The 70,944-nt window shown below is 47.7% G+C and overlaps 1 protein-coding gene across 1 annotated transcript; it reads left to right on the top strand.

The window, feature by feature from the left end:
- Nucleotides 1–51,728: 51,728 nt before the first annotated feature.
- ZIC3 (Zic family member 3) lies at nucleotides 51,729–54,389 on the top strand. The gene is made up of 3 exons (XM_040090419.2): nucleotides 51,729–52,767; nucleotides 53,427–53,590; nucleotides 54,135–54,389. The coding sequence occupies exons 1-3, from the start codon at nucleotides 51,729–51,731 to the stop codon at nucleotides 54,315–54,317; spliced, it is 1,386 nt and encodes a 461-aa protein (XP_039946353.1). The 3' UTR covers nucleotides 54,318–54,389.
- The last annotated feature ends 16,555 nt before the right edge of the window (nucleotides 54,390–70,944 follow it).

Here is a 70,944-nt window from a genome sequence, read left to right as displayed (position 1 = left end):
AATCAAAACTAGGGTTTCTGCTAGGCAGAATGAATGGCTCTTGTTGCCCCATAATAGAAAACACTTAGAAAAAAATGCAGGGAAAGATTTGGGATACATTGGAATAGCAGAATCATTAAACATCATCACAGCCTTCCTCCTAATGCCCCTCTGATGCTTGAATAAAACAAATAAAACAAAACAAAATTAGGGAGCTACTTTGTATATTGCTTTGATCTTTGCTTCATCTTTTGAAAATATTTATGAAGAGTACTTTAAGAATTTGGCTTCTAATTTTTTGATTGGGAAGAAGAATGAATAGATTGACAATTCTAGAGGTTAGTCAGGAATGTGATTTTTTTTTTTCCTTCAGCTTCGTGATATGGGAGTTATAGCCCAGAGCATGAAACATTGGCTACGTAGACATAATGGTGTGTGTATGCTGCAGGGTAGAGCGTACACATACTCCAACCTTGCTGCTGCTCTCATTTCAGCGGGAACAGGAAAGTAAAGAAGGCTCCAGAATTGCCACAAATTCTTAATACAATAGTCTTTTGGAAAATATGTGGATTAGTTAAACATTTTCATGCAATAGCATGATGCTAATTGTTTACACTTAGGCACATTTGCTTCTATAATTGGCCTTAACTGGAAAATTCTTTAGCTTATAGTTGTCACAGAGTATTAGAGAAATGAGGAAATAATGGAAAACTTTGAGGCAGTCCTGTGCAGATGATACTCAGGTGTTATTCAGGGTGACCTAATCATTAAACTCAGGTACTCATTTCTCAGGTATGTACAAAAGTGCTTGATATTATGTGGAAGAATTATGTGAGTTGTAATTCTCACAGTTCAAGGCCTGATGTTGCCCTCACTCCCATCTGATCCCTTCCTGTGTCCAGGAAGGAAGGGATGGAGAAAGCTGCAGATGAGGCCAGAGCCTGGATTTCTGCTGGTGATAAAGAGTAAGCGCAGTGTTTTTCATGAAAACATCTTGTTTGCAAAAAATCAAGAGGGATCTTTGCACAGGATTCAGGTTACTGGACTGTCCACTGGCCAGAGCCACTGCTTGTTATTTGTGCTGGAAATTTGAAATGCCCAGTGAAAAACCTTGGGAAAGCCTTTGGGCAAATAACCAGGGCAGGGCTTAGGTGCATAAAGGTCTGTGAACAGCCTTTCCCACAGATGCCATGCTCTCAGCACTGCTGCTTCTGTGAGATGTGTGGTGACTGTTCCTCCATCAAACACTGCCACTTTCTCATACTGGTGATTTTAGTGAGCAAAACCCCCTAGCCACAAGGAAGCTGGAAACAACTTCTGTGTGTGCCACAGGTGAGGTGTCTGGGCTCATTTCTCCTGGTCACCCCCTTACAGCTCACCCAATACCCAGGATAATTCCTCTAGAGGTACTTTCCCAATGATGTAGGTTTTTCCCAGTTGATTCAGGATAAGCTGGAATGTGGTCAGAAGCTTTCTTGGAGTAAGGTGATGTAGTGATTTTGAAGATAACAGTAGAGGCTGTTAAATGAGAAACACAGGGGAAAATAATTTTTCCCATGAAAAAGTGCAGAGCAGCCTGGCACGTCTCAGAAAGAGCAGGTGTCAAGTAGCTTCTCCACAGGGAATGTCTCTGAGCGGCCGCTGGCATGGGAGGCCAATAAGGCTCCTCTCACTGCTGCAGGGTATGGCCTAATTGCCCCATGGCTGAGGCTGTTTCTCCTCCTTGCCCTGCCACAGACTTACCTGGGCTCTCACCCTTGGGATTCTGCCATACAGCATGCTCTCATCATGCATGTAGGATTCCCAAATCTCATCTCGATATCCCTGGTTGTGGGACCCTTCCCCAGAGATGTGACCCTGCAGCAGGTGCATCTCTGCACCCTGGTGCAAGGTGCAGAGGAGCTCAGCAGCCCTGTCTGGGCAGCTGCTTTCTGGGGAGAAGCTTGGAGAAGTGGGGACACTGCTGTGACAGCCCCGGGAAGGGCCGAGCTGGGACAGCCCCGGTAAAGGGCCGAGCTGGGACAGCCCCGGGATGGGCCGAGCTGGGACAGCCCCGGTAAACGGCCGAGCTGGGACAGCCCCGGTAAAGGGCCGAGCTGGGACAGCCCCGGTAAAGGGCCGAGCTGTGACAGCCCCGGGAAGGGCCGAGCTGGGACAGCCCCGGGAAAGGGCCGAGCTGTGACAGCCCGGACGGGCCGAGCTGGGACAGCCCCGGTAAAGGGCCGAGCTGTGACAGCCCCGGGAAGGGCCGAGCTGGGACAGCCCCGGTAAAGGCCGAGCTGGGACAGCCCCGGGATGGGCCGAGCTGGGACAGCCCCGGTAAAGGGCCGAGCTGTGACAGCCCCGGTAAAGGGCCGAGCTGTGACAGCCCCGGGACGGGCCGAGCTGGGACAGCCCCGGTAAAGGGCCGAGCTGGGACAGCCCCGGGAAGGGCCGAGCTGGGACAGCCCCGGTAAAGGGCCGATCTGGAACAGCCCCGGTAAAGGGCCGATCTGGGACAGCCCCGGTAAAGGGCCGAGCTGTGACAGCCCCGGGAAAGGGCCGAGCTGTGACAGCCCGGGACGGGCCGAGCTGTGACAGCCCCGGGAAGGGCTCCCTGAGGGTGTTGGGATCGGTGCTGCTGCGGGATGCGGCGCAGGCAGGGCCGCCCCAGCTCTGTCGGAGGTTCAGGGTGGAACCAATGCTCAGGACTTCAAAGCTGCCGTGTGTGCCGAGGCCGAGGCCGCCGTGCCGCAGCTTTTTCAGGAGCGATTAGACACGTAGGTAGGTAGAGGAGCGGAGATGCTGGGCCATGTCCCCCTCGCCCCCGCCAGCCCCTTTGTGCCCCCTGCCGCAGCCCCGGCCAGGAAGAGCCCGGCCTTTTTGCTCGTATTATTCTCACCATCTCCCTGACAGGCGTAGTAATATATCAAGCTATCTCAAGCTGGGACTGTTTGAATGAGATTAAAAAAAAAAAAAAAAAAAAAAAAAATTAAGGATAAGATTTAAAGTGTCTCACCAGAGCTGGGTGCTGCAAAGTGCAGCTTCAGGAGGGCTGCAATGGATAGAGGAGCCAAATTGCAGCCGTTGAGATGGAGGCTGTCTTCAGGGGCAGGCAGAGCTTAGCTGCATCGCTGTGTACCATCGTCATTTAATACATGTTCTCCAACAGGGCAAGTTGTGTTTATGATCAGATGGACTCCCCCTACTGCTGTATTTAAAAAAGTTGGTTTGTTTTTGTTTTGTTTTTTTTTCACTTTGACTCAGCACCTATTCCGATGGGAGGAAGAACAGCGCCCTTTAAGGTCTGAGATCTAGTTAATGTTTTCAGAAGTAAAACCCCCAGGCATATCTTCATATCTTGCTGCAATGTTATTTCACAGTCTCATATGCCCAGTGGAGGTTGTGTCCTGGATCACTATCACTGGTCCGAATCCTGCCATATTTTAATGCAGGGAGGAGGGAGTGGTGGGGGCAAAGGGAGGAAGAGAGAATAATCAAATTAATCAAATCTCCTCCTTTTTGTTTTAAATTAGGCTTATTTGTTCTTAGTTTTACTTATGGGTATTCACAAGATATTTTCTTAAGAGCATCTATTCTTGATGCTATGTGACGATTGATAGAAGATTGACAGTCTGCAGCATCATAAAGAAAACATATCTGAAACACTTGCTCAGTGGAATCTCAGAGGCACCAGGCTGGCCAAAATTGTTAATGCAGGGCAGGCTGCTACTAAAGAGGCTTTGCAGCTCCATCAGATGTATTAATTTGAAGGGTGTTTCTTTGAACATTAAGCCTTTCTCATGCTACATGCTGTTGGCACTCTTTTGTCTTACAAACCTTTTAAAATTTATCCCAGGACGCCAGGACACTTCAAGTTGAGGCTTTCTCCTTTTTGGGGGGTGGATTTTTGTTTTTTTTTTTTTTTTTTTTTTTTTTTTTTTTTTTTTTGACATTGCCTGCTGTGTTCTGTCTTAGCTCAGTAAACGAAGAGTGAATGAAGGGCTGAGTGAGAATTTCAATCTTCCAGCAGGATAGTTTAGGAAAAGGTGATATGGAAAGAGAGAAAACAAAGCACATGTAGTGAAAAATATGCATATTTCACATCACCATTTTGTATGATAAAAGTGGTTGTTTTTTCCAGATGTAGAGGGGAATAAAATTATTCAAATATTTTGGGCAACTCCTGATTTTTTTTTTTTTTTTTTTTTTTTTTTTTTTTTTTTTTGTCGTAAAGTACTGGCTTAGCAGCTGGGTAGGACAGTAAATTAAAAAAGCAGTGGGTTTTGCCAGTCGTCATAAAAAATTTCCATGGTTACTAATGTTAGTGTAGTTAAAGAACTCAAAATAGGTTCAAAAATTAAGTTTCTTTGAAATGAAAGCAGAGGTATATTGAGTAACTGCTGTTTGAGTTTATTGTTTTTGGAAGGTTGAGACTTGATCTGGTGCTAGTCCGAGCAGCACCAGTGTCCCTGCAGCCTATGGCATCACATCTGCTGATAGACAGCAGGGAACCTGTTCCTTGGCTCTGTTGGAGTAGGTTGCCCACAGCAGTGTGGCTGCCCCATCCCTGGAAGTGTTCAAAGCCAGGTTGGATGGGGCTTGGAGCAGCCTGGTCTTGAGAAAGGTGTTCCTGCCCCTGACAGCAGGGGGTTGGAACTAGGTGATCCTTAAGGTTGCTTCCAACCCGTTCTATGCTTCTGTGACATTGACAATCTCTGAGGTTTGTTGGGTTACCATAAAGTTCTGGGCCATGTATTAGAATCTCCACTTTTGGGGTCAAAAATGTGACTTGGAGAAACAAAAAGTTGTTTTTAAAGAACTATGCATTCTTCAGAAAGAGCTGTGTGGTTTCCAGGCTTAGCTTATGTGTCAGGAGACCTGAACCCCCCATCCTCCCTGGTGTCTCGTGTACATCAGGCAGTGGCTGCTGCAGATGGGTGATGATGGAGTCTGCTTCCATGGGCTGTTCTCCTAGAGGGAAAATCTCAGCCTTGAGTGTGGGGATTCATATTTGAGAGGAGCTGGAGGAGCTGATAAGGGAAGACTGCCTGTTCTGTGTCTGCTCTACAAATAGTGCTATTAAATCTGACTTTTAAAAGCACTGAGAAGTCCTGGGAGATGAGACATGCAGCCAAGAAGCACTTATGGCTGGGGTGTGTCTGCCTGCCAAGGTGAAATGCTGGAACATCTGCTGCTCAGCTGCTCCGAGGCCGCTGTGAAGCCCAGAGAAATCACAACCCTCCCCTGCTGTAACAGGACCTCTCCTGCCTGTCTGCCCCTGTGCTCAGGTTTTGGCCTCCCAGAAGCTGGTGTATCTACACTAATCAGCAACACCTTGGTTTAATATATACTGAAACAGGCTTGCCATGCTTTACACATGAAGTACTGCATGAAGAATGTATTAATGTTCTTGAGCAAAGTCTATTTGGGCAGGAAAATGCCAACGAAGTGTGACCGAATCCATGCAAGAGGGAAGTAACTCCTTTTTTTCCATCTCAGCAGAGCTGTCCCAAGGCCAACACTATGAGGAGCATTGAAGGAACCACAACCAATCTAAAATATTCAAGTTCACTAATTAGAAACATTTTTACATTTCCCTGATGGTGAAATAGTAAGCTGCAATTTCTACTCCTTTCTTCACAGGCCCTGCATTCCCTTGAAGGGATTGAGAGGTTTCATGGTTAGAAGGTAACAGACAGGGAATGCAGAGAACTTCAGATTCAAGAAAGGTACCTGTGTGTGATTGAGTTGTTTGTGTAATTTGTGTAAATATAAAAAATCAGTACTGTACAAATGTCATATTTCAGCCAGAGACAGCCCTGGCTGTTTGGAGTTGGCAGTTTGCTTTCCAGCTGCTTTACACCTTGATTTTCTTGGACTTGTGTTTTGAGTATTTAGAGCTGCAAGAGCAAGTACTCTACTGCTTCTCTAGCAAACACGCCTGCAAGAGGTGGCAAAATATATTAGAGGGAGAGAGACGGACTCATTCATCTTGATGCCTTCCCCTTTAAAACAGGAATATCTGTGAATTTCATCTAAGAAGATGCTTGTAGACAGAATGATTGTTAATGTACCACTTTCTGAGGGAAAACAGTTTCTTGATGTTCACCTATAATTCCTGTTTATCTCGCTGTTTTGCTTCTCTCTCCCTCCTGGGGAGCATACATGGGTTTTGGTGTTTATCTTCTCTGAGCTGAGCTCCTGAGAGGTTGTTGAAGGCTGCTCCTGTTGCAGAGGGCCTGCAGGGATGAGCATAGGCTGTGGAACCTGTCTCCACCAGCGGTGCTCTGTGGGAGCACTGAAGTTGCTGAGCCTCTGGGCTTGTGTGTCGCATGGGCAGATGGAGAGGGGAGGGCTGCATCCACAGGGAACACTGGTGGGGGGAAAGCTTGGAACTACCTCCAGGCCTCCTCACCAGCCCATGCTGAGGGACACAGTGCCGTTTGATATCCCAGTGTAGCTCTGCAGAAGGGCACCTGTGGGGACAAGGTTTCTCAGGGGGACATCATGAAGAGCAATGCTGCTGGTACCTTGCTGCTCTCCCAGGGAATCAGGCACATCTTGGAAAGCACAGGCACATCCTGTGGTGGCTTTGGTTGCCAGTGTTGCCACCTCCTGTACCATCTTTGGTGCAGGTCAGCAGAATGAAGGGACGAGCCTGGGCTGGTCCCAGCCCTGTTGCCAGTTACTGCTGGAAGGTGGCTATTTCTGTGCTTGTAGGGTCTCATAACCGAGGGGGCAAAGCCATTTCTTTCCTTTCCATTCCTGTGCTGCTTCCTGAGGCCCATTTCTCCAGTAAGTCAGCTCCTCTTGCCCCCATCTTTCCCTGCTTTCTGGCAACTGTGTGGCTTTTTGATGGCAAAAGGAGTCCCCAGATAACTATTTTGTATACACAGACCATGCGGCTTTAATGGAATTACCTCAGCCCTGGTAGTAAATAATTTATAGGAGGCAGTAAATAAAATATGTTTCTGTGTTTAAAAAAAAAAAAAAAAACTGTCAAATTGCAGTGTTTGCTGGGGGGAAATTAACCCAGAACTTGCCCCACCACAGAGAGCCTGGCCAGCAATGGGACCTGTTGGGCAAAGTATCCAAGCCCAGAACAGCTGTGGAGAGGAGGGGTTCAGAAAAGCTGTGATCTGGGCAGGGGTCTGGGCAGTCTGCCTGCTGACTGCCTATGGTGCTTCTGTCTGTCTGTCTGTCCATCCAGTGGGGCATTTCCGATGTTGCCTCCCGTTAGCCTTGACCGTGAAAGCCGAGCCCGCACCTCTTGACCTGAATTTCCGAGGCACCCGCTGCAGCTCCGTCGTGTCACCGAGCCCCGATTGAAACCCGACCTCTGTCACTAATGGCATTAACGGGAGCTGCGGTCCAGGCGGCAGGCCGGGGGTGCCTGGAGGGTCAGGGAAGGGATGCCCGGACCGGAATGCAGGATGTCTGGAGGGCGAGGATGAATGTTCAGACGGGGATGGATGTTCAGACGGGGATGGAGGAAGGGTGCAGCGCGGGGGGTGCAGGATGGGAGGAGGATGAAGGGTGTCCGAAGGGATGTGGATGGAGGGGTGCCTGAAGGAGTGCACCTCCAGGTGATGGGTGACACCTGATAGATGCAGGTACCCAAGGTGATGTGGGGAAGCCTGGGATTGCCAGAGGTGGGATGGAGGGAGGAGAGTCTGAAGTAATGCACAAGGGGGGTGGGGATAACGCGTTCCTCGAGGGCAAGATGAAGGGTACCCAGAGGGTGATGGATAGAGGGGTGCCTAGAGAGGTATTGAGAGATACTGTGTGGGAGGGTGAAGGGTGCCTGTAATGTGGAGGGGCGCCCGGAGAGGTACACCAAGGGGGATGAGGGGTGCCGGGAGGGGTGCATCGCTGGGGATGCAAGATGCTGGTCGGGGGCGGATAGAGGGTACCCAGAAGGTGATGAACGGAAAGGTGCCCGGGAGGGATAGGCGTGCACGGAGAGGGGTTCAGGGCCAGCTGCCGTGCCTCCCGCTCTTCCCGGCCACTTGCTTTCCCCCCCTTCGCGGGGTGCGGTTCCGCGGCGCGGCCGGGGCTCCTCCCGGTCTCGCCCGGCCCTGCCCGAGGGGAAGCCGCAGCCGGTCCCCCGCTGGCGTGGGGGAGTTCGGGCCGGGGGGAGGCGGCGGCGGAGATTTACGATGCGGGAGGACAGAGCGTGAAAGCAGTATATCATCATCAGGTTGGGCTGAAAGAAAGAAAACATACCTTCAACAAAAAGAGGGGCTTTGCAATTCAGCTGCGTTGTTAGGACAACGCAAACTATCCTTGAAATGATTAGTTCCACTTCAAAGGCATTTACATTCAACAGGGGCAGACGCAGCCTCTTTTTTATGTCGCCAGAGGAGGAGGAAAAATAATAATAATAATAATAATAATAAAGGCAAGAAGGAGGTGGGGAGGCTTTGTGCTAAGAAGAGTCATGTTTGCTTCTTCTGTTTATTTTTCCTCATTGAGGGGACGCTTGTGTAAGACAAACACAGCGCTGGAAGCCACGGGGCTCTGGGCTGCTGGCTGGGGAGGTGGGTGAGAGGTGGCCAAACAGGCGGCTCGGGAGCTGCACTTGGACTCCCCCACCCCCTTCCAAAGGAGAATTGAAAAGACAACAGGAAAATAGAGAAAAGAAGGGGAAAAAAAATTCCCTGACCTCAAGAGCTGTCTTTCCTGGGACATCTATTATTAACTTGAGGAAGCGTGACATATGTTTGGTTGGATCGCAGAGACTCGAGGTATCCTGACAGAGTTTGGGAAAGATTTGAAGACTGAGATGTCTCCACTCTGCTCAGGACTTGGCTCCTGTGTGATGGCCTGGGCTGGGAAGATGGTTTTGCATCTGAAATCATGTATCTAAACTGCTTCCCAGAGGCCTCTGCATGGGAAAACCCATTTGGTGTGTTCCAGGTTATCCTGAATGGATAAAGAATGTGAAAGAGGAGAAAGATTCTGGCACTAGCCCAGAGGCAACATTTACCATACCCCTACTGCTTTCTCAGAATCCAACCCATCTATCCTTTCCCTCATCAATTCTTATATCCAAATGAACTGAGACTTCTTTCCTATTTCAAAGCACATCGTGTATGATAACTCCCAAATTACGTATTGGTAATGTTCCGGTCATGCTCAGTTTTGGAAGTCAGAAAGCAGGTATAAAAATCTAATATTCAAACTACAGAGCCTATTTGGAGAGTTATCTGTGCTCGTGGAAGGATTTCCCATCACCTGAAATGTGTTGCCCCCACACATGAACGTGTGTAGTGGCAGGTAGGATGCTTGGCTCTCTCCCTCTTTTCCTGTTGCTGGTTTCTGCCTGATGTTTTGCAGCTCATCCTTGGGTTAGACCTAATTCTGTTAGAGAAGAAAATAGAAATTGTAAAAGATCCTGGGCAACAGTTTTCTAAAATATTTTGTCTCCCAGACCTATCTCAATGCATATGAACTGAATTAGTCTCAATACTGGTGCTGATCAAAAAGTCACTTTTGTGGGGAGGTTAACACTTTGCACATTTGAAACCTAACAACTATATTAGAGTTTTTTAAAACAAAACAAAACATTTTTTAAGGCGTTGTGAACATTTTAATGCCTGCACCCATAAATTCTCTGCTCTAGCCCTATTGAGAAGCCAGAGATGACATTGGCCCAAGCTTTACAAAACAAATAACAATATGCAAGTTAGTGTTTGAAAATGAAGTCCTTATTCCAATCAAACTGTAGCTGAAGTCAAGGTCTAACTGATCCATGACCTTTGTTTTAGGCTATGAACATGCGTGTGAGTAATTTCTGATCATTCCAAGAAATTTTCTTGCTTTTTTTTCTCTCTTTCCCCATTCTCTCTGTTTTCATCAAACTTCTCCTCACAGGCATGGGGAGGCTCAAACAAGGAGAGTTGGAGAGGTCAGCATTCACTTCCAGTTACTTTCAGCCAGGTTTTGTTCATTTCAGATATTTTGTTTGCTCTGGAGAACTGTAGCCCAAGGAGGACCAGTCCAGTTCTGGATCACGTTTGCACCATGTACATTGAAGAACCATGTGCTGCAGCAACCAGAGCATAGAGATTAGAAATGGGCCTTTCTGTGACATCAGCTCTCGTGGTGGTTTTGGTAACCAGCACAAATGTGGCCAAAAGTGTGGCAGAGTCTTTAGAGAGAAAAGTGGTAATATTTTTTTTATTTTAGCAGCTGAACACCATAGAGTTGGTAGTCTGGAGAAGGAAAGATATAAAACTACAAAAATCCTAATAAAAATAATACAGTCTTGAAAATTAACAGAAGAGAGGTAGTCTTGAAAAGAAGATTGAATTGGGGAGGGAGATGGGAGAAGTGCTGTCTGCTGTGCTGTGTGAGGGGCACCAGAGCTCAAAGGTGAAGCTGCTGGAGCTGCCAGGCTGAGACATGTTAGCCACCAGTGTTAGTTTTCATTCCTGAAGATAAAGATACTTTTTCAGCCAGAAAAATGCATTTTTATTGAATTCCCTGCAAGTTCATACTTTTAAAATGTGTTTTCCATTTCTGACTTTCTTGTTTTATGAAACACAGGAAACATGAGAGCTTTTCAAATATCCTTGAGAACGATGGGAGCTTTACATTTATTCTGTCATTTACTCTGTCATTTATAGAGGGCTTATCAGGAAACAAAAGCTGATGAGTGTTTCAGCTCTACAGTATCTTCTAATGTGGACTGTTCTCTTCTTCTGAGTTTTATTGTTATTCTGCCACCCTGTCCCTAAATTACTGGTGAGGCTGCTGGGGCTGCTTGGCTGCAGGAAGGAGGGAAGTGCCCCTGGGACTCCCAGGTTTGGTGGGTGCTTGTAAAGGAGAGGAGTGAGACTGGGTGAGCCATCAGCATCTTATGTTCCCTGAGTTCAAGAGCAGTCATTAGAGAGGGAGCTTGTTTACCTAGGCTGAGCTAATCCTGTCCCTAATCTGGCATTGGCTAGGACTAGCTTCTGGTTTTGCAGGCCGATGCTGGTGACTGTGGCATCATCCAAGGTGCATTTTTTGGAATAGGAGGAATGAGGAATATGGCTGTTGGTGAGAAACTCACCCAAGTCACTTTACAGATCTGCTGATCACAGCCTCCCCAATAGCAATGTAAAACCTGGGCAAAAGGAAAATCCTCTTGGATTCAACCCAAAGCTCTGATACTCTGCTCTGGCGTCCTAGCACAGGGCAGGCAAAGAGTGAGAGGAGCAGGGTGGAGGGAGCAGACCAGGTGAGGAACGCCCTCCCCCATGTGGTCTCTTCCCCCCTTGTTATCCCCTTGTCGTTCCCTTTCTCTGATTTTTGTGTATGTGCGCGTCTCCCTCCCCTCCTTGTCCGCGCAGCTCCTCTCCCATTCTTGTGTCACTCCACCCTCCGTTTCTCTGGCTGCCCCCCACCTCTTTTGTCCTGCTCGGCTGCTCGGCATCGCTTTTGTGTGGTGATAGCGGCGGCTGCCTCCGGCTCAAAGGAGCCCAACGCGGCTGCCATCGCCTCCCGGCCCTTAGTTCAGCTGCTCGGACCAAGGAGGCTCCTCTGTCCCTGCCCCGGCAGTGCGGCGCGGCTGCTGTCCGCTCCCGGGATGTGTGCGCGGTCCCCCGGCCTGGGCACAGCCGCGCCTGCTGCGGCCTGCGGGACAGTCCGGGCGGCCAGTGCCCCTCTAGCTTGGAGAGCACACGGACGGTGTGGTGTTGAGGCAAACTGGAACTGCAGTACCATCTTCCGGGGTGCCTTGGGCCACGCTGAGCTGCTTTCCCGGAGGCGCTAGCACCCGCGTCGCAGGAGCCAGGGAAAAAGACTTGCACCTCCATGGGCATGTAGGAGTCCCTTGTGTTTTCATCCCAACCTGAAATGTTTCTTGTTTTGTGTTACGTTCAACAGTCAGGGGAGACGTTTCTGTGGGAACTTTTCCTTTGGACATACGGAGCTGGTGGCTCAGAGCAGGGTCTGGGAACTGACCTTTCCTGTCTCCGAGCACATCCCCACGAGGACTGCGGAAGCTCCCCCATGGGCTCCCTGCCGCAGGAACATTCCCGCCCATTCGGGAATTCGGTGGAGTGGGACAGCAGGTGACAGACAAGGCGCATCGGTGTCTCAGTCCCACCACAGCTTCTGCCCTCGCATTCCCAGCGCTCGCCGGGCAGCAGCTTTGCCGGGTGCCGAATCCTACGAACTGTAATTCCCACAGGAGCCATAGTTGCCCCTTTTCCCCCACAGTGACAGCTTGCCACATGCTTTATTGCTCTTCTCCCTCCTGGGAAGGCTCTGATTGCTCTCGGGAGCCGCCACGCTCGGCCGAGCGCATCCCAGGCCGGGTGGTTCCCCCCTCGGAGCGGGGACCGGGGCGTGCGGGTCGGCTTTGCACCGCAGCGTTTGCATGGCTGGGCAGTGTTTGCTGCAACTCCGTGTCACATCTGTTTTTCCAAGAGACACTTTCCCTGCCCTGGCTTTTTCCCGGGGAGCTCCCGGCTGTGGCCGTGTGTCTGGACCGAGGTTGACAGGAAGCTGTCCCGTCCTCCCAGCCCGGGAGTGCCAGGATGCCGTGCGGGGATGCTGCAAGTCAGCCAGGGGATGCCAAGACCTTTAGTACTGGCTGCGAGGAAAGCAGCAAGGGGTGATGGAACCTGCCTCTGGTAAATGAAAGAGAGCGGCGGAAAATGCTAAGGAGGCTGAAAAAAAAGCAGCCCTTTATCAGGTTTTTTTTTTGTTTGTTTGTTTTTTTGTTTTTTGGTTTTTTTTTTTTTTTTTTCCCTCTCCAGAAGAACTGAGCTATTTTCCTCTGACACTGTGTAGGGTCATTTGTAAGTTGTACAGTGCAGCTACACTTAGATTTAAAGGCGGAAACAATAGGAGTAAGTGAATGCATTTTTCCTACATTCCTCTTTTTTGAGACTTGTTTGAAATAGTTTTCCCTGACACTGTTTTCTTTCCTCTGAAGAAAACAAGTTAAAAAAAAAAAAAAAAACCTACCAAAACAAAAACAAACAACAACAACAACAAAACCCAAACAAAAACAAAAACAAAAACAGGAGGAATAAATGCTAATGGGATGTTAAATGAAGTATTTATGTTACACACCACTTGGTTTCAAGTTCAATGTTTACCTGAGGTAAACATTCCCATAGTAAGAATAAAACTATATATGTTTATCAATGTATGTATACATATATGGACTGAGATATAGGTGGGTTGAAAGTTTGTGGATGTGCAGATAAGCATTTGTGTGTGGTAGGTGGAGAGAGAGAAACAGAAATCCACCTGTGCTACTGTAGTTTTCACTTGCAGAGTGGTGGGCTGGAGTGAGCGAGTTTCTGATACACCCCACGGGTTGCTCTTTATTTAAAAAATAAATCTCCCTTAAAACCCACCATAGGCTGAGATAAAACAAGGCAGATTCTAATGAACACCAAAAGGTTTGCGCTCCCTGAGGAGGAGCTGTGTGCAGGTTTCCACAGCATGCTGACCTTTTGTGTGAGTGTTTCAGCCTGCCACAGAGTCAACCTGCGTGACCTTCAGGAGTGTGCAGGAGTTGCAGTGTCCTGGAGAGAAATCCTGTCCCTGCTGAATTGGCTGCAGCATCCGGATACCAGCCAGAGCCACAGCCAGTATCAGTAGCACTCGATTTTTCTGGAGATCACACATCGTCACTGCTGTCAGAAAGGAATATAAAAGCCTGTTTTTATTAATCTAGTACAGCCTTCTATGTATTAAAAAATAGTTGTGCTATTAATAATGAATTTGTCACATTTCTCTGTCAGTTTCAATTTATGTTACTTACCAGCTGGCAGCAGCTTTGTCAGTAGTGCAGTGGGAGCTGGCAGAGCTCTTTCCTGGCACCTTGGCTTTTTGTCTCTGCCCTGTATACAGCTCCCAGCACACCTGAGTGTTGCTTGCCAGGGGTCCCATCCCTCCCACTTTCCAGAAAAATGCCCTGGTTCTTGGTGCCACAAGGAAGGGGAGGCTGGCTTAGCTGACAAGTGTGTCTGAGAGGTTTCCTATTCCTTGGAATACTAAAAAGAATCAGAATGGTGAATACACAGGTTTTTAAATTAAATGACCTAGTCAGATTTTTTACACTCTGAGAAGTAAGTAGCTGAGCATGGATGTCACTGGGTAATTGGTAAGGCAGTAACTTAAACATTCCCAAATAAATCTGCTTTTCCTCCACTGAGACCAGATTTGACTTTGAAGTAATGGAGCACAAATACCTGTTATGGACCCTCAGCATCTCCTGGCAGCAGCCATTCTGGCAGTGGAAATGGTGAGCTGCAGCCTGTGAGTGAATCCTCCCATCATGTTGCCTTTCATGGAGCAGGTCTGATGGACTGATGTGTTGTGGGACACTGTCCAGAGTCCCAGGGAGCCCAGAGAGGTGTGGGACTGCTGTTTGTCTCCCTCTGTTTCAGTATTGCTGTAGGAAATGGCATATACCTCTGACTTTGTCACTTCCAATGAACAGTCCCTTAAGTCTGGAATTGTCTCTTTGGTACCTCTTGCCATGGGATTTTTCAGTCTGGTTTCAGAAGCAGATGAGGCTCTCACTTCTCACTTGCTGATCTGTCCCTGTTCTGCTAACTCTGAACCCATAAACTCGAGGCATTGCACTTCAGTAGTTGTGCTGAGCCGAGGACTTAGTACTATTGCCCTTGGAACCACGAGTCAGGCTGTGCAACATTGTGGGAATGGCTTAAATACTTGAAACATTAAAAAAATTAATAATAACAATAATGGACTGAGGCTTGATTTTCTCTGGATCCCTTGAACCCAGGGGGATGCCGTGCAAGAAGATATAATAAAGGGGTGATGAGGTGGCATGATCTCTGGTCACTGCTGTGATACCTCCTGGAAAGCTGGGATGTGGAGCCAGTGGGAGCCTCAATGGCCACTGTGGCTGTGCTCTGCTCCCTGCATCTTGCCAAGGGCAGCTTCCCAGGCGCATCTATCACTGCACTCCAGTGCCAATCCCTTGGCACAGCAAGCCTACAGCAAAGCACCAGGTACATTAAGCAGTCAGCATAGACCCCGGCTCAGCCCAAGATGGGGAAAACACTTGAAAGTGACAGTGTAAGTACACTGTAAGTGCACCAAGGGCATTTAGCACGATGTAGCAGCAACGGTTTTGGAGGAAACTTCTGTTACTGGGAATGTTTGTTTGTTTGTTTGGTTGGTTGGTTGGTTGGTTGGTTTGTTTTCTCAGCTCTCATTGTTTCCTTGCTTGTCAAAGTCTGTAATCAAAACATTTGTTTATCAAGAGAACAGGCTTGTGAATGCCTCAATGGAAAGCACACCAGTGGGTGATGCTGGCAGGGTCCCGTACCCCTCGGTGTAGGGAGCTTGGGGGGCACCAGGGCATGCTGCTGGGACTGGCATCTTCACCATCATCCTGGCATGCTGGCAGGAAATCCTGCAGTGAACCAGATGGGTTATGGTTTATCTAGGCAGCTTCAGCCCTTCTTCACTGCTTTTTGCAGCTCTGCTTGGTGGAGACACAACCTCAGAGGTGAGAGGTCCTCCTGCAGCTAGGGGGGACAGGGCCTGAGGGCTCCGTGTGAGGCCACCGTGGGAATCATTCCTTTCTCTGAACCTCCCTAGGGCTGGCAGCACCTGGAATACTCACCTTGGTGTGATGGGGATGGAGGACCTCTCCTTGGGCAGGAAGGGGAGGGGTGACATCCTTAGGCCTGCTGGTACCATCTTTTCCGAAGTGGTAAATTATTTTTGCAATGCTATTCTGTATATGAGATTTATTTCTCCTTCTTAGCTGTGAGATTTCTGAGTTTTGCTGCTATTGCCTGTGCTGAATGCTTTTAAATTATTGCTCATGCCCCAGTGCTTATGGCATTTGCTCTCTGTGCTGTTATAAATCTTTTGTTTAAGACTCCAAATTCTACTTGACTGCAAGCACAGCTGTTGGAGTCCAGGGCATTCCTTTGGTTGCCCTGGAGGCTCAGAGACCTGGGCAGGGGGGTCTGGGACCCCAGCCCAGAGCTCAGAGAGATACTGGCTTTGATTTCAGTCCATGGGAAAAACTTCCTGCACTGAGAGAAGGTTTACAGGCCACAAGAATGTGAAAAAAATAGTAGTTTAGCTTATCACAGGGTGAGAAAATAGTAGTTTTAGGTTCCTAGCATTGAAGTGAATGGGGACAAGATGGAGAATCTGGGGTGTTGTCTCCTTCTTCTTCTCCTTCTCCTTCCCTCACTCCATTGCTGTATTGACGTGGCACAAAGTAGTTAGTGAGGACTGGGTCAAAGTAAATATGACCTTTTTAGTAATAGTGATAGACATTGGTAAGAAATAGTAAACAAGAAATACGTAGTAATTAGTATAAAAGATAAGGACAACCCAGCTCGGGGGGAGACGTGAGGAATCCATGCAGCTGCGAGCATCTTGTCGGACTCCGAGAAAATTGTAAGATAAGAAAAAATAAACGAAGTATGCAACACTGAAAAATCTAAACCTGAGAACTCCGTCTCTTCCTTCGGCTTGGCTCGGAGCTTTGCAGGGGAGCAAAGGACCCTGAAACCACCTGAATGTTGGGGAAAGCCCCCAACATCTGGCATCCCTGAGTGAGAAGAAACACAGAGCTACCAAGGCATCAGATGCACCACCAAATGTCTGCTCCACAAATTCAGCCCTCAGTGGGCACAACAAGCAGAGGCAGTATTTCCCCTTCTTTTTAGAGAGAAGTTACTGAAAAAGGAAGGGGAGACCAATGAGCTGTGTTACAGAGTAATTATAGAGTGCTTGTTGGTGTACCTGTGCCTAGGTGCTGAACCGTGAGTGCAGCCAAAAACTGTTCTCATAAAGTTCAGCAACAGACAGGTAAATTTAGAGTTACTTGAAACTGGCATCATTAAAAAGCTGTGGGACTGAATATAAGCATCTGGTAGGAAAATATTTGAACTGTTAACCTGAGACCAAGAAAGAAATGTGGCAGAGGTGTCTCCAGGCTGTACCACACACCATGTGCTCACAACATCTTTGTTTAACTCTTGCAATGGTGTGAGAGTTATGGCCACACTGAGGGGGCATCCTGGCAGTGATGTTGCTGCTGCACCTCTGAGCTCACAGGATATAAAGAAGAAAAAGTTAGAGAATTATTTTTATTAGATCATCTGTTAAGGGAGACCTGTGTGCTTTTAGGGAGCCCTCTGTGACAAACATCTTCACGGAGATCTACATGATTAACAAAAAATTCTCCTTGAATGTTGATTTCAAAGCTACATTTGTAGGAAAAAAAATCTATAAAACACATGTCTGTCTGTGTACTCATGTCTATTCACAAAAAGCCTAAAGCTTGCCTATAATTTGCTGGAGAAATACAAATGTAGTGGTTGATCTTTCTTTTTAACTGAATTGAATATTAGCATTCTGGGCTTGATTGTCCATCTGTGTCCTGCAAAAAATTATACAGGAAATTTCTCTGACTGTGATGAGAGTGAGCCTTATGAATGTGTGTGTTCAGCCTAATAAATTAATGACATTTTATTTTTATAAATAGGTGTTTTTCAAGAGTTTGGACTGAAGCAATCAGAAATTCTTATTAACCTGTCACAGTTAGCTTTCCAATTAGTGTATGATTGTTGTTTTATAGCAAATGCCAGCTAAATATTTTGAGTTTTTCCCCAAGAATGACTCCTGAGCACCCACAGAAGCTTATTCAGAATGTATGGGACTAAATAGGGGAAGAATTTGTCCCCAAAACACCAATTTTCTGAAAGAGAAAACAAAGAAGCTTCTAAGAAGCAATGCAAGATGCTACTTTAAAATTCAGTTATTGTCTCAGTGATTGACTGCACTAACTGTATCCTGCCAGAAACGACTGGCTTTTAAAATATATATTTATGATTAGTTTAATTCATGGAGCCTTTTTTCTCTGAATTGATTTGATGAAATGAACTAGGCAAATAATAAATTTTTCACTGGAATGAATCTACTTAATCAATTTAGACAATCAGTTTGTTCTTTGCTTAATAACATTTGCAAAAAGAAAACAAAGTCTTTCATTAACAAGGAAGGCCAGATATTTATAATGAGAATTGGCATCTAACATCAGGTTATGTCTTCTGTAGGAGCAGAGAACAGGATTAAACATCTGGTACAAGTACCTGGCTCCAAAATGCTTCTGCTATTCAATACTGGATTGAACATTAAGCAGGAGGGAAAAAAACCTGGCACAAGCTCCATTTTCATCCCTGGACATTTTTCCAGGGCAGGAGTTAATGACAGGTACATGGGTCCAGATCTGAACCTACCTCAAAATCCACGGAGGCTTCCAGTCTGCTTTCAGTGGAAGCTTAGGCAGTAATGCAGAGACCAAATGTGGTCAAAACCCTGCATTCAGTGAAGTTCTCTCATTTGCTATTTAGAGAAGGAGTTTATTATGGAGAGCCATTAAATATCTGCTTCTTACAATGGGCTGCAAAGTAACAGCTCGGCTGGGAAGCCTGGGAGTTCAAAGCATCCCTGTACGGGGAAAACAAACACTGCAAGCCAGAGAGTGATTATGCTTGTACTGCAGTGCAGAGGACTAGTAATTTTAAAGACATTATCTCCTAATGTTTTATTTTCACTGTGTTCTGGATTTAATGTTGATTTTAATTATACCTCTTAGGAATAATATCTGCTAAACTAATTTTGGTGAATGGCCATGAAAAAGTATTATCCACCTACGGTAATTACACATATTTCTTAGTCCCTAGATTAAATAGTTTTACTTAAACTGCACTACAGAATTTATAAACACCTTTTTGCAAAGCCTGCCAGTGGAGTTTCAGATAACAGAAATCTAAAATACTAATCTCACCATCCCAGATGGCTGCCTCTAGGAGCAACATAAACTGTTACCCCTGACAAATTTCCTTTTGCAGCTTTCTTAGAAAAACACAGCAAGCCAAGTCAAAACATTCAATATTTTCCCTCATGGTTGCTATTAATTTAATAACTTGGGTGCTAATCCTTCTCTTTCTGAAATCAGAAGGGTGGGGATTTTTGCTACTGAGTTTTGATGCTGAGTTTTGCCTGTCCAATTGCTCTCCCAGGGGGTGGTAGAAATTTCTGCTGCCCGATGATGGGCATTTCCTGGTGTTGCTCAATATACACCAGAATTTTAATGATCCCATCTTACATCTAATATAAGGATAGATTGACACTTTGGGCTCTTTTGATTAAATAAATATTCTATTTACTAAGCTGAATGCTCAAGCCCATTATTTCTAATATTTTTTTGTGAAAAACATTAACAAATAGCATTCTTTCCCCATGTTTTCACCCAATTTGGAAACAGAAGCTGAGGATGAGCAGTTGATTTCACTTGTGGGTGATATCTAATCACTGATAGTCTCTTCCTGGGACACTCTCCACTCCTCTCCACTGTTGCCTTCTCCTTCAAACATATCTTTCCCCCAGACTTTGCAGGTAGATACATGTGAAAGTTCTAGACTAAAATGAATAATAAAATGGAAGTAAGTCCAGGTGTCTGCAGGATGGGACAAGTTTTCCTGCTCCTGAATGACTGCTGTGTCTCTTTCAGCTCTCACTTGCTCCCAAAAGCATTATGCGTATCCCTGGGGTGAGAGGTAAGGATTTTGGGACAACAACCCAACTGTGTGATGTTTCCTTCAGAAGGATTGCTTGGTGCCAGAGCTTTTGTTTGTTTGAGCTTGTTTTTTTCTTTTCTTCCCCTGAAATCCTTAAGGAAGGCTGGGTCAGGAAGCTTGAGCCAGGACTCTGGTAGTCCAATGTAGGCATGTTAAAGAAATGATGTAAAAGATGCATAGCAAAAATTTGGGGGAACCAAAGGCAGCAACAGGTAGAAAGAAAAGAGGGGTTTTGTGCTAGTGTGGATATCCCAATCAGTGTGGTTGTGTAAGCCCAGCCTAGGGGAGACCCTGCTGGACCCAGATCTTCACAGCCTCTGCTGCAGATGCAGATGCAGATGCAGTTACAGGTTGTCCATCCTGGCATCCGGCAGCTGATCACCTCTACTGTGGATTTTCCCTTAGCATTGATTGATTAATGCTAAAACCAAAATTCCATTAGTTTCTTTAAATTTTTCTGTGCCAATGCGCTTTACTGTTGGAGTCTGCCCTACTCTTACAAGCTGTGGAGAGTATCTGCAAGCCAGTCTCTTCCCCGGGCATGAGCTGTTCAAATCTGCTGTTTTATTTGGCATTTCTGTGTGTCAAAAAAGTGAAAAGCAGGGATGCAGTACATCAGAAACAGCTTCCCTATTTAGCACTGTAGAGACACCATCTTGGCCAAACTTGGACTATTTTATAGTGGCAACACCTGCTCTTTCACAAGACTGGACTTTTGTAGCCTGGGAGATCAAGCAATGAAAAAGCACTTCTAAGCCTAGGTGTGACTTTATGGTAGCTTAGTGTTCATCTTACTCTGTGTGTGAGCAGAAGATATGTGCAAATAACAAACAAAAAAAAAAGCAAATTCTCTTCTGCCTGATTAGCAGTAACTGTCCTCCCTGGAAACCCCATGCCAGCCTACTTTCCTTTCATTCTCCAGAAACAACATGCAAAAAGTATTTAAGCAGCAGTTTGGTGTAACATGGGGAGGGAGCGATTTAATGGTAGCTAATTGAACACTTCTGACTCTCTCTGCCACTGTAACATTTCCCAAAAGATACTAGAAAATATATTGAGCCTTTTTATGTTGAACATGTGCCAAGCTACCTGTTCTTGGTGGCTTTGGGTGAGCCACTTGTGAAAAAACAGCAGAACTGCAGACTTGCCATTTTGTGGGGGAAATGGGAAATGTAAATTCTGACATCCAAAGTTTTCATCTTGGTACTTGGTGGCTGCAACCTTAATCATCTGTTATGGCATTATATTATTTTTGTGAGGTTGTGAGCCTTTTTGTGATTTTTTTTTTTTTTTTTTGTGTGTGTGTTTGTTTAAGCACACAGAAATCAAATATTAACCTGATTAAAAATTCAGTGTTACATGTAAGGCGGAGAAGAGCTGCAGGTGGTGACAGGCAAGTGGATTGTGTTTGATCTGGCAGTTTTCATCTATGCCACCATTTTATTCCTGCTGTGGGACTGCAGCAAAATGGTGGCTCCCTTGTTCCACGCCTCGGTGAAGAATTGGGTGTGTGAAATCCCAGCTCCTGCATGGCAGGGGCAGTGCTCACTCTGGGAAGAGAGCTCACTGAGACATGTCACTGAGACACCCTTGCTAGTGTGTGAGGTACAACAGGATTTCCTACTGGGAAGCTCCTGGGATTGGTGCCGGGAAAGAGCTACATTAATTCTTCTCATGGGATGAGGATTTAGGAATTTCATTGTCCAGTGAGTTTTTTCCTCTCACTCTTGTGTTCTCTTTGGGCAGGGGAGGGAGATAATCTCCTTGGAGCACATTCACAGGGATGCCTTATCATCATGTCTCTAAGACAGCCAAGTGCCATGGCTGGCTCCTCACCTTCAAGCAGCCCCAGTCTTTCCTTCTATAGGCTCTGGGATGAGTTTTACTCGAAGATTTTTCTTGGAAGAGTCTAGGTGTGGAGGAAGATGTCAGGCTGTGCAGAGCTTGGTTCAGCCAGGGGGTGTCACTGCGATGGCTGTGGTCCAGGCAGGAGAGCAGGGACACCCTGTACCTCAGTACAGAAAATATTTTCCAAGCAGAAACTTCTGCGGCTCTCTGCTGACCTGGGAGTGTGTCAGCCCTTTCTTGCCTGTTTCTGACATCCCCTGAGAAGGTGCAACAAGGTTTTTTGCTTCACAGAATCAGAGGAGGAGTCAGGTTGGAAGGGAGCACTCATCTCCCTGCTCTCGTCCCAGAACACACGATTGCATCTGAATGGTTCTTGAATCTCTCTGTTGAGGGAGAATTCAAACCTCTCTGGGCCAGCTGTTCCAGTGCTCGGTCACTGCAGAGGGAAGAAGTTCTTCCTCATGTTCAGGTGGAACTTCCTGTGCATGAGTCTCTGCCCGTTGTCTCCTGTCTTAGTGCTTGGTACCACTGAGCAGAGCTGCCCCATCCTGCACACTAGAGCTGTGCTCAGTGCTGGGCTCTTTGGCTGACAACAGCCATCTCCATCTGCCAGGGGTCTCCAAAGGCTATCACAAAATCATCAACCAGTGATCTCTCCAGTGAGCTCCCAGAGAGATGTGGGGTGCTTTGGGCCTTTTGGGGAGTTAGGTTGGGCTGTGGGGTCACATAGCCTGAAGGGTCCTGTTACTCTTGAAGCCGAAAGCTCAAGTTGGACCTGGCATCTTCTCTGCTGAAAGAAACTTTTCTCCCAGATGATGACTGCACATGGTAACCCCTGTGTAGAGGGAGGATCACCTCTGGCATCTCACAGCAATCAAAAAGGGACCTTCTGGTCCAACTGAAGTGTCTCTTGGGGGAATTCTGATCCTTGTTGTGCCCTGAGACAAGTACAACTGTGAGCCAATAGTATTCAGATCCCGCTGTGCCCTGCCCAAGTACTTCTGTAGGAGTTTCTGGAGATGTGTGTGTGTGTGTGTTTCTGCAGGACGCCAGTTGGATTGGGGCACAGATTTGCTGCCTTCCATTTTTACAAAGTAACTTGCACAACTTTGGGCTGACTGACATAATAGTAATCCACTGGGATTGCTTGTTCACTAATAACTTAAAAAGGGAGATTTTTGCTGGGATGAACTACAGAAGAGAAGCTATTTCAGCAAGGATATATATATTATTTTTTCTTCAAGTTTTCTGCATACTTCAGCCTCACAGTTGCTTTTAAAATTGTTGTGTATCAATAAGTTTCCTTCCACACATAATCTCTCCTTCTGTTCCCTGCTGTAAACAAGCCATTAAAAATGTGTTTATGACATCACAGTTGGTGACCATGGAAATGACTTTGATGTTAGAAAGGCAAATATAGCATCATGCTTTCACGGCAGGATCAAGGCAGGAGAAGACCCTTGTTCAAATGGTGGGTAATTAACAAAGGTGGTGGAGGGGAAGTTTAAAAAAAAAAAAAAAAAAAAAAAGTGAAGAGCCAAGTGACTGAATATGATACACTTTAAAGATTTTTTCACAGTGTAAAAAAATATATAAATTTTAAGAATATCTTTCAAATAAAAAAAAAAATGCAGTACTCTGACTGTACTCTTTTAAATAAAAGCCTATAGGGTAAACAGAGGAGTGGAGCAGGGGGGAAGCTTTGGAATAAGAATTACACATAGGCCAAAATCTCCAGAAGGCATCTTTCAAGCTGTAGTGGTCTGTGCTTAAATGAGGCTTGGAGCATTGGTGCCAAATGAGACCATGGGGTCAGTCTTCCTCCAGTTTACACCAGTAACAGAGTACTGCAGGTTTTGAGTACAAATGAATGCAGCTGGGAACTTTATCTTGGAAAATCATTATTCCTTGCCATGTTATCCTCATGGTCATACCTGCCTGCAGCCAGATGCCTCAAAGGAGTCAGGGGAGCCAAGTCTGGCAGCCAAGCAAAAGTCTTTGGCTCCTGATTTGCTGTGATTCCAGCCCCTCTCCTCAGTCCAGCAGTCCTATGCTCCTGGCATGGATGCATCCATCATTTTTCACAAGCTGTTGAAAATAAGCCCTTGTTTTCACATACATCATATTAAATCATTAGCATTACACGCTTCAGAGGCAGCAAGACCAAGCCTGCTAGGAAAGTATTGTCAAAATCCTTTCTGGGCTCACTTTCTGAGCAGTTGTTCCAACATATGTAATTACGAATAAAATGGTTTCTGAAAAGACCTCCTTGTATTCAGGGAGAAATGAGAGCAATAATGTAGAGATTTAAAAAGATGGTTTTTCTCAGCTAATTGTTTTTAATAAAATGGTAAAAGTGAAAAAAAAAAATACCAGGAAACTATAGTTGTGATGATAATGCTTTGTTCTGCAGAAATATGTGCCCTGTTGCCTCTCCTATTACAGAGCAACAAAGGGAATGAAGTGTAAGGGAAGGGAGAAATGAGGATGAATGGAGGTTGTTAAATACTGCACTGGAAAGGTCAATAATCTTGTCTGGAAGGTAAAGCTGATACAAAAAAAGCCACGCAGCAAGGCTGCCCTGAGTGCTGCCTAGCCGGTTTAGAGGGTTACTCAGGTGTTGGGGCTGGTGGGTCTCCCTTGGCTGCCTCATCCCCTACAGCCTGGCTGGGAGCATGGCTTGGAAATGTTGCCCAGGATTTTCAGGTCCTGCTGCTGAAGTCCACACTTCCTCTTGTGCAAAGAAACCCCTAAGGTTTGGGGGACTTGTATATTCTTCACATCCAGCTTCTCTCACCACCCAGTGACGGGGAGGAGGATGCAGCCCAGGAGGATCAATCTCAGTACTGCCACCTCTCTCAGCTCTCCCTGGCTCTGTGTGCCCTGTCCTCTCCCCAAAACATTCCTGATCCCATTGCCACAGAGTAAATAGCACATACACAAATTAGCCACTATGCTGGCTTCGAGTGATGTGCAGGCAGACTTGGCTTGTCCAGTGACAGTCCTGAGCTGCCATGAGCCTCTTCTTGTGTCCTTGGGGATTCAGTGTGTTATTGTGAACAGGTTTAATGTGTGATTCACTCTCCAATCCACTTGGAAATGGTTAAACTTGTGAAACAAGTTATGGTGCTTTATTCTTCCTCTGATTATGGAGGTTTTACGGTGGCAGCACAGGGCAGGGGTGGATGCTTGTGCCTGTGCTCTTTCAGCTGAAATTGCTTGTGGATGAAAACTGTCTTGAGCACAGCTGTTAGAAAGGTTTAACTCTTTTACCCCCATGAACTGCCCTTTGGGGTATGAACCCTGCAGTTTTGGGATAGGAGAGAATGGCTTTGTCATTTTAGCGTGAGCTGGGAGCTCATGTGTCCTGGTGGTGCTGCAGCCTTTCCCTGGGCAGGTGCCTCACTGGTGACACGTTTGCTTTTCCTCTCTGCTGGGGTGTTAGTAGACCGCAACAGAGACCAACAGTCTGGGTGTGTGTCTGCAGTCCCCACCTGTGGGATGAAAGCTGGTTTTAATTGACCTTCCCAGGGGAGGCTGTGATACCCCCAATTAACCTCTTGCATAATTTCCCATGGAAAGAAGCAGCCTGGTGCTGCGGTGGGAGAAAAGGCACTGTTGGCGAGTAGCTGCCTTTTTCATTAGATGGGCAGGTTGTGTCTCGCTTTGTGACAGCCACTGTGGTGGAGGTGGCAGGGGACCTGGGACACCTCTGCTGTGGGGTGACAAGGAGGACACAAGCACAGGGGACCCCCAGAGCACTTTGTATGCAAGTATAGAGAAATTCAGTTCTCCTTGGGCTAAGGACTCTGTGGTACCTGGGCAGCAGAAACTCATAAAGGAGCAAAAACTCTGCCACTGAAGGGGAAACGAGAGCTTTGGACACATCAGGTCTCTTTTTGTTACAGTATCTAATTACCACTTCGGAAAAGGAAAACATTTCTCATCCAGCAATCCCTGCGCTTCATCTCCTCTAGTCAGACCAAATTTTACATCTATGAAATGAGTACCGTAAATCAGAAAACAGTGTCTTTCCCTAAAGAAGAAAGAGTGAATCCTTGCAGCCTTATTCCAAGAAGCAAGAAAGACCATAAAATTGAAACAATCTAAAATACTCCTGGTTCACATTTAGCAGCTGTCACAGAGCAGCAGGGAAGTGCAAAGTGTGGCTATTGCTTATTTTAGGTACTTTATTTTGTTTGTTTTGTTATCTTCCATACTCTGGATAGAAAATGATGCAAGTTTGCCTAGTGAGAAAGGAAGAAAATTTATTTTGATGGGTTGCTGAGGTGCACAGAGAAGCCAAGCTGATGGAGGAGAGCTAAAGCCTCTTCCTTTTCTTGACTAACTCATGTTATGTATGAAACCCCCAGTCCTCTGCCGACGAAGTGCTGGTGACTTCAGATATTTTGTTTGAACACATCCATCACAGGATGGGCAGAGAACACCAATGCTCTTGCCCCAAACAGCCTTTTTCAAGGGAAAAGTGTTGGTGAATTCTCACCATGGTGATTATAGGGGATTATTCTAGGAGTCTCAGAAGTATCTGAAAACCAATCTTTCTAAGTTATTTCTGAATAGCTATTGAATGGATAATTTCCATACCCATTATCGAAAAGATGTGCTGGCAGTGAAATTTAGCTCTATTGTATTTGATCAGTAATTGGTGAAATGTTTTCCTAGGGTTAAAGTAGCATTGGCAGCACCTCTGTGTAGGGATTTACAAGGTGTTTAGATACACTTTTTATGTATTCAGTTGTTTTATGCTATCCAAAGGTTTTGATGGTACGGAGAAAGCTAATGGGCTATATCCAAGTATTTAAAGACAAATTGAAAGACTTTTACCTTCTGAGACCCAAGTTCAGAGTTGTACTGCCTCTGTGAGCATGACAACTAACATTTTAAACAACGTGCAATAGTAAAGTCTTGATCATTAGTGAGTTGCAGGTCTGGAGAATAGAGCAGCCTCAAAACCAATCAATGCAAATGCACCAGAATAAAAAAAAAAAAAAAAAAAAAAAAAGCCACAGCTATAAAAGAGTGAAAACTTTCCTTGGCTTAGATTTTGAGTTCATGGTAGTAATAACTAAGATTATGCTGCATCTTTGATTTTATCTTGGATTGTGTGAAATAATTTGGTAAAATGCACCCCACTTTTTCAATTGAAACAAGGAGAATAGATTAAGACTTGAAGATAGTAAAGAAAAGAAATATATAAGGAACAAAAAGCAGCTGAATTTCCAGAGAAAGGTGAACTGAAAAGCAAAGCTTTCATTTGACTTTGGTTTTCCATTTCAGTAATGTGACAAGGACATGGTGGATATGAATGCATTGAGGCAGGGACAGGCAGGAGGCAGGTAGTGCTTCAGCCTGACCTTCGAAAATGTCTCTGTGCTGCCATACGTAGCTGGGCTGAGATACAATTTTCTGGAATTACATCTACCCTGTGAGGTGCTGGCAAAGAGCTGAGCAGCTTCAGGCCTGAGGAGGGTAACCAGAAAACACCAACACATCCATCACACACAGAGATCCCTGTGCACACTCAGTGGAGGTGAAACATCTTTCCTGCAGTCTCTGCATGGCCAACCTGTGTTGGTTCACTGCTCTTCTCCCCTGCATTTTGGATCCAACCCTGCTGGCTCATGATGGTGTCCAAAGCCAGAATATGTCACTGTGATGACAGAAGGTCAAAGTGCTGGCAATTTCTCACCTTGGGCATGTCTATGGCTCTCCATCTGCAGAGAGATGATTCTTAGATGAATTCTTAAATATTCCAATTTGTCACTACCATCTGACACAAAAACAACCCCTCTAATTGCTAAATTTGATACATCCTAGACAAATATTTAAGTGATGTTTGATTTTTGGGCAGTCTGTCTATTCGGGGGTTCTGTGGGCTTCTGCAAGCTCTGGAAGGCTGAGTCTAATTTTTACTGGGAGTGGATAATGCATGAAGAGAATATGTGACTTGCCTGAAGCCAGAAAATCACTAGCTGAGGAAAGAATTGGAACCAGCTCTTAGCCTGGCAAGCTGGATCTGGGACTGTCCTTCCTCCTTAAGCAATAAGACAATCAATTTTAAAATAACCAAATAAAATGGAAAAAATGTATCATTTTAATGGTTTTTGTTATAAGATACAGTTCTTGGAGCCAGTGTAAACAATGAATTCATATATGATAGATTAAAGGAAGCTCACCTAATTTACCAGTGGGCCATATAAAACAAAGCTTTGCAGTAACACATAATGTTTTAAAAAATGTTTCAGACCAATATCAACACTTAACTGTTGCATTTTTGAAGTGAACTCCCTTAAATTCAAACCACTATGTCCATCAATTATTAATTCTCCTGTTTTAAGGTGTGTTAAGTGATTACATTTGCTGTGACAATCCTCCCTGGCTTCACTGGTGTCTCTCTCTCATACTGCTCTGCTGTTAGGCATCCCCATCTGTGCAGATCTGGCCCCTGCAGCAAACAGCTGGAAAGGAGAGGGGGAAAAAAAATGCAGCCCGTCTATCTTGGATACCTTGAAACTAAATACATACAGCTGAGGGGACCTGCCAAAGAGAAGCATTTCCATACGCTCTCCTTGTCAGAGGAGTAAGCAGGCTGAAAAAGTTGGATGTGCACAGCAAGTGGAAGCTGACCCAGGCAGCCTTGATTTACATAGTGCACACTTGGGACCTGCTCATTACCACAACATCCCCCTAATCATCACCTCGTCATCACCTCGGCATGATGGGCACATGGATGGGAATCTGCCCCGGGATCCCCAGCACTTCATTTTTCCGAGCAGCACCCAGCCCATTGCAGTTATTGTGATATGACAGATGCACATATCATCAAAAGCAGGTCTTGCATGGCATTACACAATGTAAATCAATAATGTGAAAATACAGCCGTTAACACAATGTACAGTTTTGCCTATTACTACAATGCCCTGCTTGTTCCAAAGGAGAAGCAATTTTACGCTCCACTGAAGCATGGTTTGCTTAGCCTTCAACTAGCAGCAAATGCCAGATACTCCAAAATGTTATTGTTACGCAAGCAGTGTCCTGGATTTATTTATAAGTATCCATGCAAAGACTAATTTCAACAAGGGCTAGGACTGGAGCCCCTCTGAATATGGGGCTGAACTGCTCTGACCCTGCTTTTCCAGCTCTGCTGCCTCTTCCCAGCACCCACATCCTGATCCAGCAAAACTGCACGGTCCCATGCACCTCACTGTGGCTGTCCTGGTTTTGGGCTGGGATTAAATCCTCGCAGGTTTTAGGCTATCCTAGCACACAGTGGCACCTCACAAGCCAAAAATCAGACACACCCCAGATACGGCAGGAAAGTCAACACTTCTTGGGCACTCTTTATGGTTGTTGGCGGATATGTAAGAAAACAGTAGCATGAAGCCTCTGAACCCCTAATTATTGATGTACACCTCATTGGCTGCTCTCAGTAGAAGTTAATTCCTTTTAGTTGAGGACACAAAAGGAAGAGCTGCTACAACAAAAGGAAAGATCTGCTTGGATCACTGGGGCAGCAAGGAAGAGGAGCAATGCTTCTGTGTGAAGGTAACCCCTCCTGACCCTCTCTCAAGGCAGAAGTTGCTCCATGTTTACTTCTGAGCAAGGAAGCCTTGATGTTTTTAACCTGCAGTAGAAACAAAGATCGCAGAAAAACATGTTGTTGAGGTAGCAAAGCCATAATTCCTGAGGCTATCTGCTCAGCATAGTGGGGCATGAATTATTACTACCACTTATTCACTGTCTGTGCAGCCATCTTTGGGTATGAAAGCTGCCCTGTGCTCAACTGGGCTGGGGTTGGGATTGCCCGAGCGTGGCCTGCAGGAGTGGGAGAGCAGGGTCATGGCTGCACCTCAGCTTGCAGCTCACCTTCCACTTTTCCTGGCAAAATTGGTTTCCACTGGAAAGAGTCAGATTTGTCAGACAGGCTGTTTAGTGGAGTCAGATTCAATATCCTGAGAGTGTGAACAGGAAAATGTGGAAAATGAAAACAGGTGGTAATCCTCACAGGCTCCTGTTCTACCAGCTCTTTACACTCTAGGTGTCCTGCGGGGAAGCAGTTGGGCAGCTCTGAGAGAAATTATCTTGTTCATGTTTGGAATAATTCCTGGATCTTGACTTATCCCTGAGTTGGACGGGAATCATGTTTCAAAATGATTCATTATTTCACAGAAAAGAAATTCTGGCATTGCTCAGTTCTGTTTTCTGCCTATGAAGTGAGGCTGGGGAAGGATTAGAAGCTCCTGCCAGTTGCACTGTGCTGGCATCCAGCCACTACAGGTATGGTTCTTAATGAGAGCTTAATTAGGACTCAAGGGGTTTGTGGGTAATGGAAGGGTGCAGATGCCAGCTTCTTTCGATAAAAGGGAATTGCGTACAGAGGGAGAAAACCACAGCCCTATTCCTCCTCTCAGCAGCCTTGTGTGGGAATAACTTGAAAATTAGGAGGTTTTTCCTCTGGGTTCTTGCATGAGGCATGGCCTATTGATGGGCAGCTTGGCCTGACCTGCTCAGAGGCTGTGGGGAAAACTCAAGTGGGTTTCTTCCAGGACAAACCATGCATTGGGGCTCATCTCCAGATTCTTTTAAACCTTTTTCTTTTTCTTACTTGGACTGAGGTCAAATTGAAATGCGAATGCAGCACTGAAGTAGGAAGTGGGAGCATTTTGTCTTTTGAAATGTCCATACAGGATATATCTTTTATTAAAAGACACCCTCTTTTTTTTTTTTTTTTTTAATCTCCAGAGACATTTGCCATGTTTGGCACAATTTCAGGAGTGTTTTGATCCCTGTTCCCCTCCCTTTGCCATTGCAAATTGTTTGCTGGGGGGGAAACATGTCCTTTCTGTTGTGCCTCCTTGGCCATCCTCTTCGACCATGCCCCTGCTGGCTCTTGCCTCCCCTGCCAGCTCCAGCACCCTCTCAGGTGTCTCCAGGTGGGCCTTGCCTGACCAAAACACAAGATGCAGGCCATTGTTATTGATCTTGGAATTTGGTCCAGGCCATGGTGTGGCTTCTGGTGAGCCACAGTTTTGCATACAGAGGGGAGAGGGAACCCTCCTTTCCCCAAAGCTGCCCCTCCATGCCTGGGGGCTCTTGCTCATAGAGAAGAAGGAAACAGATCTCCTTGGCATTAATATTTCTATTATGCAGCCTCGATTAATTTTGATTTTCCCTTTTGACTCCTTTGTTGTGTTTATTTCAAGGGATTTCTGTCACCTCCCTTTTGCACTTCAACATGCCTGAAAAATTTCTGTCAGGAGTGATTGTGTGTGACTTGAAGAAAGTGCTATTTTTAAGACTTGAGTTCACTTTAAAATCCCCACTACTTTCTATTCTTTTTTTTCCCCTCCAAATGACCGCATCTCCACGCTGAAGCTTCCCCATCTGACAACACTGTGTATGTTATTACTGCCACAAGACCTTTCCACCACTGGGTTTCTCTCTTTTCCATTTCTTGCTATGAATATGAGATTTGCAGGGAATTGCTGTGTGCTGAATATTTGCATCATGGCCTGGGATACTTTGAGTAAGACTTCATGAAGCTGAGAGAGCCTTGAGATCAGACCAAAATACTCCAGAGAAAATTCCCCAAAGCTGTAGACAAATATTTCCAAACATGAATATTTCCACCCTGGCAATTTCGTTTAAATATATTATTGCTACAGACAGCTAGAAAGACAGGCAGACACCTATGGATGGCTGACATTAGCATGTAGCTTCTGCTGTCACCCAGACATGGGCTGCGTGGCTGGAATGATGATTTTTCAGTCCTGACTTTAGGGAGTTTCACATATTAGGCACTACTAAAAGAATTTTTAATTGGACTAATTTTTTTTTTTTTTTTAATCAGAAATGAGACAATGTGTGTGAACCCCTGTGGTTGCTGTAGTCTCAATCAGCTGCCAAGTAACATCATAGAAGTTGTGATTGGATTAATGAAAAGCTTGTAACAAAATTATGGTTATGAGGAAATTATCCTATTGGGGGCTTTAATTTAAACTGGTAGGACAAAATTAGTCCTAAATTAAAGAAAACTACTAATTGTCTAGATTTCGCTTGGTTGATAAATGCACCAGTAGGATCCTGTTCCCAGGGTGTCACTTTGCTGTTCATAGGGTTTTTGAGGGAAAATGCACTTGGCAGCCTTGTTCCGCTCCTTTTTCTGTTTTCCATGGGTGTCCTGGGCTGCTGTGGGCTGTGAGCTCCTCCTCAGCCCCATTTCTGAGGGACTTGAGAGATTCCGAAGGAGAGGATTAGTTTGGGCCAGCCCAAGAGCACCCTGTGCTTCCTTGGGGATGCCAATCCCTCACCTGGGATGAGAAAGCACCCACATGGGAGGGACATGCAGACAGCACTGGAACAAATGGAGGATGTGAGGACTCACTCCTTGTGTCCAATGCAGTGCTTTTCTTCCAGTGCTTGTGAAGAGTCATTTAAGCCATGTTCTCCAGTAGCTGCTGATTCCTTCCATGCCATGGGTTTGGAAAGCTGTCTGCAGGGTGCTGGTCCCATCCCTTGGAGCTATGCTCTTCCAGCAGCCCCCACAAAGCGGGACCCCAGCTCACAGCTGTTCCTCATTTCCGGGCAGAACAGAGTATTGAAAGCCCATGTTCTCTGTTTTCTTCTGCTGGACTCAAAAAACAGCCACAGATCTGTAAATACAGAGCTACAGCTGCACCTCAAGCTAGGAAGGGGATATATCGGTGGGTAACTGTCTCTATTTCATTCAGGAGCAGAGCTCAGGTTTTGCCCATAGCTGAGACACTCTGTGTTTTCCCTTAAATAACCATAGAGGTGCTGGAGGTAGTGAAGGCCCCAGGACACCCCCACAGGAGAACCTAGGTTGGCTTTCATCCCACTTTGTACTGCTGATCTGGATCTGGTAAAAAGGTTTTTTGGGCCACAGCATTAACCTGTTGAGTGCAGCTCCCTTGCTGTAATATTATTGGGGAATGATAAAGTGGGATGTGTCAGGTTTTTGGGGCACCAATTTCATCCTATTAGAAAAATCCCATACAGGAGGGCTGAGAACAGATCTCCCTCTCGATGCAGAGGGCCTACAAAATTTGAGTCACTTTGAGACAGGACTCCTGGTGCCAGTAAAGGGTGTTGTTAAGAAAATATTAACTTGGGGGCTGTGTAGACTAACTTTTCCCTCTATTTCTGTGCCCTTGTTAGATCCCAGTGTTTTGCTTTGGGTTGGACTGCATTGCTGGATCAGTTGTCTAAGAAAAAAGAAGCTCTGTTTCCTTTGGAAATTTTTTCTCTCCCGTAGGAAAATATTTCTGTTGCTTGCCTCTGTCATTGGCCTTCAAGCGGTAAATCCCAAGCAAATAAGTCTGTATTTAAAGCAATAAATCCAGTGCCTTTCCTCCAAAGGCTTTATTTTCTCATTTAGTGACCTCTTGTTCCCCATGTCTTTGACACTTCTCCGATGTGCATTAAGCAAATATGCAATCATCCTTTCATTCTCTATCTTTGCTTTCATTATGATTTTTTACACTTCATTACATTTCCCTCTATAATTGCAACTCTTTGTTGTCCCAAAGTTTTATGGCTCTTTCCTCTCTTCTCTCACTTCTTGTGTTTCTTTGTTATTCATGTTAGCTTTTCTTGACACTGTGTTCCTAGTACATTTTCTAGATGTCAGGCAAACTCTTAGGCCTAAACTCATTTATCTTTGAACACTTTCCATTTCCACTTCAATGCTCTACCCCAATGAATTCCATCCAGAACTTCCTTTTCTTCTAAAATTGGCTGTGCTGCTTTTATTCAGTGTTCTTCCCTTTTTAGGCCTAATTATAAATCCAATTGTTCGGTCCTGAATGCTTCCACGAGCTCCATTCATTTCCAAGCACGGTTCTGCCATAACTGCCGGGGGAAGTTGCGTGACTGCCCTTTCAAAATCCTAATATGATCTAGATGAGAAAGAGATGTTATTTCTAACTTAAATTAAACCCTAGCACAAGATCGGGCTGTTAAGTCTCTCCGCTCTGCTCTCCTGTCGCTGCCTTTGCCCACCCTGGAGATTTTGGGGGGTGCTCTGTGGTGGGTTTGTGGACCTTTCCCAGGGCCCAGCGGAGCTGCCGGCAGAGCCAGTGGGCACCGCCATGCCACCCACCAGCATTGAGAGCAGGGGCCTTTTAAATCCATCCAAGGCATCTCCAAGTGGCATATGTCTGATTCCCACAGACACACACCACAGCTTGCCTTTGGAATTTTTACTGGCTGCTTGAATACTTGGATCTTAATTTGTGAGCAGAAAGTGCCAACATTACTGAGCATCCTTGGTATAAGTGGTCATTGGGAAACATGGTTTTGCTGCAGCTCTCTACCTGTTTGGGCTCAATTTTGGCTCTGCAGCTGGGCAGGAGTTGCCACAAGGTAGCTGGAGCTTGTGTGGGGACAAACCACCTATGGTTTGTGAAGCTCATCCTGCTCTCTGGCTCTACTTGAAGCTCAGCTGCTCAATCTCAAGGCAAACATTGCCCACTGCTCCACTGCCTGACTCCAGCCCAGTTTTACACAGTCAGATTTCAGGAGCAGCTAAATGGCATGATGGGTTTCCTGTATTTCCAGATATTCTCTGGCAATATTTGCCTGTAGGTATGTTCAGGTGCTCAGGCTGCTTAGGTAACTTCCTCTTAAGTGTTCTCAGGAGAAGAACACAAGGACTGGGAGCACAGTCTAAAACAAATGGGAACATGATGGTTTTTCAGTGGAATTGCTGGCAGGACTTGCTAAGCTTTTATAAGAGCAAGAGAGCACTCTTCTTTCTCCTATAAAATTGCCCTAGGAGGAGGGTGATGACAAAGAGAATTTCTCTTGTCCACTTAGTGATTTAACCTGATTTCTTCCTGATCTTTGAACATCTGGAAAAAACCCCATGACTAATGTGATGACAAAGTTCAGCCTTTGTTCTGAGGCAGAGAATGTCAGTGACTCTGCAGACCTGGGGCACTCTGTCATACCCAGCCAGCCTGTGCAGAGGGGGCTGCTCTGCTCTCTAGGCATTGCTCTCTCTCGAAAGCCCAAGAAAAAACATCCTCAGCTGCCTGATCTGTCTCCTTGTGACCTTTCAGGTGGGTGCTCCAGCGGTGTCAGCAGGCCCAGACAATGCACTGTGATGGTCCTGCCGGAATGTGGGTGACAGCAGTGAACATTCAAGTGTGTATACTGGTGTGGTTGTGCAAATCCTTGAGCATCAGGAATGGGGCGATCTGTTCATGTTGCAGGATCACTGGTGTGGCCGCAAGTGGGTAAACTGGGCTCTATTTCCCACCTATAAAGCAGAAGGAGTATTGCTGGCTGCAGAGGATGTATGGTGGTATCGTTGTATGATATTTAATCTGCTGAAGGTTTTAAGATGCTCACAAGCTCCTCTGTGTTGAGCTTACTGATTCCAGGAGGACTTGGCTGTGTCCAGCTTTGCTGGTGCAGAGCAGAACTGTTGTGGTTAAAGAGGAGGCAGACAATGTCATAAGGCACCAACAGCCACATCAGGGATTGCCACATGTCACTGTGGTGGTGCTATGCACACAATGCTATGCACACAGTGGAGAATAAAAGCATTTTTCCTCATCTTAAAATATCTGATAGAGGGAGATAGAAAGACCTCTTACAGCAACTTCTCTGTATCAGACCAGTCACAGCAGATAATATGAAAAAGCTAGCTATCATATACCATATCATGCAAAAAAAATACATCTTGAAGTTTTTCTAAGCTGCTATAGTCAGCTGTGTGTGTGGGATAGATATGACTGGGTTATTATAGTCTGTCATTTCAGCATGAATTCAGACACTCTGTTAAGTGAATATTATTTAATAGTCTGGAAGAAGCCTTTGGTGCTGTTATTATCTCTCATGTAAATCCACATTAAAGCAATTTGAACAGGAAAATCATGTTGCTGAGGGACTGTATCCCTCCAGTGGGAACACTGCAGGGTTTATCCTGTGCCACATCTGAGCTACCTGTCCTGTGGAATGTTAAGTGGGAGGTGTGTGGACTCCCAGCATGTCAGGCTGCTGTGAGGACTGGCCAAGCTGCTGCTCAGGCTGTGGCCATATGCTTAGGGATGCAGAGGAAACAGCCTTGCTTGGGAGGACCAAGGTAAATAAGTTTAATCCAAACTTCAGAGCTGCTCTCAGCAAATGTGCATGGGCTGACTGTATCAGTCACCTCATTGCAGTGTGAAACAGCTGTGCTGCCTGCAGACTGCACCTGAGTTGGGAACCAGGAGCCCAATGGGGAGGGAAAATTTTCAAGGTCCAAAAAGGAGCCTTTGGGAAACCACTGGATTTGGAGGGTTGTGAGCTGTGGGGAGGGAGCTTCACTGTCAGCAGACAGTAGCAAGATACGGAGAGCAAGTGGGGAGGAGGGATAAAATCCCACAAAACACAAAGCTGCTTGGTGGGGATGCTGCTTTAAGAGACCTCCATGGCAGGGTAAAAGAGGTTTTAAATTGCCATAGGAGTAGGTTACATCTATGCTTGTTTTCCGTCCCTGCAACCTGTGCTGTGCCCCGATCTGGCCGCAGCTCACCAGCTGCCCCAGCTGCCTCATGATATTATTATTTTTTTATTTGCCTCAATAAAAATCTGTGAGTCATTAAGTACTTGTCATGTTTTGATACGTGGATCAGGAACTGATCAATAGCCAGCCAAATTTAATAAAAAGGAGCTCTGTTCTTGGGCAATGAGCTTGTTACCATGCCAACTATCGATCTTTTCTGACAGGCTCTGTAAGTCACAAAATGGGGTCCTGATGGTAGGTTGGTTTCCCTGCCTGCCGGAAAGGGTGGGTGTTGGTTGCAACCTCTGTGTCTAAAAGACTTCAGAGAAAACCCTGCTTTTTATTACTGCCTCTATGTAATTCTTTGGCAAAGGTTCTAGATTGCCTGGAGCTAGTGGGAAGTCATCTAAAGGCTTTATTTTTCTTACTGGCTCTAAGGTGGTGGAAACATAAGACAGAAGATAGCAGAGCTCTGGTTTTGCACCAGAGCCTCACAAGGCAAGGAGGGATGGAGCCCAGTGCCAGTCCACACCCCTGCTTCGCTGATGCATGGTATGCCAATCGCCACCTGGTTCTTGCAACCAACATCCCAGAATTTTTCCTTGCAATGTTAATAACTTCTTATGAGCCAAACAGTTAAATGTTAAATGGCACTGAAACTGTCCCCTGCCATTTGGATTTCTCTAGCTAACCATGGTAAGAAGGACAGATTTGTGTCCTGAGAAAGAGGGATGTTCTGCAGAGCCCATCAGGTCCCAGAATTTAATGTTGAAGATCTCACCAAAGTCACCTGGGGAGAGGGAGATCAATATAATTCCTTCATGGCTTTTTCAGATTGTGTACTGTAAAAAGCTTATTATGATTTGACCTTGACATTAGACCTGTTTTTGTTGGGGGCTGAACTCAAGACCTCCAGAGGTCCCTTCCAGCCAATGTTTTTCCTTTATATCATCTCAGAGATGCGATGTAAGGTCTAACCCCAAAATGAATGTGCACCTGGCTTTTCTGGCTATTCAGACATGGAGAGCAGTAAGAACAGACATCAAACCCTCAATATTTCTCAGAATTATTTATGTATCAGAGGTGCCAGAACAGTCCTGATCACTGGGCTACATGAAACAGGTCATTGAACCTCTTTAACTGCAATTATCAGAAAGGTCACCAGCAGCAAAGGCCTGCCCTTGTGTCTGCTCTTGGCGTTTCTCCTCCTTGGGTTTAGCTCATCTCAAACTCCCTTTTTCAAGTTTCCTTCTTTCAAAGATTTTTCTCCAGCAAAAATCAGCAGCCTTCTCCATGGGGATTGTTTGCATGGGTTGTTTAATGGAAATGTCCTTTCAATATATGACAAAGTAAAAGACTTCAGTAAGGTTTAACAGAACCATAGGATTATTTAGGTTGCAAAATCTCCCTAAAATCATCAAATCCAGCAGTTAACTCAGCACTGCCAAGTCCACCACTAAGCCATGTCCCCAAGTGCCTCATTAGGTCTTTTAAATACCTCCAGGAATGGCGATTCTGCCACTGCTATGGACAGCCTGTGACAGGGATTGAGAACTCTTGCAGTGAAGAAATTTTTCCTAATATCTAGTCCAAGACTCCTCTGGCACAGCTTAAGGCATTTCCTCTCATCCTGTGGCTTGATGCCTGGGAGAAGAGATCGGCCCCCATCTGGGTACAGCCTCCTTCCTGTCAGGTAGTTCTAGAGAATGATAAGGTCCCTGCTGAGCCTCTTCTTGTCCAGACGGGACATCCCCAGCTTCCTCAGCTGCTTCTCACCAGACTTGTGCTCCAGACCCTTCAGCAGCTCTGTTGCCCTTCTCTGGACCTGTGCCAGCAGCCAAGCCCCAGACTCTCTCTGTCCCTGCAGTGCCATGGTATCACAGTGAGTGCAGATGGTGGATCAGCCTGTTCAGTAAAATGTGTGCATGCCAGATTGAGCCTGCAATAAGTCTTAAAAGTGAGTGAAAGTTGTTCCTGGGATTGCATTCTGAGATCAGACCCTGGCTGCCTGGGCAGAGCCTGGGATGGCTTTAGCACCCAGGATGGGGAGACACTCACACCTATCCTGACTGAATGTTCTTTCTCTCACACTTTGCTCTGGAGCCTGAAGACAAGTGAGACCAGCTGGGTGCCAACAGCAGGGTGAGGCAGGCGAGAGATGGGCCCTGAGAAGGCAGTTCCTTCCCTTCCCTTCCCTTCCCTTCCCTTCCCTTCCCTTCCCTTCCCTTCCCTTCCCTTCCCTTCCCTTCCCTTCCCTTCCCTTCCCTTCCCTTCCCTTCCCTTCCCTTCCCTTCCCTTCCCTTCCCTTCCCTTCCCTTCCTTCCCTTCCCTTCCCTTCCCTTCCCTTCCCTTCCCTTCCCTTCCCTTCCCTTCCCTTCCCTTCCCTTCCCTTCCCTTCCCTTCCCTTATCAGGCTCAGCACAAACCCCAGCAAGGACAGACACGGAGCTCAGCGATGCCAGAGGGTTTGTGTTTTCCCATATTTGAGGAGCCTGCTCTGCAGTTTTTAGGATGTATCCACAGCCTCACATCACGTCGTGATTTGGCTCCAAGTTGAGCTGAGTGTGTATTATCTCGGCAGACTCATGGTGTGCATCTCCTCCCCATCTAATATATCCCAACATACAGTGAGGGGTTTACAGACAAGATAATGTGTTTTGGCTGCATAAAATAGTTGTGCTATTCCTATAGGAGAAAAATTTAATTTTGCTCTGAATTCCTCTATAACCAGACACCTCCCCATTTATATCCTGAGTAATAAATCAAAGCAACATGAAGTCTTGTGCATGGAACTGAAGTGGTTTCTTAAAGCAAATTTGGCAGGAAATAAGTCATCATCTTTAAAAGCCAGTTCATTCCTCATATACAATACACCACCAACTCTTTACTCAAATCTGTAACCAGGCACATGATTTTGTGAAAGACAGAGAGAAATCCACAAGCCCTAGCAATGCTGTGTGAGATAGGCCATTTGATTCTCTTATCAAAATCACTCATATCTTTGTCAGAGAAATCACCCTGTGAGTGCCCTGGCTCACGGGCTTGCAATGCCCAGGAACTAAAACATCACAAGGGCCATTAGTTTGACTTCATATGAAAATAAGGTTGTGCTGGTATCCATCTTCCCTCTGTGTTTTTCCTCTTTCTTCTTGCCTCCTCAACTGATGTTATTTTTCTCTCATTTTTTTTACCAACTTTCCTTTCTAGTTTCCATTTCTATCATGCAAACTTGCCATGGCAAAGAGATGTAAGCAATGCATAATATATTTGCAGTAATGTATGATTCATTTACTAGCTTTCATAATTAATGTGGCTGTGTTTTACATACACAGTACTTCCTGCATGCATTTTATGATGTGAATGCTCTTCAAAAATCTAATAAAATGTAATCCCTTAAAAACAATAGCACTAGTCCTGCGGTGTGATCTGTGTGCAGTTTTGCAGCAGCTGCAGAAAGAACTTGATGCCAAGTTTCTATTCTAAACACCAATTTTATGCTGCTGCTTTATGCAGCTCCTAATTCTCAAGGTGGAAATTATTATAATTATGTATATTATTATAGTGATACCACAGTTGGTCTGTGTATAATTTGTTTTCATACCCTGAAAACTTTCCAGCCCAAAGAACCTTTCTGTCTGCTCTCTGGAGTTCAATAAAAAATAGAAAATTATGCTGAATTTAAGAAGAAATGTATCAGGCCTATAGAACATCATCTGTAAAATATCAGATAAATAATGCAAACATCTGCACCTCCAAAAAATTCACTCATTTAATGAGGCTGAAAGCACACACAGCTTCATCCTCAGGGCCCCAGAACCCTCTTTCCAAAGGTATTTATACATCTAATTGCCACCAATATCAGCAAAAGTTGGCAACAGCTGGAGAACTCAGGCACTTTATTTAAACATTATTATCTTCCTGGTGAGGATTTGAGGACCCCAAATTAATTTTCTCTCTATGAAGAAGAGAGACAACATGGCCATTTGTGTGCTGTCCCTTGACACGCTGTCCCAGGCGGATGGATTTGGAAGATTTTTGTTTCCTATCTTCATACTAAAAGTGTGTGTAAAATGATTTCCAGCAACAAAATCTACATTTTTTAAGAAGGCAATCTAACATGAATTCATTGCAAACGAAAAATTGATATGAAAAATTGAAATAATTTCCAGTGTAAAGCTAGAAATCCTGTTTTCATCTCTCCAGATACCAGTCCAATGTTTTGCTTGCTTTCCTCCAGCTGAATCCTCCTTAGAGCCAATGGGCATGAATCATCCCAGCTTGGTGGCAGTGTAAGGTTGGGGGATTTACTCTCGTTTAAGCTCTGACCCCCAGATTGGATGAGAGCAGCCAAATCAGGCCCGTGCTGTTCCCACGTTAGAACTGCACACCTGCACAGCACTTCAGCACTGCCTTAGCTGCCAGCAGGTGAGGGGCACCACTGGCTTGAGTAAATTAAGCCTGGACTTGGGTCTGGTGGGATCAGTTTTGCAGGGGATGGTTTGTGTGCAGTAGGAAAATGCAGCATTTCCTGGGTGCTGCTGGTTGGAACAGCAAAGGGACAGCTGCACTTGCAGCATGCCTCCAGTCCACTAGCTTTGCTGCACTTGCATCATCAGGCTTTCTCTGAAGTATTTGACCTAGAGATACTTTTCAAAAGTATTTAAGCTTTGCTTTGGGGCTTTTCTGCGTCCCTCCTGGTGAATGTTTCCCTGCTGGAGCAGCTGCCTGTGCTGTATGGGGAGCTTTGGGTAACCTACAGGTGACTTGTGCAGTGGCTGATGCTGCTCCAAGGTGGGGAGTGTGCATTCCTGGCAGCAGCGCTTGGCAGGGAAAGCTGCCATGCTGTGAGCTGCTTCTCCTTCCAACCCTGACACCAGGGGAAAGGTGGAAAATTTTTCATGTGGAAAAATGAGCTAGAGACCTTACGGCCCAAATCCTGCCTTTTAGAGGAATCAATACTTCTGCTGCAGCTGGGAAGTGAAATCCTGCACTGCAGAGGCACAATTGTGATGCACGGTGCCCCTGTCTAGGGTGAGCATCCTGCACTTTGCATACATGGGGGACACCCAGGGGGACCCCTGGGGGGACACCCACCCCAGTGCACCCTGCCTCCCACTTGGCCACCTCTCACCTTGCCTGCTGCAGGAAGGGCATCACAGCAATAGCAAGGGACATTTGTACAGTGCCGTCCTGGCAACGTGGGAGGAAGCTGTTAAAATGATAATTTCTAAGGTTTTCTAGTTCTGATCATGGAGCTGGATTTTTTTTTTCCCCTGAATTTGAGGAGATTAATTTTAGTGTTGTATTTACTGCTTGGATCTACTGCTGGAGGTTATCGTGTGTTATTTCTTGCCACATCATGGGTCATGGGTTAGTTTTGCATGCTTATTTTTACCATTGGGTTTTAGGAGGGTTTTTGGTTGTTGTTAAAAAAAAAAAAAAAAAAAAAAAAAAAAAAAAAAAAAAAAAAAAAAAAAAAAAGCTAAATTAATTATTTACAGAAGAAAAGCCAGGTAAAGTCAAGTGTATTTCTGCTGTGTGAAGATTCAGGAAATGCAAAGCTATGGAGGGGGAAAGGATCAAGCATTTTGAAACAGCAATATTTAAAAACTGTTTTAAAGTGAATCTTTTCAGTATTGGAGACCCGAAACAGCTTCCTTGGCAGCCTGGTACTGGTGACGCTAAAGCTTTCCTAGCACCTTCATCTGTTTTGCTGAAATTCCATCAGGTGCTTTTGCCACGGGTTCCCTTCTCCTTCTGGCAACAAAGCTGTCGGAGGGCTGCTCCCCTGGGCAAGCAAAGCACCTGTTGTCACGTCTGCGCTGAGCCCCCGAGAGCGGCCAATGCCAGGATCTCTGATTCAAGGCACGCGACAACAGGGACTTTGACTGACACACGAGCAGGGGCCGCCCCCCAGTCCCAGCCTGCCTAGTGCCACATCAGGGCACTGCTCTTCGCTTCCAGGCCCTTTGGTGTCCTAAATGGGTGAGAACGCTCCAGGACACGTGCCCACCCAGGTGGCCTCCTGTCCCCCAAAACCGGCCTCCAGCTGGGAAGTCTCTACCCTTGCAGCCCCCTCCTCTCAGCATGGTTCCTACCCAAGCCCGCAGAGAGCCCCGGCTCCAATTCTGCCCTCCGGCAGTTGGATGAAGTGACACAAAGTCCCCTTTGGCAGAGACTTAGGGAGGGAGGAACAGTGTGAGGCTCTCAGAAAATGCAACAGCAGCTCTGACACTTGTGCGGGGCTCTGCATGATCCCATCTCATGACCCGACACTGCAGCCAGAAGGGCTGAGACCTGCTGAAAGCATCGGTTTTGAGGAGAGTCAAAGAGAAAAGTTTTTCGGGGAAGGGGGAAACGCAGGTCAAAAGGGAGACCTTTCCTCTGCCTGATGCGGAGGAAACAAAACCAACCAAAACAACAAACCAACCAACCAAAACAACAAACCAACCAACCAAACAAAAAAAGGCTAATTTCTGCTCGTATGGAGTGGGGAGCGCGACACGACGGGTGAGGCTGGAAGCCACAGACACCTTTGCCGGGTGAGGAGGCATTGCTGTGGCATTGCCGACAGCATTCCCTGCTCGCCCCCCACTTCCACCGGGGGTCCTGTAATGGGGGTGACTCGGGGGTTGTAGAGCTCTCCAGCCCTGCTGCGGGGGAGCGGGATGGACGCAGGGGCTTTCCACGGATGCGGAGCAACAGCGCGGATGCCCGAGAGCTTCTCCCTGCAGGGCATGGCGTGGCTCCCGGCATCGAAGTGACAGATATTGAACGGATATTATATGTATATTATATATATTTATTTTTTTTTCTCCTGCACCAGTAAGCCACGAGTCCACTTGTACCTGTAATTTTCTTTTCAGGATGGATGTGATGCAGCAGCCGCTGCCGCCTCTGACTTTAACGAGAAATAAAATAGACATAAATGCCCCTATCTACCCCGTTTTTAAGGCAAACAACAAAGTAATTTCGTGTCTCCCGGTACAATCAAATCCGCGCAAGGACCGCGGGAAGACCCCAAAGTCTGGGGAAAAGGTGCAGTCTTTTCCCGCAAACGAGCTGTGCGAAATCTTGTGAGATAAAATGATGGAGGAAGGTGGGGGTCTCTGTAAACAGGTTGAGCATCGGCAGTCTTTATGCTCAGGTCGCCTTGGATGGCGGAGGGGCGTCGGGGATACCCGTCCCTCCCGACTCCCCTTTCTGTGATATTTGACATGGTCACATCAAAGGACTCGCCGGGGGGGATCTGTGCACAACCGAGTCCCTGAAATTTGCAAATTTGCGCCTGGAAAGAGATACAAAACCAGATGATATTGATATATTACTGAACAGAGAAATATTGGATGTGTCTGTACGTGCGCGATGCCAGAGGTTTGCACAGTTTGTCTGGAAACGCCCGGAACTGGAGGCGGGTTTTAATAAAAACCATTTGCCACTTGTCTTCAATTAGGGTCTAGAAATTTAGCAAAAAGAAGAAATGTCTATTTTTTTTCTCACTTGCTGTCGGGATCAAGAGGTAAACGCGGTGCCCTTACAACGATTTCGGGGCTCCACGTTAAAGGAGAGAGGAAATACAGGCGGAATTGTCGCGGTCCGTGTCGGTGTGGCTCATGTCCCGGCACACACCTCGCCGTGCTCTGCCGTTTCTCCGCCCGGAGCCGGACCCCGGCGGGCCGCGGAACTCCCACGGGGGCTCAGGAGCGGCGAGATGGGTACAGCCGGCTCCGGGGCCCCGGGGCTTTGCACCGGGGCTCCCCTCAGCCCGGTGTCGAAAGGGCGAGCACGTTACAAGGTAGGGTGTCCTTACTTCTTTTCGCAGTGCTATCAGGAGAGCCCCGAGCCGCGGGGCTTCTCTTTCCCCGTGGCTGGGCAGCCACGAAACATCCTGTCACCCCTTCCCAGGCAGGTGATGGACACCTCGGAAAGCCAGCCCCCACCACCACCCCCGGCCCCAATATTCCCTGCATCTTCGTGTCCATGACAAATAGAGGCAACGTGAGACAGGAAAAAGGGAGGAGGGAGAGAAAGACACGCACACAATAGCCAGGCAAATTGTTAATAACTCCGGCGTTTGGGGAAGCCGGTACTGTAACTGCGCTCTCATCCGTCACCGCTCCTGAAGTGATAGTAAAAATGCATCTAAACATGCTGCGGTGTGATATATAAAAGCACAGCGGGATGAGCTGCTTTCCAAAAAGGGACTTGGTGATTGGTTATGCCTTGGCATGATTGACAAGAGCTTAGTTTGGTAAAGAGAAGACACGCAAGCTTTCACAGCGGGATTTCTTTTCTAAAATATATCACACTAGCCTTTGAAAAGCGCCGCACACTATAAGGGAAATAAGGTTGCTTTATAGTGCGCTGACATTTCTTTAAAACACAACTAAGATCAAAAAAAGAAATAAAATGTGTTCCAAACACAATGTTTTAATTAGTTTATTCTGTGCATTTGCTTTTATCTGGTGCATGTATCACGAATACCCACCCTTTAATTAAAACAACTGGCTGCCTATACAACACCATAGACAAATGCTTAACTTTCTCCTTTGTAGCTACAAGCAAACTCAATTTACTACGGCTCTCAGAAGAGTTTTTAAAATAAACGTGGACGCCTTGAAAGCTATTGGGGAACGGGCGAAGGTAGCGGGAAATGGCTGTTTCCTGGCTTTGAAAACTTGAGAGGATGTGGAGTGTCGCGGGCAGCTCTGCCCGCAGCCTGCCCGCAGCCCTCACTCGCCGGCCCCGAGGGCTCGCAGCCCAGCCGAGAGAGAGAATTGAAACGCAACGAGGGCACACAGCTGCCTTCGTCTGGGATTCGAAGCCCAAGGGCTGCGTGGGGGCTTTCCATTTGCTTGGTTGCTTTTTGGACTTATCTAGGTTTCTTTCTCTCTCTCTCTCTCTTTTTTCTTTTTTTTTTTTTTTTTTTTTTTTTTTTTTTTTTTTTTTTTAATTTTGGTGAGGTCCTCATCGAAGCCCAGATTGCCGCAAACCCTCTCTCCCCCCGGCACCAGCCGCTCCGGGCTTGTTTATTTGACGCACCTTTTCCACCACAGTCTCCCACGCCTCTGCCCGACAAGGTTCTCGTTACGGAACTGATTCTCCGGGTAGAGGAATAAAAGTCCTTTAAAAGACTTCGACTCCTTCACCCCGTGACAAGCACATCGTTTACAGGCGGGTTAACCGTACCGCGGGGGCCCGTCGCTGCCCCCAGCTCCCCGGGGTGCGCTCCCTGCGCTCCCGCGTCCCGCAGAGCAGGGCCTGGGGGCATTCCGCAGCAAAAATACAGAAGTGAGGGGGTCAGACCCGCGAGGGGACGTCCGTGTGGGGACATTGGCAGCAAGACTGCAGCTGGCTCTGCCCGAAGCCCCGCGGATACAGGCACGGGATGAACCGCCCCGGTGCCAGGTCAGATCCACAGCTGTACGGCGGCATCGCCTGTCCCGAGGAGGAAAAGAACACAAGAGGGATAAGCAGATCACCCAAGGGGCTCGCCGGGGATGTGTCCTGGCCGGAGAGCAGAGGGGAGCTTGGCTCTCTCCCCGACACCTGGGGGAAAAGCCCCGGCCCTTGAGAGGACACTGGCTGGCCGATGCGGCCGGAGAGAGGATGGCGAAAGACGAGCAGTGGGAAATCATCGTTTTAATTGGTTAAAATACTTTAAATCGTTCAACACCTTTGTTCCAACACATCCTCGGGGGGGCGAAATTGTGGCCCTGTCTTCACGGAATGCCGGCCGCGGGAGACACCCTCGGTGTCCGCTACCGCGGGCCCCCTCAGATCCCTGCTCCGCCTGAGCACTGACCGGCTCTGCTCCGGGCAGTCCCGGCCGGGACCACGGGGAGCGGTGACTCCCGCTGCCGACCCTCCAGCTCCGGGCCGCGGCTGTGCCCAGTGCTGGAGGAGAAGAGCTGGAAGCGAGAGGAATCCCCACGCTCGGCCCTGGGACTCCCTGCAACGAGAAGAGGGCTCGAGCCCCGGCACGCCCTGGGGTGTCCCCGCAGCCGCCTCGGGGACCTGCTGCAGGCTGAGGAGGGTCCCCAGGATGGGCTCTAGTCTGCTTCCCCGACACTCGGCATCTTCCCGGGGTAGATCTTCGGCAGCTAGAGACCGCTGTTTAGAGCCCCTAGGGGTGCCGGTTCAAACGAGTCGATTTGCCCCCGGGAAGCGGGTTTGTTGCCGGTGTTCACACCTCCTGTGAGGCCCCGCGGAGATGCGGGCGGGCCCGGGGACGGGCGGGAGCGGAGTTGGTACGGGGACAGAGCCCCATGCCTGCCTGTCCCATATCATCCACCTACCGGGGAGGGTTCGGGAGGCCCGTCCGTGCGCGGGCAGGGGCGCGGGGCAGCGCTCGGAGCCGCGGGGGTCCCGGCGGCCATCGGGACCGACCCGGCCGCTCCGCAGCGCCGCCCCGCGCCGGCCCCGCCGCAGCCGCTCCGCTCATGGGGCCGGCGTTTTGAAGAATTGGGGCGAGGGCTCCTCCCGGGACACCCCCTCCTTGTTCTTTCTTTCACTTTATCCCCATCGGGTCCTCGGAGAATTTCTGCACGTCAAACCCCAACTCAGCACGACCAGGGTCACCCGTCGGGACCTCTCCGTCCCAGCGGTGCTCGCCATTGTGTGGGGAGGGTCTGCGCAGCCTCGCCTGGCTCCCGAAGAAAGGCCCAGGGCAAGAGGGGGCCGCGTATTCCGGGTGCGGGCTCGGAAACAGCCGGGGCGAAAAGGCAGCGGCCTCGGCACGCTGGGGAAGGGGCGGATCTGCCCCGGCAGCTGATGCCAGCCTGGCGACTCCCGGGACCGGGATGCCTCCCCGGAGCCCTGGGCTTGCTGTTGCCCCTCAGGGCTCAGTCACGCAGAAAGGCTGACTAAAGTCTGTGTCCCCCGCAAGAGCGGGACAATAGAGCCACCCTTCGGGTCACAGGTCACCTCCTCGCTGATTGAGATATTCGCCACTTACCCCCACAATCTCTGCTCCTCGGAGGCGTGGGGGGGTTTAAAGGGGATGGCCAGAGGGTGCGGATGCTCTCAGCCGGGCCGGGGTGCCGAGGCCGGGGCTTCCCCCGCTGCCCGCTCGCGGGTCTGCATCGTTCCTCCTACTAATGGCTTAGGGAGGGCTAGGGGAGATGAAGAGTGGGTGGCCTTTCCTGGGGTCACTCCGGTGCGTGGGCACCCCAAGGTGCAGGGAGCCGCCTCAGCACCCCGTGGGGCTGCGACACCCGTTGCTCCCTACTCCTAGGTTTGCCCCGGCCTCATTTGGGACACAGGACACAATTTATTCTGCAGCGCTTGAACCGGTCCTCGTGGTTTTCCCACTCGCTTCCGAGTCCGACGCATATTTCCCAAGCAGCTGAACGGTGATCTTCATTTTAGAGGGGCAACTTCTCCCCATCACCACAAAACGAGCATCGAGCCCTGCTCCGTGGGCGCGGTTGCCGGTGTCGGCACGGGCCCGGCTCCCCGGGATGCGGGATGGAGCCCGTTGGCACCTACGTTTCCTCGCCACACAAGTCTTTCTGCCTGCCTCCGTCTGGCCTTTGGTATTACTCGCCCCCTCCCCTTGCCGAAGTTCAGAACTGTTTACTCCAGCCCGGATCTCTGAAGTTCAAATGTACATGTGCTTCCCCCTCCGCTGAGTGACAGCTACAATGGAAATGTCTCGTTCGCTCCTGGTTTGCATATAATTACACCGGAGATGCAATATGTTTATGGCAGGAGAAAAACTACTTGTCTTTACGCTTGTTAAGGATATTCATTTAACCGCGATACAGCGCGGCTTAAAAGCTCTTTAAGGGTGGATGGAATATTCCCCTCGTCGCCGGCTCGCAGCTATGCGCGAGGGGACTTCTGCAGCTGTTATCCCGGGCTCGTTCTGCCTTTTCCTTGCATCCTCGGTGTAAGGGACGAGGGAAATCCACGGTGCCACCGCCCTGCCCCTCCTGGGACCGCAGCTGAAACTTCACCTGCCCCTGCCCTGCTGCGAAATCTGCCATAAAGAGGGGGCACCGACTGGGGCCCGCGTTTTCCTCCCGCGCTGAAGAGCCCAGACCTTGCGGTCTTCTCCCTGGCAAGGCTCTCCGGGCCGGGCCGGGGCGCTGGGACGGAGCAGTGTTAAGCTCCGGGAGTTCCCGCGCCAGCGCAGCACAGCACAGCAGGGAGCCTGGCAGAGAGGTCCGGGCGGGCTCGGGGCACTGGGGGACCCGCAACGCTTTCCAGGGGTTTTACATTTCTTTGTAGCTCTTAAGTTCCAAAACGCTCAAAGGCAAAACAAAACCAAAACCAAACCAAAATTAATTAAAAAAAAAAAAAAAGGGGGGGGGGAGAAAGTGTGAGAATTACACAATATTTGTTCTCGGCGTAAAGGAGGGGGTCTTTGTCTGCCCCTCGCTTTGAGAACACGGAGGGAAAAGGGAGCCTGGAGACTACTTTTCCGGTTACGGTCGTTTGCACGTTTGCAATTGAGATTTTAAATGGACGAGATGCGTGGTACCCCGACTTCTGGAAAATAAATTTTAATTAGGACAAAAATCCTGCCGAATAAAAATGGAAATTACTGAAGTGATAAACTACAAAATATATATAGTGTGTGTGTATGTGTGTATATATACACATATATTCTGAAAGCTCAGCAAGGGGAAAATAAACATAGGCTATACGGACAATGCCTTAAAAAAATAAACAAAAGAAACTCGTTTTATACAATTTTTGCTTCCCGAACTGGGAAATTCCAGTCAGGAAGGGATGGGGTGTAAAGAGTGACAGTATACCAGTGCGAATGCTGCCGGGTGCACACACCCAGGCAAAGTTGGTAGAGTAGAAGTGGGAAACATATAAAAAGAGATTTATAGGGTAATTGGCCGAGCGGCAGGTACACAGCTGCAAGGCAGGCTGTGGCCACCAAACCCTCCCGAAACGGGGAATCCTCGTCCAAAGCTACGATCGCTTCGTTTTACATTCCAGACCCTCGGGATGCTTTTCCCAAAGCCCCGTGGTCCCGCCGTTGCCGACGCGGCGAGATTTTTTAAGGCGAAAACCAAGTTTAATTTAATTTTATTTTAAGCTTCTGCCGCCGTGGAGCCACACTCGCTCCTTCTCTCCGAGCCGGAGGGTTTCCCAGCCCACACGCACGCCTCCCGGCCGGAGCGGCCGCGGCCTCGCGTGGCGTGGGCACCTGGGCGGGCAGCACGGCTCCGCCACCGCCACGGCCACCGCCACCAGCCCGGCCCCGGCGCGTCCCACCCACTGGGGACACAATGCCACACGTGAGGCCTCTGCACAAGCAGGGGTCAGTCGCCCTCGGTCGCCCCAGGTCGGCGACTTCAGAGGCGCTCCCCTCCCCGGCGCTCAGCTGACGGGAATAATAATTGAATTTCCCACCCCGCCTTCCCCCCCCCCCCCCCCCCCCCATTTTAAAATTTATTTATTTAATTTAAAAAAAAAAAAAAAAACTGGGGGGTTGGTTGTTGTCGAGAAAACCGAACGGGTGCGGGAGGTAATTTATGACCCGCCGCAGCCCCCCGGAGAGAGGCAGGTAGAGCCTCAGCTAATCAAGGGCGTTGCGCGGACTCTCCCCGCCGCCGCGGGCCGTAGGTCTGTGGCCGGGTATCCCGGGCCCTGTCCCGGCTTTCCCGGCCCGGGTTCCCGGACGAGCCGCGGGAAGGGCTGCCATCCTGCCGGGTCTCCCGCGTCCCGCGGAACAGCCGCGGAGTGCAACGGGGACAGCGAGAAGGCGGCCCCGACCGTCCCCGGTGGGTGCCCCCCAGGGCGGGTCCCCGCGCCCCCGCCTCCTGCTCTGCTGCGATCGTGCACCAACGGCAGCGGCGGACTCACCTTCCAACTTTAGGAGTGCTCGTGACGGCTGTGGCCTGGGAAATTTGAGTGTTTGACGGGCACCGGTGTTATCTCTCGGAGAGATTTTATATCGGTGGGGTTTTTTTCACCCCTTTCTTTTTTTTTCTCGCTCTCTCTTTTTTTTTTTTTTTTTTTTTTTTTTTTTTTTTTTTTTTTTTCTTTTACTCACTCTCTGCAAACCTTAAAATAAAGAAGACGAAGCCTTTCGCGGGGCTGATTGGGGGGAGGAATGTGAAAGAGCCGCGGTTATAAAGCGCTGCTTGAAGCGGGCTCTCAATGCGTCTCTGAACTTGATCAGATTTTACGTTTCCTGCAGAGAGCCGGCGGCGAGCCTGAGACCTGCCCAATAGCCAGACTTGGGGGCTCAGCAAACCTCAGGATATTACAATTACAGCAATCTTTCTTTCTGCCTTTTATTTCCACTCTTGCTCCCCATAGTTCTTTGCAAATGCTTTCCAGAACAGAAAATGAGTGGATTTATAACGCTGCCTGCAACTGATAATTATTCCAAGGCAAAACGTTTCCCTTGCAAAGTAAAATAATAGTAATAATAATAATAATAAAATAAGGGAACGAGAGGAAGAAAGAGAAAGGAAAGAAAGGAAGAAAGAAAAATTAAGAAAGGAAGAGAAAGAAAGGAAGAAAGAAAAATGAAGAAAATGAAGAAAGGAAGAAAGAAAAGGAAAGAAAGAATAAACGAGAACAAGGGAAAAAAAAAAAAAAGAAAGAAAAAATTAAAAAAAAAAAAAAAAAAAAAAAAAAGGGCAGCTGGGAGCTGCCGTGCCGGGCGCTGCTCGGCCGCGATCACGGGTCAGCAGGGGGGTGGGCGACGGAGCGAGGGAGGAAAGGGGGCTGAACTCGGCCGGCGGGGTGAACCCCGGCCCGATCAAGCTGCGCACCGAGGCTGAGAGGCGTGAGCGGGCTCTCCACGCACGGTGCGGGCGGTTCTGCTCTCCTGGTTAATTAGGAAAGATAAAAATCAATAGAAAAATAAAACAAACTTATAAACTATATATGATTTTATATATATATATGTATGTATACATAAACTGTAAACAGTCTCGGCTTTTTTGTTTTGTTTCGGTTTTTTAAATTAAATTTTATTTTTGAATGAACGCGGCGGCTTTGCAGCGGGGCTTCACGCCTCCCCGCCGCGCCGCCTAGGGCGAGCATCCCGCACGGCGTGGGGCGGCGCTGGCAGAGCACGGGCGGCTGGACGCTGCGGGACTCACGGGGCGGGGGCGCCAGCGGCGGGGACAGCGCACACGGAGCCGGGGGACACAGGCCGGACACAGGCGGAGACGCGGGCCGGGCGCGCAGGGCCGCCCCACGCGCGGGGCTCCGCGGGGCTCCCGCCGCCCCCGGCCCGCCCGGGCCCCCGCGGCCACCCCCGCTCTACCTGCGGGGCACGCGCGCCCAATCAGCGGCCGCGGCGGCGCGGGCCGCGTGCCAATCAAGCGCGGCGCCGCCAATGGGGCGGCGGGCGGCTGGTCAGGTGACCGGCGGCGCGCGGCTCCCCATTGGCGCGGCGCGGCCTGGCCCCGGAGTTGGTTTATGTGCGAGGCGCGGACGGGCGCGCCGTCAGTGCCCCGACGGCGCAGAGCGGGAGTGCGGCCGCGCTGCGCCTCTTCGCCCTGCTGCGCCGCCCTGCCCGGCCCGGCGCGGGGGGCGGGTGGCTGGTGGCTGTTTCGGGGCTGGTTGTTTAGGGTTTTGTGGATTTTTTTTTTTTTTTTTTTTTTTTTTTTTTTTTTTTTTTTTTTTTTTTTTTGTGTCGGCCGGGGGCTGCTCGCCTCGCTTGCCGCCCGCAGCCGGGGCCGCGCCTGCCCGCAGCGGGGGGCGGGGTGGGGGTGCGTTTTGGGGTGGTTTTGTACTTTTTTGGCGGCGGGCGGGCGGGAGGAGGGAGGGGGGCGGGCAGGCTCCTGCCGCGCCGACGGCCCCGCGCCCATGACGATGTTGCTGGACGGAGGGCCGCAGTTCCCGGCGCTGGGGGTGGGCGGCTTCGCGGCGCCCCGCCACCACGAGATGCCGGGTCGCGACGCCGGCGGCGGCGGCATGGGGCTGGGCCCTTTCGGGGATTCCTCGCACGCCGCCGCCTTCAAGCTGAACGCGGCTCCGCACGACCTCGCCGCCGGGCAGAGCTCGGCATTCACGCCGCAGGCGCCGGGCTATGCCAGCGCCCTGGGCCACCACCACCATCACCACCACCACGCCGGCCAGGTGCCCTCCTACGGAGGGGCCGCCGCCTTCAATTCCACCCGCGACTTTCTGTTCCGCAACCGCGGCTCCGGCATCGCGGAAGCCGCCTCCGGCACAGCGCAACACGGGCTCTTCGGCGGCTCCCCCGGCGGCTTGCACGGCCCCGGCGGCATCCCGGACACCCCGGGCTACCTGCTCTTCCCGGGGCTGCACGAGCAGAGCCCGAGCCACGCGTCCCCCAACGGGCATGTGGACAACGGGCAGATGCACCTGGGGCTGCGCGGGGACCTCTTCGGGCGGCCGGATCCCTACCGGGCCGTCTCCAGCCCCCGCACGGACCCTTATGCCGGCGCCCAGTTCCACAACTACAATCACATGAATATGAATATGGGCATGAACGTGGCGGCCCATCACCACCACCACCACCACGGCCCCGGCGCTTTCTTTCGGTACATGCGCCAGCCCATCAAGCAAGAATTGTCCTGCAAGTGGCTCGACGAGAGCCAGCTCAGCCGGCCCAAGAAGAGCTGCGACAGGACTTTCAGCACCATGCACGAGCTGGTGACCCATGTCACCATGGAGCATGTCGGAGGGCCGGAGCAGAACAACCACATCTGCTACTGGGACGAGTGTCCGCGGGAAGGCAAGTCCTTCAAGGCGAAATACAAACTGGTGAACCACATTCGGGTGCACACGGGGGAGAAGCCCTTCCCCTGCCCTTTCCCGGGCTGCGGCAAGATCTTTGCCCGCTCCGAGAACCTCAAGATTCACAAGCGGACGCACACAGGTAAGGCCCGTGTCCGTGTGTTGCCCCACCCGGGATGCGGGGCTCCGGGGCTGCGGGGACGGGCTGGGCCGGCGGCTGCCGCCGCGCGAGGTGCACAGCGTTGCCTCCACTCTCGGCCTCCTGAGCGCCTCCGCGGAGGGAACCGTAGAAATGCTAATGAAATCTCATTTTCGGTGACCTCTGCTCCTTTTTTATTTTTATTTTTGGCCTGACTGACGAAAATCTTAATTAAATGGGCGATACTTTTGTCAAAGTATTTTTATTAGCAACCCTGACTTGGCTTCAGCCCTCCTGCAGGGTGGAGGGAAGAAAGGGGGAAGGCTGGAAGTAAATGTACTTTTGGCTTGAATCCTCGAGTAGGTCTTGTAAAGGTGTCCGAGCCGCTGAATTTCTCGGGTCGTCTCCTTCCCCAAGCTCTCCCAGCTGCCTTCCCTGCTGGAGCCCAGCGCGGGCCTGGCGGGAGGTGAGTCAGAAGTAATAAAGGCTGATCCAATTTTATCCAACATGTAACAAATCTTGCTGTCCAGCTTTTCCCTTCTTCATTTGTTTTGGTGCTTGTGCATCCCTAAGGTGGGGTGAGCTGGGCGGACCTCCTGGGTGGAGGCGGGTGGGGATGGAGAGGGGAATGGTCCTTCTTCACCGTCTCTTAAATTTCACAGGTGAGAAGCCTTTCAAGTGCGAGTTTGAGGGCTGCGACAGGCGTTTCGCCAACAGCAGTGACAGGAAGAAACACATGCACGTCCACACCTCGGACAAGCCCTACATCTGCAAGGTGTGCGACAAATCCTACACCCACCCCAGCTCACTTAGGAAACACATGAAGGTAAATCACCCCAGTGCTCCAGCCCTTTCCTCCCTGAGCAGTGATGTTCCATCGCTGGTGTGCTCAGGGCTCATTCCCCCAGACCCCAGAGCAGGGCAGAGCGGAGCTCCATGTTCCCAGCGCGGCCCGAATGATCCCCGGTGTCTAGGCTGTGGCTGGAGCACAGCCCGGGGAAATGGCGCAGTTTCTTTTTGTGCTCCCACTGGTGCGAGCACTGCCCGGCTTGCAGAGCGTGGCTCAGTGTGGGAAGGCTGTGCAAGTGCAGCCTGGCCTGTGGCTGCAGCCCTTCGTGCTGGGATGCTGCAGGCCTCCTGACCAGGACGCTGCAGCGGAGTGTCCGGGGGCCACGGCAGGCGTTTGTCGCCGGTGCTCAGTGGCCGGCTGGGCATGAAGTGCCTGATGGCCAGGCATGAAGTGCCTGGTAGCCGGGCAGGGCTGAGCCGCTGCTCCACAGTGACCCTCCTGCTCGGAGGAGCGGCCCAGCCTGGCACAGCGGGGTGGCAGAGGCCCCGAGCTCGCTCCCATCTTTGCCTCTTGGTTTTAGGTGCACGAATCCCAGGGGTCGGACTCTTCCCCTGCAGCCAGTTCGGGGTACGAGTCCTCCACCCCCCCTGCGGTGGGCTCCGCTGGCAGTAAGGACTCCACTAAAACGCCGCCGGCCGCCCTTCAGAGTAACCCCGGCCACAACCCTGGACTGCCCCCCAATTTTAATGAGTGGTATGTGTGAAGGCAGCTGCTGCCCAGCCACAGACTGGACCAAATGCATTGCGAACGAGAAAAACAAAACAAAAAAACATGAACCAAGCCAACTGCAGCTCGCTCCCACGGAAATGGAGTTTCCACGCTGACGACTGCATAGGGCTACACCTACTTAACTTCCAGGATCTGTAGGGGGGTCTTTTATTATATTATAATTATTACTATTATTTTGCAAGCCCAGACGCTGGACTAGCCATGTCCTTTTCTCAGGATTAGAGTTTTTTTTGTTGTAATTTTTTTTTCAGATGCAATCGTTTCTTTGGTTCCCCACCCCCCCCCCTTGCCCGAGTCTCTCTTCCTCCAGTTCCCTACTAGTTTTTTATTCTTACTTTGTTTTGTTTTTCTTTCTTTCGATGGGATGTTGATATGGGGATAAAAATTCGCCTTAGTGGTGATTGTTTAAACTTACAGTCTTAAACTGTGCCAAAGTCCTGTTATGTCTTGAACTTTCCTTTCTAGCTCTCCTGCTTCTTTCTCTTCTCTTTCTCCTCCTCTCTCCAAGCATTACACTTGTGAATGTATTCTCGTCTGATGGGGTCGGTCAGTATTTTTCAGGATGGGGATGTGGTGTTTATTCTGCCGAGATTGTGACGTTTAGTATAACAGTTGCCTTTTTGTAATAACTTTTTTTGTAAATACATACCCATGATGCCATATTTATCGTTCGTAATTTAATTATTGATACAAAGTGCCGGGAACTGAACAATATTTATGGGGGATAAAAAATTGTTTTCTAACAAAAATACAAACAAACAAAAATGTCCAACTCTGTACAGCTTTTGGTTATAACTGCTTTAGCATTAAAAGTTTATTGTTTTGGAAAGAGCCGGTTTTGACCTCCTCCGGGGTACGGGGCAGCCGCGGGTCCCGTCGCGGGCCCGGTTGGCGCTGCCACCCGGCTTTGGCCGTTGTTTTCGGGCCGGCGCTGCCGGGCGAAGCCCCCTGCTCGCCGCCGCTCTCTCTCCTGTCCCTTTGTCCCCGCCCTCCACCGCCCAGCGGCTTCGCTCCCCGCTGGCTTCCCGAGCGGCCCGAGGTCGGGGCACGGCGCCGGCGAGGTGGAGCAGAGCCGGGGGCAGCGGGGTCGCCTCACGGGGAGGTCCCGACGGTGAGTACCGGGCCGGGCGGCGCCGCGGCCGCCGCGCCTGCGGGCAGCGCGGCCGTGGGGCCGGGCAATCGTGCCGGAGCGGCCCGCCGACCCGGGGCTGCTTGCCGGGGGGGCCCGGGGTGACCTCGCGGCGGGCAGGACTTGTCTCCGTTGTCGTGTGGTATGTTTTGTTTTTATTCCTGACTACTAGGATGCGGAGAAGCCTCTCCGTCTTCAGGAGAGAAAAGGGATCGAGATGAAACATCTCCCCCGAAAAACTACTCGGCGTTACACAGGAGCCCCAAGCAACCAGGGCGACGGAGGAAACCGCCGCTCCCCGGCACATAGTGGTGCGACCGGAAGGCACCGGTTGTCCTGCGGGCCGGCCGGGGCTGCGGCGGGAGCGCCGACGGCCTCGTTCCCGGGCGGAGCGCGGCCGCGCTGCTCCGCATCCTCATCGGCAGTAGGGACTTGCCGCGGGCTGACCGCAGCCCCGGGGGCAGGCAGGGACCCTCACGACGGCCGCCGCACCCGCGCTGACCGGGGGAGACTCAGACCGGCCCGTCTCGAACTTGACTGGGGGCACAGTGGAAGGACGGAGGGGTGGCCCATCCCCTCCTGTTGCCGCAGGGGCCACTCGGGCGAGCAACTCGCGGAACCTTGCATGCTTTGAAATTTACATTTGAACACAAATTTACCCTCTCCTTCCTGCAAAGGTAGGGGAAAAAAAAAAAAAACGTTTCTCGAGCACAAAAGGACAGGAGAAAGATGGGTTGCAGTCTCTGCGGCTGCACAGCTAAAACAAGAAGTCCCCCGAGCTCCCCACTGGGCCCTTAAAATAGTTCCCTTCGCGGTGTCCCGGCTAGACACGGATCTCTGCTTCTGTTTTGCTGTGAAGTCTTTTTCTCTCGCTGTGTGCAGAGCCCAGCCCGGGGCTGGACGCGGAGCGCTGCCGGCCCGGGTCCGGCCCGGGGGCCATGCACCGCGGCAGGTGAGGAGCAGCGGAGCCGTCGGGTTTTCCTCGGACACACACCTGCGTCGTGTCTGCATTGCTCCGGACCGCGCCAGGCTTGGAAAAGTTGCCGGTAGGCTCGGTTTCGTTACTGCTTTGCTCGGAGCCGGGGAGGCGCGGGGCGCGCAGGGCTCTACAGCAGCGCCTCGGGACGGGTCCTGCCGCTGTCGGGCCCCGAAACGCCGTCCCAGCCTCTACTGTGGCTGGGGTTGCCCGGCTTGGGGACCCGTGGCCGGAAGGATGTAGCATCTCCGACCCTGGAGTAGTGGCCCCATTGAAGAATCAGTGCGGGGACCCTTTCCGGCCCCACAGTGGCTCTGGCTGGTGCCCGGGGCTTCGGCCCATGCTGGCAAAAGCTGCCCTCCTGCCTGCCCCCGCAGGTGCTTCCTAAAACTAGCAGTACTGTCCCTGCCATTTTTATGCTTAAAACCAGCATCCTGGCTCATATGGCTTCCCTGGGGTCACAGCTGTTCCCCCACCCTCAGGCCTCTCCATCCATAAGGGGCTTGCAGCCAGTTTGGGGAAGAGTGGAGCAAACTGTTGACTGCACCCCACTGAGGTCCCGGATCCCCCTAGGTCATTCTGCAGCCCTCCAAAAACGGGGCATGGATTGGACAGGTGGAGCATATTTATGTGTGCGTATGGTATGGTATGAAGCAGTGGATTTGGAATGGGTATAAAAAGGTCTGGGGACCTGCTTGGCTCTAAAATGCTTGCAAAGCACTGGGTTCAGCGCCATGCAATGGAGCAGAAGGGCCATGCCCCCCGAGCCTGGTACAGAGTGCTGGTGGGTGCTGCTGCCAGAACCTCTGCCCCTCCAGCTGCTGCTGGCTCTGAGACGTGGCAGTGAAGGCCAGAGAAGGGCTGTCTCACCCTGCAGCTGAGTCCTCTGTTTTCAAAGACAAGTAAGAAGGGTTTTTCTGTAAAAAGGTAAAAAGTCCCTGTTCCTCACCCTTGCCAGTTGCAGGGAGATACGGAGAGTTCTGGAATGGGAAAGATCCTCTTTCCTGGATATCTTACGCTGGTTTTGTGAGCTGGGGAGAGACAGCTCATGATTTTCAAAGCCAGGACAAAAACATTACAGAGCTGACTGAGGCAGGACAGTACTCAGCTTCTAGTATGTCATGACAAATGGGACTTGTGTCACACCTCAAAAGAGTCCCAGGACTTTTCACAAACAGGACATTCTTTGCTGTCCTCTCCTATACTGGCAGTTCTCTTGAGGTTGCTGTGCTTGCTTATATGAGCAGGATTAGGTGGATTTGTCCCCAGATAAACAAAACTCGGCTTGGTTTTCTTAAAGGGGTGATGTTGATTCATTGTGCTATAACGCATCTAAGCAGAGGCAGGCGATGAACTGAAGCCATTCCGTCTCTGCCATGCTTTATGAGCCATGAATATTTTGATTCCTTCGGTGTCATTGTTTTTACATATCTGTCCCTGTGTCTAGTGTAATCCTCTGAAAAAAAATCTTGTTTTCAAGCACTGTGCCTGCCATTAGCACGTAGTGGTTGCACACTTTTCTAAAGGCAGAGTCCTGAAGGCATTTTGATCAGGTTGTATTCAAGTGTCTTGGCCATACAGCACCAGGAACTAACTTTCTGTAATGAATCTGTATACTGTAAAGCTCCAAAGCAGTGAATAGGGTGTAGTATTATGTGTTTGCATTTTATTTTTTTTAATATAATGTTCTCAGATTAAAAGCATCACATACTAACACAATTTTTTTTAACTGAGCATAACTTAGATAACTGTTTGCTGAAGCATTCCTGTTATTTATGCTTGTTACTGTGATCATCTATAAGGAAAGTATTTCTGCAGAGATGCAGTCCTGGTTTGGAGAGGTGAAACTCCAGAGAAAGCTTGTATTCTTTGAGAAATCTAATTTTATAATGGAGCATGCAGAAGGAGATAGTTTGTATTGTAGTGACTAATCTGTAGATACCCTGAACTAAGACATTTAGTTAACCTTTCTATGATGTTTATATGGGATAAAAATACAACCTCTTTTGCTAGTGCCTGCTCACCTGAACATGACTGCAGGCAATAAAAATGTTTTTATAAGAGCTTACTGTGCTGAGTGAGAGGGGCAAAGCAAGGAACTGCCGTGTAGACATGATAGGAGATGGTTTAGGATGGCTTTACGTACCTCCGTTCTGTTCTAGTCGCGGAAAACTCCCCTGCAGAATCTGGGGGAGGCAGTTGTCAAAAGAGGCACAGATACATGTTAATATTAAGATGCTAATTTTATTCTCAGTAAAGAAGGTTGTGTGCTGCTTAGGTTTTATTTTAGCTGATACTTTGATAATGTTTATCAATTTCAAATGTTTGTGTGAAAAGAAACTTTAATAAAAACTGGGGGGAAAAAAAAAAAAGAGTTTAGCTGAATGATTTTGCTTTGGCAACTTGTTCAAGAGTGGCAGCTTTGAAATTGTCAAGCCTTGACTTTGAAATGAGTGATACATGGAGTTTCTTTTGAGGGAGACCCGGACTGCAGATTGGGGATTCATTCCTGTGCATGCTGGGCAAGGTATGCTGACCTGGGAGAGGGAAAAGTCCCTGATGGTGCTGCTGACTGGGAAGAGACTGGGGAAGCTGGAGAGCTTAATGTCTGAGGATTGTAAAGAATATATGCAGAATACGGCTATTCCTTTGTTTTTACTGTTTTTCAGAGCATGGTATAATCCAGTCTAGGCCTGTGGGTGTTCCTCAGCTACAAAATGGCTCCTGGCTGGTTTCTGGGCAGCGGCATGGCAGAGCGAGGGGCTGGCACAGGTCCCCGAGCCTTCCCTGGGGACAGTGCCCCACCTGGCCTCCAGCACCTCTGTCCTGTTCTGCCAGAAACTGCTCTGTGCCAGGAGAGATGTGAAACCTTGTTAGGGTTTGTAAGGGGGAAGAGTGTTTTTCTCTGCAGCCTGTGTGGAGTCTGTGCCCAGGCAGGTGTGAGATGTCCCCACTCCCTGTGCTGCAGATTGTGGGTTTGGAGCAGAAAGAGATCTTGTGCTTTATTCACAGCCTGATGTGCAGCCTTTAGCTGGCAGGGTCACAGAAGGGTAGAAAATATCAGGATTTTGGTTTCTACTGGCCATGGGCTTGCTGCATTTGTGTGCCACAGAGAATAACCACTTTAGAAAACACAGTTCCATCTGGAAAGGCTAGAGAGGCAGGGCATTAGCATACAGTCTTTGCCTGACATAAAATTAGTTACTTTTCTATACCTTCTTTAAATTTGTCCCAGCTTCAGTCAGACATTATTTCAGTGCAAAATCTGGTGTTTGTTATTTTTTAAAGTATTTTTGCCACTTTCTGTTGTTTATGTAGCATAATTCTTGGTCTGAGAAAAATGTTCTTTTTGTTCGCTTTTGTCCTTATTTTGATTTTCTTTTTTGTTTGTTTGTTTGTTTTGTTTGTTTGTTTTTGTTTTTGCCTGTGTTACTAGAATGCTGTTGGATTTAGGGTTTCCACTACTTCAGTTGTTCTTACTGAAAATAAACACTTTTTTTTTTGTTTGTTTGCATTTATTAAACCCATGGACTTGATTTCAGGGATTATTGGTAAACTCAGGAAAAAATGTAAAGCTTGTGTTGAGATTGGTGAAACTCAACTCAACTTTTCCTATAGTTAAGACTATAGGAAAAGTCTTAATTTGGACTCACATATTATCTTTGATTAAGAGAAAAAACTTAATGCAGCAGGTGATGTGACTCAAGTTTCTCTGAGTCGTGCAGAGTGCAAAGTTTGCAAGGACTGGTCTCTGGTTGCTTACTGGTGCAAGGACTCCTGGTGAGGAAGGCAGATATTCCCCAGAATACTAATTTCCCTGCAGTATTTTAATTTTTATTAGAAAGAAGATGCAGCAAGAACTTTCTGAAACTGTGAATCATGAATATTTAAAGATCGTATTCTAGGCACACTTGAAATGGACTTGCTCAATTTTACAAGTTTGTAAAAAAAAAAGAAAAAAAAAGAAAGACTTTTTTTTTTCTTTTTCTCCTATTTTTCAGAGCCTCGCTGTCCAGATTTTATTTTGCTGCCTTTTTTTTTTTTTTCCCCCGGTGACAACTTCAAGGCCAAGGGGGCACTTAACTTCCTTTAAAAAGTATGTTTTAAGTGTTTTAAGTATTTTAAAGTGAGCTTGAGTTTTTGTGTAATTTCGTGATTTTTGAGCTCGACTTATATTTTTTTAAAACTAAACTATTGCCAACATTTTAAAAAATGACAACACTGCGGCACTAAATTAAATATATAATTTTTAATCTTGACCCACAGGAGTATTCTAAAATAATACAGCAAGTGGAGTGTTTTACTTTAATGGCTTTGCAGCACTCATTTTTGTTTTTAAAACAAGATGCCAATATGTCGTTGCAATCTGCTACTTTTTTTTCCGTTTCGTTTTTGTTCTTTGCTGATGGAGAAGAAGACAGGGAAAGGACCTAAGGGGTTGAAAATAAGCCTTAAGACACTCCCTGTACCTTTGTCAGGATGCTGGGCTGAGGTTAAAAAAAAAACCCTTTCTGGTGCTCACTTTATGGTGCTGATGACTTGATTTCAGAAGACTCCTCCAATCTTTTAAAAAAATTCTGTTTGGAAATATTTTTTAAAAAAAGAGTAAGAAAAAATTTTTAGAAATTTAAACATAACCTCCTTTTTTAAACTACAAGATTACATGGAGCATTTTAAGAATTATGATTTGATAAGAACTTACTGCGTCCTGCATGGGGTCCTGCTGTGGGGCTGAGCTCTGGCAGCCTTGCCTCACAGCCGTGGTCTCGCTGTGTATTTAACATGAAACCAGAACGGACCTTGTAAGCCACATTATGATGTCTGCAGTCAGAGGACAGAGGAGAAGACTACAGAGGACTCTTCTAATAGTCCCAATTTCAGACTACGTCCACTTGATCAGCTTTATAAAAATTTATAGCTCAAAACTCCAGAAATTTGTAACACAAACTTGAGCAACTGTGGTATTAAAGCAAAGTTCTTAGTTGTTATTTATTTTTCATCCAAGACTATGGGAAAAAAAGAATATAGAACAGTAATTTATATCAGCACATTATTTTTATCACACTTATATGTCTAGATTTTGTAATTTTGCTGTAGAGTAGGAAATAGTTCCCTTCCAGATTGACAGTAAATTGCACTGAAGAAATTAAAGTGGCATAAATGCCCCCTACAAAATGTAAAATCACATATGCATTAGTGAAACATTAATGCCCTGAAAATACATTTTCTTCTTTTTGTTAGTTTTCTGGTCTTCATCTTGGCCAGTCTTTTACAAAAAAAGCTGGTTGTCAGTACAGAACCAGGACTAAATCACGCTCCATGGAGAGGCTGACGCAAGGAAGGGGCATTGGAGAAATACTGCATTTCATAAACAAAATCACTAGAGCATTAAGAGAGCAAACATGTGGTTTTATGAACATAGTTATAAATATTTGAAGCATGCAAAATGAAAATGTTACTAAATATCTGTTTTTCATTATCTTTCGATGAACATTTTCATTCTTGGAAGCATTGCTGGCTGGCTGCACAGAGCGATCACCACCCCCTCCCCAGAATGAATGATGTGTAATGTGAAAACGTGTTAAAATGCACAGTTGTTTGTAATATCTTCTACCAAAGTGGAAGACATTCTACCAAATTTGGTATTCTACTGAATCACAAAGTATTCTTGCCCAACAAACAGGCAACCATCCTGATCTGTCAGCAACTTGCTTGCTGGATGTTATGAAAAATCTGAGGATGGTTTAGAAAATATAAGATGTCACTCAGCGAGCTTGGAGTCATGTCCTGCCATCCTTTCTCTGACAAAATTCCTACAGAAGTCAACAAAAGATGCGGCTGCTGATTTTATCATTAGCAACGTATTATTTTGACGTGTCAACAAGCGTGGAAGAGTTCTGTGTGCCTCTGCGAAAGAGGTGGAAGGCTGCAGCTGGAAGTTTGGGGTGGGAGGTCGAGGATATGCCCCTTGGCAGGGCTCTCAGTGTGGGGGTGAGGCTGCACCTTTCAATAGGATGGAGGCAGGCAGCGGTGCAGTCAGGTTGTACAGTTTAGTTTGTGTGAGTGGAGGCCTGTGAGCAAGAGGAGGCCACGCTGTGCATCACTATTCCTGGTAAGGCAGGTGTCTGATTCCTCAGACTCAGCATAGGCAGCCATCTCTTGGCTTTGGTCCTCCATCCCTGCCTCCCCACCAAGCTCTGACTGTGCTGTGGATGTTATAAAATCAGGTGCCAAATTAGATACTTTTTATTGTTTTTTATGTACCAGAGAACCCATTTTATATTAGTCCCATACTTAATGTTGGCTGTGGTGAGTTTCTGGTGGAGGTGCAGCCCCGATACACTGGCATATCCACATGCACGCACACGCTGTTTACTATTCCTTCTGCAGTTGCTCTCACCAATAAATCTGCACTTGCTGTAGCCAGGATGGAAATCTTTACGACAAAGGACTTGAATGGGTAGTTTTTTATTGCTGTTATAGAGTAGAAGGCCTCAAGCTGGGGGCTACTGCATGCATGAATGCTGCCCCCCTTGGCTTGGTACTGTCTTCTGTGAGCTCTATACCAGTACCAGAGACTGTTAAGGGGAGAGGGCCCCAAGGCTGGTATTTTCCCTATTTCAATTCCTGCTCCTCTGACTGCAGCAAATCCCAAAGAAATGATGGCTGAGAAGTAAACTTGGAGAAGAGTGTAGAAGGGCAGGCTGTTGGGTAGCGTAGGGGATGCATGGGAGGGTAGCACAAAAACGTGGGAATGAGGAAAGGAGGAACAAAAGAGATGCGGGTTGGGGAAGGAGGAATAGTGGAGTGAAAAGTAGCCAGGCTGGTGCAGCAGTGAGGAGCTGCTCCTTGTCCCTGCGTGTGAATGCGTCCAGCTGAGACTTTTGCATTTGCACGCTATTCAGGCAAAGCCCTCACAAAAGTGTGTGTCTCTGAAGACGTGCATAGGGTTTGCCCTGCAGGAAGCAGCGTGTGGCGCTCGGGGTGAGGGACCTGCCATGCTCCACACTGCTGGCTCCCATGCTGCAGCCATGCAGGGTGGCTGCTGCTGGGTGCAGTGCCTGAGCACCGGTGCTGCTCCCATGCCAGGGCTTGGGGTGGGCATGGGGACTGAGTCCTGTGGTGAGGGAAGGAACGGGCTGCCGTCCTGCAGGCAGCTTCATGCCCACCAGGCTCAGGGGCAGAGGGGCCCTCAGGGAGCTGTTGTTGCCCTCCTGCTCCCCCCTGGCTCCCACTACCCTTCATTTTTGCAGGCCACAAGTGGGTGCTGCCTTGACAGAGGGACTGGGGTTGGCTTCTCAGCAGCAGGAGCGATGCTGCTGTGCTCCATCCACTTACGTCAATGCAGACCTTTCCATGGACTCCAGTCCGGGTTGGATCGAGCCTTGCCTGATTGGGGCCCTTGTGCATTTTAAAACTGTGTTAATCTATATCTGGATCCCAATGGGGGCACTCAGGATGAGTTGAGCTCAAACAATCCTTGGCAGGAGCAACAAACTGGAGTTGGCAAGGATTTTTGTCCCTTTATTGGTTACTCAGAGGAAGGAATTTACGCACCATTTTAATATATGACAACTTGAGGTCTGTCATCTTTAGCATATTAGAAAAGCCTCATTTTTAACAAATCCCAGAGCGTTTACCAGGCATGGTGCTGCAGCTGGGTTGAGACTGCGTGCTGAGGGCAGAGGCACAGGGACTGGGCTCTGTCTCTTTAGACACAGAGCAACTTCTGCTGGAAGGTCAGCCTTGTGGTGCCAGCCCCAGCCACCTGGGCTGCTAACCTCTTGTTCCTGTTTGGCCCTGGCAGCAGAGGAGGTAGGGATATTGGGGCAGAAAAAAGCAGTTGAAGTGCAGCCTGTAGAGCAAACCATGCTGAAAGCTCTTCCCAGCTAGTTAAATCTGCCTGCATGTGCTCAGCAAGTTTAGCCAGGGGTTGTTTACCAAGCTCAGAGGAGACTTGCCTGTCTGCACTAAAATCTTCAAAACATGTCCCAAAGACCCAGAGCGAGATTTTACACTCTCTCAGTCACTTTGTTCTTTCCTCTAGTGAAAAATCCAGATGGGTGCTTGTGTTGAAAACTGGTTTGCATGAAGTCACACTTTCTGCTTTATATTTCTGGATTTCTAAAGTAGAAGAATTCTAACTCATAAAGATTTTCCAAGATTATTTAGGCTTGTTGTATCAAGACCAAGAAATTAGTTCAGATAACCAGAAAATGGCTAGGAATGTTTGGGGTTTTGTGTTGTTTGAATGTTTTTGGGTTTGTTTTTTTGGGGGGAGGGTTTTGTTTGCTTTGTTTTGTGTTTTTTTTGTTTTTTGTCTTTTTTGGTTTTTTTTTTTTTTTTTTTTTGCTTTATTCTGTGTTTTTATATTTTTTTTGTTTTTTTTTTTTTTTTTTTTTTTTTTTTTTTTTTTTTTTTTTTTTTTGTTTTTTTTTTTTTTTTTTGTTTTGGAGGAGGAAAGAATTTAATTTTTTTTTTTGGGGGGGGGGTTTACCAGCATTAGTTGTATTTTTATCAACCAGCAAAGCACCTGAGTACTTGGCAAACTGTTTCCTTCAAAAACATCCCTGTAAAGAGTGTGCTGAAATAATCAACCAAAAGAATTGGTGTCCGCCTTAGACAAACAACTGTGTTTCTTGGTAATCTAATGCTGTTTTAATATCTTGCTTTTAATGCAGCTGAGAGAATGGTTTGATGGACAAGGCACTGATCCTCATGAGCCTGCGTTCAGTTGTTAGGGCTATATGTCAGAAATTATTTTTCACACACAAGTGTAGTTGGAGTGTCAGCTCCCATTAAGTATATTTGGGCCTCTGAGGTTCAGTGCTAGCACACGGTGTTTCATAACCTTTGGTTTGCTTCTGTGGCAACAAAACTAGAAGGTCTTTGGCTAACTTCTGACTACTAACATATTAAATGAGGATGAGTATTTGAGCAACATCAGTGATTTCAATTGACTCATCGATTGCTATTGCATAGCAGTTCTCATGTTTCACTTTTTTAACAAACTCATCTGCCACATCTGATGCCAGCAATTCAGTCCTTCAAACAAATGGCGTTTAATAAAGAAATCTTTTAAAATTCATTATGCACTTTGGCTTTTGTCTTTCCTTTTAATACAGTATCTGTTGCAGCCAGGATACATTCCTTGATCGTTTCTGAGACTGCAATTATTTTTATGCTTGCCCAGTGTCCTGGAGATGTGAAATGGAGCTGCCATGCTATGCTGCTGAGCCCCAAAACTCTACACAGACATTCAATTTAATTTCTTGGAACAGACTGCATTAAAGTAGTGTCATCAGTGCACACTTGTGATAAAAAGACGACATGAAGAAAGACAGTGAACTAAAAGGCCCTGTTTTGTTTTGGTTTTTTTTCTGGGAAGAAAATAGGATATCTGTCCCTTCATTTGTTTCATGGCTTCCTTGCATAGCCATTTAAATTCAGCAGAAGGCTGCAAGGGTCTAAACTTTATCCTGAGCTTTTTTTTTCAGTGGTGGAAAGGAATACAGTTAAGTGTCCCAGGGGGAATTTTATAGAAAATGCTATGTGCAATGTTATTGACTTGGGATGAGGTTGTACGTTTTTCCTTAGCGAGCCAGTAGGGAAACAAGTACAGGACTCGATGAGAGGTGTTCTGCAGGGATCCACTGCTCTGTGGCTCCAAAGACTGGCAGAAGGATAATGAGGGCTTTAACCTAAAGTGTGCCCTTGTGCCTCCATCCTGCTCCATGCCAGAGCTCTGTGATTATCTGGAGCTGGAAGAAATGACAAACTTCTTGGGTGCCACAAGAGATTGCATCAGCATTACTGATCCTTACTCCGCTCGTTACTGAAAATGCATCAAGCAGCTATTTGGGTCAGACTGCTAAATTTGTAGACACGGAGTGTCAAGAAGCCTTTTTGTCAACTTGGTACCTTTTAGTGTTATTTGTCTTTAAGTTCAAAGCAATCCTGGCCTCAGACTTGTGATATTTTCTGCCCTTTCCCCTTTCTGTTGGCTCAGACTTCTTCTCTTTGAGGTCAACATCAAAATAAAGACGTATGTTTCCTCAGCCTGACCACGGCTCTGACTCTTTAGATCAGCAATGCTATAGTCCATATGTCTTCCCATATGTCAACTGGCATTTGAAGCCAGCTTGCTCCTCTATTCTTTCAGACAAGTGTGAGAATCAGGAGTTTCTTTAATGATGGTTTCAGGCCTTAAAGCATTTGCTAAGATACTACCTATTAACATCCCTTGATGGCACCTTGAATAGAGATCAAAAGCAACTGAATTCACTCAACAAATCTGATTCTGTCAGTCAGTTTAGGGCATTGAGAGAGGGGTGGGGAGGACTCAGGAGGGCACCACGGGGAGCGCAGTTAGGAGACAGGCTTGGGAAGTCTGAGCCCTGGCTTCTGGGAGTGACAGAGCGCAGCAAACAAGTACTGCTGAATCCCTCCAGTGGTGGCTGTGCTCCAGCTGCCTGGGGTCCAAAAGCAGACCTGTGCAGCAGGGTTTGGTGGCTTTGCTCAGGGCCCTAGTGGCAGCCTTTAGAGTCTGAGCTGTGCCTGGTTTGAATGAGCGCTTTTTGGTGCTGCATTAGTACCTGCATCTATGCCTTTGGCTGAGAGACTATTCAAAACCTGTTAGTCACATAAACAAAAATCTGATAGTACAAAATATTCTTCTTGTTAATAATTACTACCAGGTTGCAATTTGTCTCATACTTTGGAGAGCTGCTAATAATGGGGATCTGTTTGCTGCTTCACCACTGGGACTGCATGAAAGGCGATGTGGAGAGATGCTGCCTGCACAGCATGATCACAGCAAGGTGGCCGCTCTTTCTGGGGGCGCAATTTGACTTTCAAACTCCCCTATTCTTAATGCTTGTCAGGAGACAATGCAAAGCCCTTGGAATATTTGGGAAAGTGTTTGCTCTGGTGGTGCATTTCTCCAAGTGACTATCGTAGAGGAAATTAGTGGGAAGCTGTAGACATTATTTCAAGCCCAAAGCCTAAAACTCAAGGCCTTGTTGGCTGGGGGGGCTGGAAAATGCAGGGTGCTCACCATAGGAAGGGTGGTGGAAGGCATTCCCAGGGGACCCTCCACAGACAGTGCTAACAAAAGTTGCTGTTTGTTTATGGGACCCAAATGTTTGAGAAGAGCTGAAAAGTGCCAGGATGTGGCCGAGTGCCGGAGGATGGTGTCATACCATTGACTGTCAAGTAAAACTTGACTCATTGGAGTCAAGGACACCATATGTCCTTAGATTTGTGCTGAAGCCTGTTGAAGTGTGAGCATGAACCTGAAGTCCAGACACAGTCTTTCTTTGGCCTCAGTGTTTTTTAACTGCAGTCATAATGTAATTTCTGCTCCCTGAGCGAAAACAGCTGCCTGCTCTGGCTGCCTGCTCTGGAGCCTCACTGCTTTCAAATCAGGTGGTTAGTCAAAACTTGGGGCAGGTAGATTGATTATTTTGAGGATGGAAAACAGAAGTTACCTTGATGCAATTATATATCTTCACCCAGAAGATGCACCAGCTCCTGGACACTGCAGTCAGCAAAATATCCAGAGTAATTTTGTGTTCCCACTCCAAGCCTCCTTCAGCCAGCTCAAAAGTGATCTCTATCTGAGACTGTCATTGGACTTATTTAAATGCATTTGGCTTTGTACTCTTATTCTCTGTCTGTATTCTTGGTCACCCACTGTTTTTCTTTTACAACCCCCACTCAGTCTATTTTGTCTCTCTTTTACATGATGATACTCAGCCAAATTTGTCTTCACCACAGTCATTTTTAGTATGAATCCATATCTGCCTTTTTAGGGGGTAGTAACGATGGTGATGTATGCTTGTGGTTGCAGCAGAAGCTGCTATTGAGTTGGACAAAATAGGATGAATGCTGTATAAAAGCCTTCAGAGAGCTGTGAAATCTCCATCCTCTCTTCTTGTTCTCCTGGGAACACTTGCACAAAGAGTATTTTTAATGTGAAGCAAAAGGGATTCTGACGAATACTCATTAACATTTTGTTTCTGCAAAGATACATGATTATCACAAGGCTGCAAGGGACATGTATTCAGTAAAGCTCTTAGATGTATGCTTAGTTTTATATATATGCCTAGATCTTCCTGATGGCCCCTGCTTTGCTGAATAGACTTATTCACCAAGACTAAACCAGGTATTTGATGGAGCTGATTTGTACTGCTCAGGTATGATGCAGGTCTCCAACCTCACTGCATAATAATGCTCTCTGAGCAGTGAATCCTCTCATACAAGTGTTGCAGTGGATTGGTTGAATGACACACCCACAAATCATTTTAATCATTATTGTGAACAACAAACCATAAGAGCAGAATTCAGCCAAAGACGTTGGAAGGGGAAGGAAGAAACATCAGAGCCATCATATGCTGTAGCTTGTTTGCTTCATGTGCCTTTGTAGTGGGAGCCCAGATGGAAAACATCCGGCAAAGGTACTGCTTCTGCATTGCCACTTTGGAAGCTCCAATCCCATGAATAAAGATCTGATACGGGCTGCAGTCTTTGTCAGACACTGGCTATATCCCTCAGGGCATGTGCAGACAGCCCCATTTCCTGCTGCCTGTTCCAAGCTGGTTAAACCCAGAATAGCCTTTGTCAGGAATACTTACTGTAGTAGCATGGTGGTGAGTCTCAGCTACTTACCTTGTCTGAAAACAGAAGAAAGTCTGTCTGTCTGTGCTTCTTCCTGCAGACATGCCACAGATACTATTTGCTGCTCTGAACGCCCTGTGGAAGGTGGAGTGCTGGGCTTGCTTGGCTTGTGTCATTAGACACTGCCCTAGATTCACTTACTAGTAAAGATTTCTCATTTGTGCAAAAGAGGAACATGTTTTGGCAGGCACAATACACAGCAGAAGTAAAGCAGACAAAAGGGTTTCCAGGCTTGCTGGAGTTCTCATATCTTGTCACAGGGGGAACCATACACTCATTTTTCATGAGGTCCCCATTCTTCCAGTGGTTGTAATCCACTTTCTGTGCTTCTTTCCATATGAAACATTTGGTTCCTCTTAGCAGTTGTTTGGGTGGAATAATGAAGTCTGAGAGTTGGAAACAAACAAACAAAAAAGTCCCCCCAAAAAGATGGCATGGTCCTAGCAATTTCTTTTGTGAAAATGAAATGTCCTGAAGATGTTTTGTATAGCTGAGTGTCATTTTGAGTCACTTGAAGCACACTGAAGCTTTCACACGATGTCACTGGGAACTGCAGTTTCTGTCACTGTGCAATGGATGGTTTGCTAAGAGGTTCATTAATGTAATACTTCTAAATACTGCTGCAGCCTCAAGGTGTGATCCAGTTCGGACCCAAAAGCCCAGGTGTCTCTCCTGGGAATGAGTAGCTCCAGGTTCTGTTTCTTAATTACAGGATTTTCTGTTTTACATACAAAGAACATTTAGGAGCAGAGGTGTGGCTCAAGGACAAGGACATCCGTGGTCTGAGTGTTCAGGTGCTGCAGCCAAACCAGCTCATCCGAGTGATGATTCGGTATTGGTTCTATACCCTGGGGCAGGAGGGCAAGTCCCACTGCTCGGCCACAAATACTAATTCAAGCGGGTCTCTTGTCCCTGCAGGGCAGGGTGAGCAACTTCAGAATATGATAAGTACTTAGTAACTGTCACTAAAAGTCAGTCACCCAAGAAGAGCACTGTTTTCTCTAGACTAATGAGCCCAAAGCATCCTGGTTTAATTTCAGGAGGGACAGGGGTGTTACACTGCTGTTTTTACACCACCATACATTTTGACTGTGCTGCAACAACAGGTTACTTGTTATATGTATGTAATTTGGGGTATTTTTATTAGTTGATGGAAAGATAGCTGTGTAATTAATGGACTGGGTAATTTGTTCTAACAATAAGCCATATTGTGACATGATTGTTAAACAGAATTCTATCTTAGCAGAAGAAGAAACATTTGCATTAATATCTGTTAGCAGAATAGAACTCAGGGTTTCTAAGAAAGCTGTGCTTGACCTTTGGTGAAGACTGGAGATGGTAGCAGCTGTTAGCATGAAGCAAATGAAGATGGTGTATCACTGCTATTTATATGAAAGAGGTCGAGCATTATAAATGTCTCACTTCTTGCATTAACATATCTTCAAAAGTGCATGGAGCTGGTGTAAAAAATATGGAACTACAAATGGTTCAATTCCACCCAGCATTTGACATAAGTACTCTTTCTCAGCAGGTAAGTAATGTGAATGTTATGTTGCACAAATACTTAGAGCTTCATTTACCCTCATCTTCTTTTCATTACTTGCAGGAGGTCTTGTTCTCTGATGGTGTCCTGAAAAATACAAAGTGGATATTACTCTTATCTCCGCTGCTGATATTTACTGCTGATAAATAGACTCAGTAAAATGGGAATGAATGTTTGTTTCATAATCCTCCTGCAACTGCTGCCTTCATTATGCATGAAGAACACAGAGATTGTCTGCCATTTGCCAACAGCATGTTTCCAGTTTCCGTTTATGT

The sequence above is a fragment of the Hirundo rustica genome, chromosome Z, assembly GCF_015227805.2.
Source record: "Hirundo rustica isolate bHirRus1 chromosome Z, bHirRus1.pri.v3, whole genome shotgun sequence".
Classification (NCBI taxonomy): domain Eukaryota; kingdom Metazoa; phylum Chordata; class Aves; order Passeriformes; family Hirundinidae; genus Hirundo; species Hirundo rustica.
The sequence above is the reverse complement of the archived record's forward strand: the minus strand, read 5'-3'. Positions and strand labels throughout refer to the sequence as shown.

Bases quoted from the DNA above. Each gene is read 5' to 3' on its own strand.
- ZIC3 (XM_040090419.2), top strand. From the start codon at position 51,729: ATGACGATGTTGCTGGACGGAGGGCCGCAGTTCCCGGCGCTGGGGGTG. The intron at 52,768-53,426 runs GTAAGGCCCGTG...TAAATTTCACAG, and splicing joins TCACAAGCGGACGCACACAG to GTGAGAAGCCTTTCAAGTGC. The intron at 53,591-54,134 runs GTAAATCACCCC...TCTTGGTTTTAG, and splicing joins CACTTAGGAAACACATGAAG to GTGCACGAATCCCAGGGGTC.